The sequence below is a fragment of the Meriones unguiculatus genome, chromosome 3 (assembly GCF_030254825.1).
Source record: "Meriones unguiculatus strain TT.TT164.6M chromosome 3, Bangor_MerUng_6.1, whole genome shotgun sequence".
Lineage (NCBI taxonomy): Eukaryota > Metazoa > Chordata > Mammalia > Rodentia > Muridae > Meriones > Meriones unguiculatus.
In genome coordinates this window covers 21,838,291-21,907,102 of record NC_083351.1, presented here as the reverse complement: position 1 = coordinate 21,907,102, position 68,812 = coordinate 21,838,291, and the positions used below count along the sequence as shown (strand labels likewise).

General features: G+C 49.2%; 5 protein-coding genes across 9 annotated transcripts in view; 3 read left to right on the top strand and 2 right to left on the bottom strand.

Moving 5' to 3' along the window:
* Bsdc1 (BSD domain containing 1) overlaps positions 1–14,698 on the top strand; it is a 27,620-nt gene extending 12,922 nt beyond the window's left edge. Inside the window, exons 6-11 of one of the 4 annotated variants that reach the window (XM_021636961.2) lie at positions 647–762; positions 1,134–1,202; positions 1,384–1,462; positions 2,302–2,769; positions 11,053–11,156; positions 14,260–14,698. In XM_021636961.2, coding sequence (XP_021492636.1) covers positions 647–762; positions 1,134–1,202; positions 1,384–1,462; positions 2,302–2,769; positions 11,053–11,156; positions 14,260–14,295 — 872 coding nt within the window. In that variant the 3' untranslated portion in view covers positions 14,296–14,698. Of the gene's footprint in view, positions 1–646; positions 763–1,118; positions 1,203–1,383; positions 1,463–2,301; positions 2,770–11,052; positions 11,157–13,290 lie in introns of all 4 variants that reach the window. The other 3 variants (XM_021636970.2, XM_021636943.2, XM_021636952.2) reach the window with 3 other exon arrangements.
* Positions 14,699–15,209: 511 nt separating this feature from the next.
* Tssk3 (testis specific serine kinase 3) lies at positions 15,210–16,801 on the bottom strand. Its single transcript, XM_021637440.2, has 2 exons — positions 16,657–16,801; positions 15,210–15,933 (listed from the first exon to the last, which is right to left on the bottom strand). The coding sequence occupies exons 1-2, from the start codon at positions 16,799–16,801 to the stop codon at positions 15,272–15,274; spliced, it is 807 nt and encodes a 268-aa protein (XP_021493115.1). The 3' UTR covers positions 15,210–15,271.
* Fam229a (family with sequence similarity 229 member A) lies at positions 15,922–18,125 on the top strand. Its single transcript, XM_021637428.2, has 3 exons — positions 15,922–17,522; positions 17,602–17,748; positions 17,861–18,125. Exons 1-3 carry the CDS (start codon positions 17,386–17,388, stop codon positions 17,961–17,963), a joined length of 387 nt encoding a protein of 128 aa, XP_021493103.1. The 5' UTR covers positions 15,922–17,385; the 3' UTR covers positions 17,964–18,125.
* Positions 18,126–39,038: 20,913 nt separating this feature from the next.
* Positions 39,039–41,433, top strand: Marcksl1 (MARCKS like 1). Its single transcript, XM_021636930.2, has 2 exons — positions 39,039–39,374; positions 40,182–41,433. Exons 1-2 carry the CDS (start codon positions 39,288–39,290, stop codon positions 40,695–40,697), a joined length of 603 nt encoding a protein of 200 aa, XP_021492605.1. The 5' UTR covers positions 39,039–39,287; the 3' UTR covers positions 40,698–41,433.
* A 167-nt stretch (positions 41,434–41,600) lies between these two features.
* Hdac1 (histone deacetylase 1) lies at positions 41,601–68,552 on the bottom strand. Of its 2 annotated transcripts, none has more exons than XM_060379490.1 (14): positions 68,406–68,552; positions 62,943–63,055; positions 57,632–57,749; positions 51,896–51,970; positions 48,769–48,907; positions 48,172–48,313; positions 47,156–47,248; positions 44,641–44,749; positions 44,408–44,548; positions 43,587–43,695; positions 43,363–43,493; positions 42,900–43,056; positions 42,411–42,456; positions 41,601–42,157 (listed from the first exon to the last, which is right to left on the bottom strand). In XM_060379490.1, exons 1-14 carry the CDS (start codon positions 68,452–68,454, stop codon positions 42,035–42,037), a joined length of 1,545 nt encoding a protein of 514 aa, XP_060235473.1. In that variant the 5' UTR covers positions 68,455–68,552; the 3' UTR covers positions 41,601–42,034. The 2 variants fall into 2 exon arrangements, with proteins under 2 accessions (XP_060235473.1, XP_021492593.1); XM_021636918.2 differs by having other exon boundaries at positions 42,411–42,459; positions 42,904–43,056.
* Positions 68,553–68,812: the final 260 nt, after the last annotated feature.

Sequence of the window (68,812 nt, the reverse complement as noted above, 5' to 3'; positions counted from 1 at the left end):
TGGTTGAAGAGGAACCGTCTGTGACAGAGGAGTCTGAAGAAGTGGAATCAGAGGGTAGGTAAGGAAGGCTCTGGGATGTCTTATGGGTTTCCAATGGCAATAGAGTGGAAACAAGAATGGTAGCTAGATCTGGAGCCCAGGGTGGGTTCCGGGTGGCGAAGAAATAGGAACTGTCAGAAGAGGCTAAAATGGTTTAGGGGTGACTCATGAGAAAAAACAAAGTGGGGAGAGGAAAAGGAGGAGCCCAGGTAGACCCAGAAAGTTCAGAGAAGGAGGAAAGGAACAGAAGATGGAGAGGGCAGAGGCTCCTGGTCACATGACGTAAGGGAGGACAGAGACACCGCCACGCGCTCTGACACCGTGGGTCCACATTTAGCAAAGCTGTTTCAGTGGCTGAGTGCGTAGGACTGAAGTGGCAATAGAAATAGGCGACATTGGAGACCATAGTCCTTTCTAGAGATCCTGATCCTGGAAGAACCCACCCAGCCCTTCCCCTAGCCTGACTCTTTTCCCTTTAGACGAAATGGTCTTGAAAAGAACCCTTAAGCTTTCTTTACCGTCCAAGTCCAGGCTTAAGTGTTTTCTCTAGTCCCGGTGTTCTTTCCTAGACACAGGGAACTGACCGTCAGCGTCTGTCCCTCTGCAGGGCCCCCGGAGTTGTTTGACGCCTGGCTTTCTCAGTTCTGCTTGGAGGAGAAGAAGGGGGAGATCTCAGAGCTCCTTGTAGGCAGCCCCTCCATCCGGGCCCTCTACACCAAGATGGTGAGGGCACAGCCCGGCAGGACCTCTGCTGGTTCCGAGCCTGAGGTGTTGGGAAGTGGGAGGGGTGTGTAGTGGGGGATCCTGTAGAGCCAGGTGGGCCATGTGCTGAGCGAGAAGATGCCAGGAAGAGGCTGATTTGCCAGGCTTCCGGCAGTCAGGATAGTGAGAAAGACCAGCAAAGTCGTTATAGGAGTTTTGCTCTCCTTCGTTGGCCAAATTGGGCCCGGAAGGTGGGTCTGGTTGAAGTTAACATGTGGTAAAAGGGCTTTGACAATTATTGTCAAGTCACTTCTTGTGTCTAGACTCTTCGAGTGGCTGGGAACAGACTCCGTACATCATTTCTAAATCTTTACCAGCACTTTCCCCTCCAGGTTCCAGCAGCCGTCTCCCATTCAGAATTCTGGCATCGGTACTTCTATAAAGTCTACCAACTTGAACAGGTAATGCTGGGCCACCTTGGGAAGGCCCGCCCCCGGCTTTTGGGCAGGAGCTGGGTTTTTGTCAAGGCCAGAAAGTTAGAAGACTGTAGTCCTTCCTGGAGGTGCCAAGGGTCCTAGGGTCAGGACCAGGGCCTGAGAGGAGGGTACCCTAACGTCCTGGTCCTTACTCTCCCACCCTCAGGAGCAGGCCCGGAGGGATGCCCTGAAGCAGCGGGCAGACCAGAGCATCTCTGAAGAACCCGGCTGGGAGGAGGAAGAAGGTAAGAGGCGTTGAAATGAGATGGTGACAAATTTGTCTATGGTACTCTAGAAGGCCTGGAGAGACATGGTGTCCCTGGGGAAGCAGGGATGAGTACAGAGTGGTGCTGAGCACTCAGCTGACAGGGAACCTGTCATACAGGCTCATGGGACCCAGAGTTTGGGTACAGAAATCACACCAATCTGCTGTTGGAGCAGATTTCCATGTTACATATGAACCTGCTTAATGACGGAGGCGCACACTGAAATCTAAATTCCCCCACCCGCCCACCCCGCCCCATGCCCTTCTACATAAGACTACAGGTTTGTGGCTCAAGAGTCTGGTACTCAAGAGGCAGAGGCAGGCAGACCTCTATGAATTCCAGGACAGCCTGGTCTACATAGTAAGTTCTAGGTCAGCCAAGGCTACATAACGAGACTCTATCTCAAAGTTAAAAAGAGAAAAGGGAAGACTCTAGCTCAGGATGTGTTAAATACTTACTCTGTATGTCCAGCCTCCGTTAAGAGCTTAATGTAACGTGTGGGTAACTCTTAGCAAGAAGCCCTTCTTGCTCATGAGGTAGCAAGTTGAAAGTAAATACTGGCTTGCACAGACGGACCAGAGTCTGGCCTTGGCTTTCTTGTGTCTCACCTTTTCTCAGGCTGTCGTTAGCAGTCCAGCTTGGCCTCTCCAGGTGAGACTAACAAGCAGGGAGTGTCTGCAAAAGGATCTGTCCTGAGGAACACGGAGGGACACAGGCTAGGCTTCACTGCGGTAAAGATGGTAGGATGTGCACCGTCCCAGGTTGCCTTGGGGCTAACGAGGGCTACACTCCCTCTTTGCCTACCTTTCTCTCTGCAGAGGAGCTTGAAGCCATTGCGCCGTCTCCAAAAGAGGCAAAGATTCCAAAAGAGACCAAAACTTCCACATCCCCTGAAGATGGGCCTGGCCCCCAGAGCCCTTGTGAAGAGACTCCAGTGGAGCCCCCTGCAGAGGTAACACCATCAGAGAGCAGTGAGAGCATCTCCCTCGTGACGCAGATTGCCAACCCTACTGCACCCGAGGCGCCAGTGCTGCCCGTAGACCTGTCCCAAAAGCTGCTTGAAGCGTCTCTGGAAGAACGGAGTCTGGCTGAAGATGAGGGTGAAACTGGACCCCCGCCCCCAGTTCCCTCCAAGCCTCTAACCCCTGCAGGCCGAGCGAGCGGCCCAGAGCCCAGGCCTCCAGCCAGAGTAGAGACCCTAAGAGAGGAGGTGCCCACAGACTTACGAGTGTTTGAGCTGAACTCAGATAGTGGGAAGTCTACACCCTCCAACAATGGCAAGAAAGGTAGGTCTGGAGGCCTGAGTGCAGGGGGCTGTATGAGGGGGAAGCAAGAGCTGCCAGCGTGTGTGTAGATGTATCTGTCCTTCAAGCAGATCCTGGGGACAGACAGCCTTCACTTGTGGTCGTGGGAGGAGGGCTGCATATAAATCACCATTCTTTATTAACTAACATTTACACAGTCTTTGAATGAAAGGTGAAGCGCCGGGAAATTGTTGGGGTCTTTTGTTTGCCTTGGTTTTGGCTTTCTGTTACTGTTTTGTTTTCATTTATATGTCCTATCTGTGTGAACCATGTGCAAGCAGTGCCCACAGAGTCCAGAAGAGGGTGTTATGTTTCTCCTGGGAATGAAGTTACAGGCAATTGTGAACCACCATGTAGGTGCCGAGAATCAAATCCAAGCCCTCTGTCAAGAGCGGCCAGTGCGTTTAACCTCTGAGCCCTGTTCTAGCCCCTGGTGTTGGCTTTTTGAGACAGGACCACACTCTGTAGCTCAGGCTGACCTGAAGCCATGTAGCCTAGGCTGGCCTTTAAATCCAGAGTGGTGGAACTATAGGAGTGAATCGCCCTGCCCAGCAAGGTAGGGTCCTTACATCCCCAGAATGATGCTCATGCTAGCTAAAGGTCACATGGTTTTAATGTTCCCCTTATTTCACATGCCCAGGTCCATATTAGCATCTTCATTTTACAGATAAGAAAAATATCTAAGCTGGGCAAGGTAATACACACCTGTAATGCCAGCACTCTGGGAGGCAGAAGTTTGAGGCCATCCTGGACTACAAAGCAAGTTCAGGACAACCAAGGCTACAGGGAAACTCTGTCTCAAAAAACCAAAAATAAAAATAAAATTAAAAAAAAGTCTAGAAATGTTAGGTAACTTTTTCAAATTAATGTGACTGGAAAAGTAGAACGCCTAGCTTCAGAACCAGGTCTGTGCCTGCCTTGAGTCCATTAGGCTTGGCCCGTTTGTAGCCTTTTAAACCTTGCCCTTGTTGGGAATCCCCGTGGTGTTGGTGTTAGAGGTCTCCTCCCTGTGGAGCCCGGGAAAGTCAGCTTCTCTAAGCCTTGTTACGAGAGACCGAGCGGGGACCTAGGTCAGGGATGAGCTGGATGCCCGAGAGTGAGTCGAGTGAGCCAGCTTCAGCAGCAGGGCTTTAGCTCTGCCTGTACAGTGGAGGCTTAGGCTGGAGACTGTGTACATGAAAGAACTTTCTCAACCCCAGGAATTACAGGCAAGGGTAGATCTGTCAGCCTTCCGCGTTTCCCGCGACCCTGCTGCAGATAACCACCCCTTGACGGACATGCTGCCATAGAGCTTGCCCTGAAGGTGAGGTCTGGGCTGCAGTGTGATGACAGTTTGCTGCAGGAGATGGTAAATGCGCTGGCCACAGCCTCTGTCAGGGAATGCACGTCAGCTCCTGGCGGAAACTTCCACGTTCCCAGTCTCTAACACGGCGCTTCTGTTCTCCTTTGTTCAGTGAGGTCATCCATTGAGCTCCTGCCTGTTCTTTATGAGACACTAAGAGGGTGGGGCAGAAGGGACAGTCTTTGTGATGAAACATGAGCAGTATAGGACAGGTCTGATACTGGAGCATTCAGAGACAGGAGGACTCTGAGCATCAGCAGTGATTCACCAAGGACACAGAGGTGGAGAGTTGGGGCAGGTGCTGGGGAGTCATAGTTCAGCTTGAGGGGCGTGTTTACAGGCTTGTGGCTAAAGCCCCCTTCCCATATTTCTTTTGGGTAAGAGAGACACAGAATAGTGGGAAAGTTGGTTCTCTTTTTTGTTCATTTTTTTGAGACTGGGCCTCATTGTGTATTACTGATGGCCTAGAACTTGCTGTGTAGACCAGGCTGGTCTGGAATTTACAGAGATCTATCTGCCTATTCCTCCTACTTGCTAGGATTAAAAGTGTACACCAAGCCACCAGCCTGAGCTGGTTCTTAAAAAGCAATGGAGAACTTCACATCTTGAACTGGACTTGAGGTTTAGACTGAGGGCTGAAAGCAGCAGAGCACAAAGGCCCAGGTCATAGGCCATGTGACTTTAGAAAGGTCACTGCTCTTCTCTTCCGTAAATGGAAATTGTTTCATAATAGCCCTCAGTCAGGGCAGCAACTTTGGTCAAGCCCTACTTTGGGGAAGTGGTAGTAGCTGTCATAGAATGCTTTTCTCCTGCTCTGATGAACATCATGACTGGAAGCAACTTGGTGGGGAAGGCTTTATGTTTTCTTACGCCTCCACATAAGTCCGTCACTGAGGGAAGTGATGCTTACTTCAGGGAAGTTGCTTGAGGCAGGAGCCTGGAGGCAGGAGCTGGTGCAGAGGCCATGGAGGAGTACTGCTTCCTGGCTTGCTCTCTATGGCTTGTTCAGTCTGCTTTCTTATATGACCTAGGAACCTGCCCAGAGGTAGCACCAGCCACAGTGGTTTGGGCCCTCCCACATCAATCATCAGCCAAGAAAATATCCCACAGAATGGCTAGTCTGAGAGAGGCAATCTCTCCAGTGTGGTTCCCTCTTCCCAGTTGACCCTGACCCTAGCTCTGTCTGGTTGACCAAACAAAACCCAGCCAACATAGTACTAATGATAGGTAATATTCTCTAAGTGTTTCTGTGCCTGGACCTGTGCTAAGCACTGGATCTGCCTATCACTAGAGCCTCACAAAGCTAAGATCTATGCAGTTCCCTATTTTCATACTGGTAGAAAACCACAAAAGAACTGGGCGCTGTGGTGCACACCTGTAATCCCATCACTTGGGGAAGCAGAAGCAGACAGATCTCTGAGTTCGAGACCAGCCTGGTCTATAAAGCAAGTTCCACGATAGCCAGGGCTACACAGAGAAACTGTCTTGGAAAGAGAGAGAGAGAGAGATAGAAGGGTGGCTCAGCAGATAAGAACACTTGCTGTTCTTTCAAGAGGGCCCAAGTCTAGTTCTGAGCACCCACTCAGACCTCTCAAAACCACCTGTAACTCCAGTTCCAAGGGATCTGAACTCTCTTCTGCCTTCCGTGGACATCTGCGCTCACTTGTACAGATACACATACACAGACATAAAAATAATAAAATGAAAAGAAAAACCAGTCAGCCCCCTGAAATCAACAGGAAGATCACTGAAGACTATGAAAGGGTCTGTAGGAAGGTGGAATAGTACACAGTGGACCTTAGAGGTATGGGATGGTCCAGCCCTCTGAGGTTATAGTTATGGATTGCAAGTGAGATACATCATCTCTGTTGTGCCTTTCTACCCCTCATTGTGGGTTGTTTGTTTGTTTTGAAACATGGGTGCTGGGAAAGGAGTTAAGGTCCTTGGAAAGAGCAGTATAGATTCTAACTTGCTGAGCCATCTCTACAGCCTGAGCCTTGCTGGAACCCATCCTCCTGCCTGCCTCCCTCTCAAGTAAAAGCATGATGTTGTATGCCAGGCTGTGCTACATGGTGGGCCTACACTGGATGTGGAGGTTGTGTGTGATCCCCAGCACCACCGGAATGGAGGGTGGGAAAGAAGCAAGCTTGTGCTGGCTCCCTTTCCTTCTCACCCCATCCCACATCCCAGGCTGCCAGGCTGGATCTGTGTGCAGCCCCAGATTGCACTTGCCTCTCTCGAGATCCTCAGCAGAGCTGCGAAGGGGAAGTCGGGATGAGTGTGTGGCCTATGGCTCTGACTTACAGCCCCACTTCACTATTACTCGTGGAACCTGTTTTTTTAATCTCTGTTTAGGGAAATGGGAAAATAAGTGCACAAAAAATTAACTCTGGTTGATAGAACCTTCAGGTTAGTAAATCACCTAGGTGGAAAAACAACAACAACAAAAAGACTCCATCACAAAATGTTAGCATTCTTAACAGATCTTGTAACATGCCCCTTGTGTGACAGGACAAGATCTGTGCCATTAAAGCCTTCATTCTGTCGTGTGTAAATTGGGACTGTTGATACCCAGCATAGAAGGTAGATGTGAAATGTTCCCAAACATTAGCTGATGCCTTTCTGCTTCTAGAAAGGTCTGCCCTAGCATTTAAGCCTGAAGAGCCAGATCAGGGGACACTATCATAGCCGCAGCCACACAAGGAATTGGCTAAGAGTCTGGCTTTTGACCCACAGGAAGCCACGCTGACAGATAAGCAGATGAGTGTCCCGAAGGCACAGCGCAAGAGAGTCTCCATACAGTAGCAGAACTTGAATCTTGGTTGAAGGTCCGCGCTAACTTGTAGACCTTCCAAATCCACCACATGTAAAATTACCGTGAGACAAGACCTGTGGAAGAAATACGGCCCTACTTTTCCGTTTGTCAAATACCGTTACATTCAACACGTAATTGGCACATGACATTCATACCGCTAATGCTAATGCTGTTATTTCTCAAACAGCAGGTTCATTTCTTCATCCAGTTAACCAGGCTATCTAATACAGAATCCTAGGCTACACCTGGCCTCTGAGTCAGAATGCCGGGGCAGGGAGAATTCTGTCTTCTAGTAAGCTTCTGCAGTGGTCTTTGTACAGAGGATGGTATTTGTATTTTGAGACAGCTGGATCTCAGGTATCCTATGCTGATGCTAAACTCACTTTGTAGTAGAGGATGACCTTGAACTTACGATTCTGCTGAGATTGCAGAGTGGGCCACCACACCTGTTTTGTGCTTCGTTGGGTTTTTGGTGTTTGTTTGTTTGTTTGTTTGTTTGTTTTTCAAGTGTTGGAGAAGCAAACCTAGGGCTTTGTACATGCTAAGTAAGTGCTACCTCCCCAACCTCTTTTTTAGCATAACTTGAATGATTGGCAACTCAGAATTATTTGACCAATATTTTCACAGTGGGTGTAACAGTCAGCCCAGGCCTGCCAAGCTGCAGAGGCTGTGGCAGGGAAGAGAGGACCAGGCAAGGCCCTTTGTGCAGAATGTGGAGCAGAACAGCGGTTTTTGCAGTTCATTTCTTGCTATAATTTTGACATAACTGGTTTCCGTATCTAGAACAAGTCATGCCCAGGCGTGGTGTTTAAAGCAGTCCTCACACTGTATCAAATTGCGTGAAGCAAGAAGTAGAAAACTGAGCAGGCCAGGTCATACCTAATTGTGAGCTCTTTGGACCATAGTGTGTGTGCTGTCACAACAGGAGAGTGTCCGCAAACAGCATGTGTACAGGGGGCACGGATGTTTAAAGAACAATTTAGGCTTTAATTTTCTTTCCTTTTTTTTTTTTTTTTTTTTTTTAGGACAGGGTTTCTCTGTGTAGTCCTGGCTGTCCTGGAACTCACTCTGTAGATCAGGCTGGCATCAAAATCAGATATCTACCTGCCTCTGCCTCCTCAGTGCTGGGATTAAAGGCATGTGCTGAGCTGGAGAGATGGTTCAGAGGTTAAGAGCACTGGCTGTTCTCCCAAAGGTCCTGAGTTCAATTCCCAGCAACCACATGGTGGCTCACAACAATCTATAGTGAGATCTGGTACACAGACATGCATGCAGGCAGAATGCTGTATAAATTAAAAAAATAATAATAATAAACCTTTTTTTAAAAAAAAGGCATGTGGGGCTGGAGAGGTGGCTCAGAGGTTAAGAACACTGGCTGTTTTTCCAAAGGTTCTGAGTTCAATTCCCAGCAACCACATGGTGGCTCACAGCCATCTATGATGAGAGCTGGTGCCCTCTTCTGGTTCTCAAGCACACATGCAGGCAGAATGCTGTAGAAATAATGAATAAATAAAATTTAAAGTAATGTGTATTTAAAAAAAAAAAAAAAGGCATGTGCCACCACTGCCTGTTGACTTTAAATTTTTTAAATTTATTTTTGACTTAGGGTCTCACTGTCTCAAAACACCAAAATAAATAAGTAAAAGGTTTTAGATGTGTGGGTGTTTGGACTTTGTGAACCACATGCATATCTAGTGCCCCAAGGTCAGAAGAGGGCGTTGGATCTCCTGGAATTGGAGTTAAGGAAGGTTTTGAGCTACCATTTGGGTGCTGAGAATAGAAGCAGGGTCCTCCGCAAGAATAGCAAGTGCTTTTACGCGCGTGTGTGTGTGTGTGTGTGTGTGTGTGTGTGTGTGTGTGTCCCAACTCCAGAAGATCCAACCTACTCAGCCTATAAAGGTGCTCTCATGCAGACCTGCACACACACAATCTTTCTCCTCTCTCACAGAGTTGTGTGTGTACATGACAGCAGCCTTTATAGGCTAGAAGAGTGGGTTGGATCTCCTGGAGCTGGAGTCACTGGCAGTTGTGAGAGGCTTGATTTGATTTGAAAACTGAACTCAGGTTCTCTCCAGGAGCAAGATGCATTGTTAACCACTGAGCCACCTCTCCAGCCCTGCCCTTCTTCGTGTGAGTGTGTGTCTGGTTTTTGTGCACACCTGTGCATGCATGAGCTTACAGTAAGAACAGTTTGTGAGTTGCTTCTTCCCTCCCATCATGTGTGTTTTGAGGATTAGACTCAGGTTATTAGATTTAACAAGCATCTTTACGCAGTGAGCCATCCTGCAGACCCTGTGTTCCATAAAAGCAGATCTGGCTCTATGAATATTAGGTATCAACTTGATACCCTAGGCAAAAGGGACTATATATATATATATATATATATATATATATGAAAAAAAAATCCTGTTCTTGGGGCTCATGTTATACATCCTGAATTATTTGACAGTCAGAAGAGCTAACCTGATTATATGTTATAAAATAAATGCAGTGGGGGGGAAGCAGTGTGAAAGGAAAAGGTTGCGATTTAAAATAAGGTGGAAGAGTTTGCCTAGCTTGCAGGAAGAGTTTGAGCCACAGCACTGTATAAAACAAGCAAGGCGGCCCACACTAGAACCCCATCGCTTAGAAAGGTTAAAGAACGAGGATCTTCAAACACATGGTGAGTCTGAGGCCAGCGGGAACACTTGAAACCCTGTCTCAAAGAGTTGTAAATAGGGTGAAATAGACTTGTCGCTGGGTGGTGCTTCGAGGTGTGTAATACCTGCACTGAGAGGCTAAGGCAGACAGGAGTTTGAGGCCAGCCTGGCTTACATAGTATGACCTGTTCTAGAGAAATAAGCTGGACATGGTGGCTTGTGCTTCTAATCCCAGCACTTGGAAGAGGAACGAGACTCTGCTGCTATTCTGACGTGTTCATGCGTGTATGCATTATACTTTATTCGTGTTCACCTCCTGTTACCCCTCCCCCCCCCCTTTTTTTTTCTTAATGTGGATCCATGAGTTTAATTAGGACTACCTCCCAGAGCCCAGGTGAGGAGCTATTTACAGGAACAAGGGCAATTTTCCTGTACTACTCTAGAGAAATTGTCTCTCTTTCCCCAGCAACTGTAACCTGTCTGTAGACCTCAGGGAGGGAAGGTGGCTCATGAGCCTGTCCTGCCTAGCAGTTACTAAATTTCTCTAAATCCTGAAGGTGCTTGACCATGGTGACTTCTGCTTTTAATCCCAGCACTCAAGGGTGAGAGGGAAATGGATTTCTCTGAATTTGAGGCCAGGCCAGATAGGACGAAAGTGTTTCAGGGAGAGGCAAATCAGTTTTTTACTTAGGCAATATACACTTGTGCCAAGACCCCTTGCAATTGGGAAGCAGAGGTAGGTGGATCTCTAAGTTCAAGGACAGCCTGGTCTACATAGCAAGTTTCAGGACAACCAGGGCTGTATAGTGAGACCCTGCTCGAAAGAAAGGAAAGAAAGAGAAAGGAAGGAAGGAAGGAAGGAAGGAAGGAAGGAAGGAAGGAAGGAAGGAAGGAGGGAAGGAGGGAAGGAAGGGAAAGAAGAAAGAAAGAAAAAGAAAGAAAGAAGAAAAGAAAAGAAAGAAAAAGACAGGTTCTCATGTACCCCAGTTGGCCTAGAAAAATCTATGTTGTCAAGGCTAGTCTTGGACTCCTGATCCTGCCTCTGCCAAGTGCTGGAGAGCACAGCATATTTCCCCATACCTGGTTTCCTGCAGTCTTGGGGACAGAACCCATGGCCTTGTTCATGTAGGCAAACACTGAGCTATATCCCCAACCCTAAGTATGTAAGAGCATGCTGTGTTGCTTAGGGCTCTAACTAGACCTTGGGTATGTCACATGTTTTACTACCGAGCTATATCCCTTTCAAAGCTAAAGATTCTTCTGCCTCCAGGATTTTTCCTTTTTCCTTACTACTACAAGTAAGATCATTGAGCCCAATTCAGAGTGATTATAATGATGTATGTTGTCATCCCGTTTAAAAATCACATGTACACATGCACACACACTCACGGGAGCAAGTGCCTAAATAACCATATGTAGACACTCCACCTCCTCTCACGCTGCTTATTCCATGTGGCTCATGATTGCAGGCTCCAGCACGGACATCAGTGAGGACTGGGAGAAAGACTTTGACCTGGACATGACGGAAGAGGAAGTGCAGATGGCACTTTCCAAAGTGGAGGCCTCCGGTGAGGTGAGTGGGTCCAGTCAGGACAAGCTAGTCCCGTGATGTGAGGGTAGAAGTCCTTTGCCAGCAAACCCTGCTGCCCCTTCAGGGTAAATCCCTACATCTAGCTGAGCTGATGCCTGCAGGAAGAGAGATGAGGCTTCGCCATCAAGCCCATGACACTTGTCATTGGGCTCTGCTGATGATCAGTTCTAGGGTGGGTGCATGAATGAGTTCTTGACCTTAGCTCTGTCTCACAGTCACCCAAGGAACTAAAAACAAAGCAGACAAACAAAAAAACGATGCTTACATGGCATGGTGGAAGTTATTCCCAGTGTAATCCCAGTACTCAGGAAGAGGCACAGGGAGCTTACTGCCTAGACTAGTTCAGAGCAAATTCAGGCTAGCCTGGGCCTGGATTAGATATAGAGAGAGATATAGATGTTAAACTCTGTCCCTAGCCTGCAATTTATGAGACTTTAGCAGGTTCCTGGTCTTGAAGACAGGAGGCCTTTGATTGAGACCAAGACATTTCACCTCTATTTCCTCTCCTAAAATACAGGACTGATAGTGGCTGGCTAGAAGCTGTAGTGAGGTGCACTGTTTAAACACTAAGTGACTGACAGCACTCAGTAGACGCCAGCGTCACACACCGCCAACCCTTCCCTGCTGTTAAGTTTAAGTGGCCTTTATTGTTTTCGTTCTTTCCTACCTTCCCAAATCAAGAGCTGGCCCAGCTTTGGCCGGGAGTGATAGCGCACACCTTTAGTCCTGCTGCTCAAGAGATAGAGGCGGACAGATCTCTGTGAGTTTTAGTTCAAGGCCAGCCTCATCTACATATCAAATTCTAAGACAACTAGGACTACACAAGAGACTCGGTTTCAAAACAAAACCAAAAGAAGTAGGCAGTTTAGAGAATTGGAGACACAAGGTCTGCGTCTCAATCTCTCTGTGTCTCCCTCTAGCCTCTTCTTTTTCTCTCTTATTCTCTTCCTTTCTCTCTCCCCTTCTTCCTCCCCCAGTTCTCTCTCCCTTTTCCCCCCTGAGGGTGGGTATCAGTGACTCACTGTATAGACCAGATTGGCCATGAATTTGCATCAGTCTTCTCGCCTCTGCCTCCTGAGTTCATGGATTACAGGCATGGACCACCAGGCTCCATGACAAGGATCTGGTGTCTGACATTGCAGAGCTGGGAATTGATGACCTAGTCAAGAGTATTTTGCACCTGTGACCTCACTGTTACAGAAGACCACCTGTTACACCTTAAGGATTCGCAAGCTTATGTCTTTTAGCTCTCTTTAAAACCTAATCTGCTTGGCTGGGAAGAGCTTTGTGGTAGAGCACTTGCCAAAGCATCCAGGAGGTCCTGAGTTCGATCCCCGACTCTGAAAACATACTCATACAACAAAATCTGACAGGCAGTCCACATCAATCCTACTGCAGCAGGAGTCAGCTGAGAACAGGCCAGGAGTGGCAAAGCAAGAAAAAGACCTAAGCTGGAAGTTAGGGTACAGAAACCCTGGAAAAGACCTTGTACAAAAAGAACAGAAGGGGAGGAAAGAGTCCATTTGACCTGTGACAGATGGAGTCAAGTCCAGACTCCCTAAAGCTTGTTTAAAGTTGACAAAAGAAGTAAAAGTTTAGCCAGGCGGTGATGGCACACACCTTTAATTCCAGCAATTGGGACCAGAGGTAGGCTGTGAGTTCTAGACCAGCTTGGTCTACATAGTGAGTTACAGGACAGCCAGGGCAAGACAGAGAAACCCTGTCTCCAAAAACCGACACACAAAAAAGTTTTAGCTGTATCAGCACTTGCAGCACTGTGCTACCCTGTTCTTAGTCACAGTGCCACTCTCAGTTCTTGGCTTTTGAGGTACATGGCCTTTGCTAGCAGGAAACACGATCTCCTTTCGGGAGTGGCTTCTTGGGCAGGCCATCCCATGCCCAGTTGTGTTGGAAGTATTCCCTTTGGATCTAAAGCAGTCAAAGCAGCAAGCCTCTCTCCCTCAGGCATCGGGCATCTGTGTTGCCTAAAGCTAGGGCATACCTGTGGGGTGGGCCCTGCCCAGTGGTGGCCTTGCTCAGCACGGGGAGGTGGGCTCCGGGCTTGACTCGGAGGAGTAAGCGTGTCTGTGCTCTCACTGTCTCCTCACCTTTGCAGCTGGAAGATGTAGAGTGGGAGGACTGGGAATGAGGGAGCCAGCGCAAGCAGCTCCCCGACCCACGGCACATCCCACCTCCCTCGCTCGCTAGTCTCAGCTGGCCTTGGAAGACACTGAGAATGTCCCCCAAATGGCCTCTGCCATCCAGACCTTGGTACATACTCTGGTGGCTCCTTGCTGGCCCTCTGCTCACACCTTGGAAGAGCCTTTCTAAATACAAATCCAGAAGTCTGACTTGTGCCAACCTTAGGATGACCTAAGGGGATGACCCTTACCCTGTCACCGGAGAGCCTGCATTTCTCTGCTGTTCTAGGGATCCCTGCTGGGAACCTCCTGGGGTAGCCATCTTCTGCACAGAGACAGGAGCTGATGCACTGGTCTCTCTTTGAAGAGGCCAAGACAACACACTCTATCCTATAAGCTAGTAAACCAGCAAGGAAAGCCATGCCACCTGTCCTTGGCAACACAGGGACAGCGAACAGCGTCTTGGTTCCTGTCACAATGAGTAAGAGGCAATCATCTCTGGGAAATTGTCTCTCTCTGGAATCTCCATCCCAAGCATTTTCCATTCCTGGAAAGGTCCTGTGGGGTTCAGGATCTAAAACCAAACTTGACTCTCCTCCAGCCCACACTGGGATATCCCCACACATTCCCAGGGCTTTTATGTCAGATGCACCCAAGTCCTTAGCCCAGCTGTGCCACTGCAAGAGTCTGCTCTTGTTTCTTTCCCTCCCCAAGAAGGGAGGGAGCCACTTCCAAGCCTTTCTGTGTATTGACTGATAGGGCACCTGCTCCAAGCAGCTATCTAGCTTGACTCCCTTAGCTTAAGACAGAAGCCAGCTGTGAGCTCTATGAAGCGTGAGCAGAGGCAAGTACTCATGGTCCATCATCAGGCCAGCTTCTCCTCAGCCCTCTGCTCCTGAAGGGATGTGCGGGGACAAGCATCCTGAGACTCCTGTCTCCTACAGAGGCCCTCCTTCCTGAAGACAGCCTGGGCCACATGAAGACCTGGTGCTGCATGGATTGCTGCTCTGGTGGTTCTGCATGCTAATGCATCCACCGGTGACAAAAGGAAGCTGGTTCAGGGTCACCGTGAATGGTGGGCACTACTTCAAACCTTCAGTGAAGGGGGAGGATGGAGAGAATGCTAAATATTTTTTTTCTGATGGGATGGGTTTTTCTCTTTGTAATTATTTTAGTTTAATTAACCTTTTGGTTGTTTGTGCAATATTATATATTTTAAATTATAATGCATCTCCCCAGAGTATTTTGTAGTTGGGAAAAGGAAAAGAAAAAGAAAAAAAAATTCTAACAGCTGTTAGTTTTGTAATTAAAAAGGAACAAAAAAAAGTTTGTCCTGAACCTTTTACAGATTTGCCGTAACAGCATTAAAGTGATTGAACAGAAGTGTCTGGGGATGTTTCTGTCCCCCTTTACAGAGGCTCGCACAACTGCAAGCTTGACTTCCTTCCTCCCTGGAGCTAGAGCATAGGCAGTGTACAGCCTGCGTTCTGGAGACACTCCTCTTTCAGACTCAACTCGGCGTCTGGTTTGAGAAAGGGACGGGCCCAGCCAGCATCTCAACAAGCCAAGGAGTTAAGAGGCCATTTCTGCATTCCAAACGCTTTTGCTTTTCTTTGGAAAGCAAGTTGTAGCACTCAGATCAAGGTTCTCTCCTGTTCTCCCTGCCCATTGAAGATTTTAGGGTCTAACTTAATGAGCTCTAACTAAACACCTATGACATATGAAAATCCTTTGGGAGTCATTAATAAAGGAAAAGACTAAATAAAGCCCTTAGTTCCAGGAAGATCTCTAGAAGATCTCTTTGGTAAGAGGCCCGTGGGGCCACATTGGGGAGGTAGAAGGGGGCTATGGGATAAATGAACTTAAAGTGTAGACTATATATCACCACTTTAGAAGCGGGTTTTTGGGTTTGCTTTCTCCCCCTACTTTATTGGGGAGGACTTGCCATTGCTTTTATCAAGTGTTTGCTAGCCATGGGTGCCAACTAACTTCTTCGATTGAAGGCCGGAGTATCATATCTGGTTCCAGGAGCCGCTTGAGCAGGTCCTGGCATTCGGTTGAGATGCCCAGATGAGTGGGGAAGGATACCCCCTTCTGTTGCTGCCACAGCATCTTGGGGATATCTGTGTCATCAAAAGGTAGGCTTGCGCAGAGCATTACATACAGGACCACACCCATGCTCCAGACATCACCTTTCTTGCTGTCATGGGGTATGCCCTGCAGCACCTCGGGAGCGGCATAGGCTGTGCTGCCACAGAAGGTCTGACTTAGCTCCCTGCGTGTCTTGGGTAGCACCTTGGCAAAGCCAAAGTCGGTCAGCTTCAGGTTGAAGCCCTGCAACAAGGCGTTCTCACACTTAAGGTCCCGGTGGGCCACGCCACAGCCATGGCAGTAGCGAATAGCCTCAACCATCTGGCGGAAGAGGGCTTTGGCCCGGGTCTCGGGAAGTGGCCCTCCGTTCAGCACACAGTCAAAGACATCCCCTCCCTCAGCCAGTTCCATCACCAGGTAGATTTTTCCATCTGCTGACTCCAGCATCTCATACACCCGGATGATGTTTTTGTGGTCCAGAGTACGGACAATCTGGAGCTCCCGAGGCAGGAATCTCTGGATAAATTCTGAGGGGAAAAAAAATGGGGAGACAGAATGGGCTATCAAGATCAGAAAGGCCTGTTCCTCACTCCTGACTCCTGCTTTCCGGCTTCTGGACGCACACCATGCCCAGGTGTTCCTCCTTGACTCCCTGAGTAGTCTCAGGTGTCTCCAACAGCCAGGTACTCCCTTTTATTCATGATTAGCTCATCCTTGGAGCCTCCTCCCTGAAGTCTGTGAGACTACAGATGAAGGGGTGCTTGGGAACTTCAATGCTATTGAATCCCAGGATTCTTTCCTGGAGCCCTGCCTTCCTGCCGCTTTGCCACCTGTCTTGGCACAAGTTCTGCGGTCTTCCCGTCAACACCTCTTGGGAAAATGGAGGATCCTCTGCCTTGTGCTGTACTTGTGGATCTGGAAAGATGCAAGAATCCTGGATTTCCCACATTCTTTGTGTGTGTGTGTGTGTGTGTGTGTGTGTGTGTGTGTGTGTGTGTGCGTGTGGGGGAAGTTTTTTTTTTTCTTTCTTTCTTTCATTGCTCTGTATAGCCTTGGCTGTCCTGGACTATGTCTCTGCCTCCCTGAGTGCTGGGGTTAAAGGCATGCACCACCAAGCCCGGCTACCACATCCCTCTGTTTAGGGCAGCAATCTGGCTTGCTTTCTGTCTGACTAAAAGGGAATAACTGCTCTGAAGGAAGCGCCTACCCATGTTGGCTAGCCCACCCTTCCTCCAAAGGGCCCAGCTCACCTTCTGGCCCTCCCATCTTGTCTATAATTTTAATTGCCACTTTTCTTTGATGTTTTTTGGAAAATGCTTCTTTGACTTTTGAGTAGGTCCCTTCCCCAATGGTCTTGCCCAGCTGGTACCCATTGGAGAGTAGAAAGTCCTCCATGCTGTGTAGCGCCTCCTTCTTGTCACCCTCTCAGCTCATGCTGCCTCCGTGAGGCAGCTCTACTCCACCATCGCCCTTGGCCTGCTTCTTTTCCTCCCAAGGACTTCATCCACAGCTGCCTCCAGGGCTAGAACATTCTCCGTCTGGACACAGCCACAGGTGGTGGGGAGGGAGAGGACCAGACATTTTTAAACTCCTGTCCAATTGTGATGTAAATGCTGTGTGACCCTCAGACAACATGGGCAGTGTCCCTGCTTTCCCTCACCACCACCAGCAGCTAACCCAGCATGGGTTAAGTCATTCTTGAGGAAGGCAGCAGTGCTGAGGAACCGGCCTGGGCGGCCGCGTGGGCCAGGGATGCGGGGCTTCTCCATGTGGACTCCGCTTCCAGGCAGGCCGCCCTCGCCCCCGAGGTCCCCATCGAACTGTTGGGGGACAGTGCAAGCCAGTCACCAAGGTGCAGTCGCCAGAACCCTCTGGCTTCAGGCCCAGGCCCACACGGAGTGCCCGAACGCTCTGGAACACCCTAGAATTCTAGCGAGGAACAGGCTGTGTGAGGTCAGCACGCAGAGACCGGGGTCACAATGCAGTCCTCCCCTTCGACGCTGGGGCCGGGACTTGCATCAGACACCTGCCAGGCTCCGCCTGGACCGGAGCGTCCTCCCGCGGCCAGGGCTCGGGCAGTTGCTTCCAGCCTGGGACCGGCCTCGGCCTCCGGCAGGTAAGCCACGACACAGGAGGCGGGCACAGGCAGGGAGCACCCAGGGTCCTCGAGCTGCCTGACCGCCACTCCCGCACAGAGTGCCCCGGGGCCTGGACATGAGTGCCCAGGAGACCCCACAGGGTCGAAGATTCCCCATTGAGGCCGGAGACTCCCCTGGCCTTGCCTCCGCCCCCGAGTCCCAGGACAGCCCGGAGCCTGCTGCCACGGATCAAAACCCGGTCAGGTGAGGCCGACGCCCCGCCCCTCGGCCCCGCCCCATCCCCAGTGTCCTACCCTAAAGAACCCAGGGCGCGCCCCAACACTATACGCCCCCTGTCGCCTGCCGCTTTCGCCAGGCCGCTCCGACGCTGCCCGGGCTGCCACTGTCTGACGCTGCTGCACGTGCCCATCGACGTCTACCTGGCCATGGGCGGGAGCCCCCGGGCCCGTGCTACCTGAGTGCGCCTGCGCACGGCAGCTCTGCAGGAGCCGGGAGGGACGAGGCCAGCCGCGGGCCACCACGCTGAGGTCGCACGCGCCGAGCACGAGACAATGATGCACATTTTAAAATAAAAGAATGATGCACATTTTAATAAAGCACAGCATAAACTGTTCTTTCCACTAAGGGCTGGCCGTGTATGTGTATCCGTCGGATCGGGCCCATCGGTTGCTCTGCCCCAGTCAGTTGCGCTACTCTACCGTCCCTTGGGCCACCTCCTCCCTCCACCTGTCTCAACTTACCGGCCCACGTCCCTCTAGGGGGTTGTCACCCTCTTCCAGGCATTTCTGGTTGGCTACCACCCTTCCCCCTAAGCCTGCAGAGCTCTCCTCTTCGCTGGCCTGGGTTCGCCAATGAAATCCTCATTTCTCTGCGGGACCCTGAAGCAAGGGAGGGAAAGACGAGCGGACACCACAGAAAAATAAAGACTGGCCGCAGCAAGTCCATGTAATTCTCCCGAGCTAGAATTAGATTTGGCTCCCTGCTGTTCTTTGGCCTGCTTTCCGGGTCAGGGGATGGCCCCAGCTGTTTGGACCTTTGCTTTCTCCTAAGACTAGCGGGTTACCCACTGAAGAGAAAGTTATCTGAAAAATACTTCAATACTTCTTTAGATTTCTATTTTTCTTTATCTGTGTGTACACCAATGTATGCCTGTTGAATTCCCCGAGGTTAAGGGTGGTTTTGAACCACTGTGTGGTAGCTTTGTAAGAACAACTGCCCTTAACAACCAACAACCAAGCCATCTCTCCAATCATCCCCTCCCCCTGCCAGTTTTTATTTTTGTTTTTTTAATCTGACCTGGCCTAAAACTCACTGGCCCTGAACTCAAGAGATCCACCTTCCTCAGCTTCCTGGGTGTCCAGATTAAAGGTTTGCAGCACCATGCCTGGCCCTCCATTCTTTTGTTGTTGGTTTTGGTTTGTTTGTTGTTTTTTCTTTTTTTTTTTAATTTATTTATTATTTATTCAGTATTCTGCCTGCATGTGTGCCTCAGGACAGCAGAGGGCATCAGATTTTACTACAGATGGTTGTGAGCCACCACGTGGTTGCTGGGAATTGAACTCAGGATCTTTGGAAGAGCAGACAGTTCCCTTAACGGCTGAGCCATCTCTCCAGCCCCTAGTTTTTGGTTTTTGAACCAGGGTCTCGTGTAGCAGAAAGCCAGCCACCTGGAGCAGTCTTGTTTAAAACTCTTTTTGGGGTGTTCAGTCCTCTACCTCCCCTCCACCAACCCCCAACCTTAAGTAGGAGAGAGAAAAGGTTGGGGGTGGGCAGACACCTTTACTTCTCCCAGCTAGTTAGGGTCAAGGGGTTCTTTTAGGGCTCTAAACCAATCTCTGTCAACCACAGACAGACGCAGCCAGAGGCTCCTCCACGCCGCTATGCCCTGAAGCGTTTCTGTCTCTCCAAACCACCACACGCCAACACTGAACGCCACAGTCTTCTTTCTCAGCCTCACATTTCTACTCTCAGAATCCTAGACCCTCTCCCTTCCGCATGGCAGGCATATGGAAAGCCATTACCAGCTGGCTAGATCAGGCCCCACATGTGACAATTAACAGGTGTTGACAAATTATAGCCCAACTAAAATCCCACACTTGGGATTAAGAACAAAAGCATATTTTCATAACATACAAAGAAACCAAAACTTCCACAACAGTTTCTCTGTGGAGCCTTGGCTGTCCCGGACTCTCTTTGGTAGATCAGGCTGGCCTTGAACTCACAGAGATCCGCCTGCCTCTGCCTCTGTCTCTGTGCCCCTGAGTGCTGGGATTACAGGCTTGTACCATTGCACCCAGTGGACCCAAGTTTCTTAATTACCTATTTTCTAGATGAGTAATTAAAGAATTTGCCCAAGTTTCCTCAATAATGGGTAATGCTGGAACACCCAACTATTCTGTCTCCTCAAACTAAATGCCTTGACCTCTCCAACCCCAAACAGAAGTAATGACAGGAAGGTTCCCAAGAAGGGAGCCCGTTTAAGTGGAACACATTCTAATATTGCTATTGTTATTCTACAGCAGCAACGATGGTGATTATTTTTCAGGTTCTGGGGTTTTTGTTTGGTTGTTTTTGTAACAGAATCTTACTTTGTAGTCTAGGCTAGCTTCTATGATTTTTTTCCTGACTCAACCTCCCCAGTAAAATCACAGATGTATGCCGCTACATCAGACCCTATAATTTGCTGGTTTTTAAAATTCTCTTTAAATGTGAAGATATGTAACCCAGTGGTCTAGTTGGAACTCTAGTCCCTTGATGTGTAAAATAAATGATTAAAATATCTTTCCTCTGACCCACATGTGGAGTCCAAGCCCCTTTATAGAATACTTCAAATCCCATGGTCATCTGGGAAATCTCATAATCATCTAAAAAGGAAATTTTTAGTTGGTCAGCTGGCTTATTAAAAAATTAATAAAACAAATGAGAAACCATACAGGGTCTGATAGAGCTCAATCTGACTTCAGACCCACTAAGTAGCTAAGGCTGGCCACAGGCCTGTGCCATAGGCCTGTGCCACCATGCCTGGTTTTATTCAGTCCTAGGAATCCATCCCATGTCTTTGCACCTGCCAAATAATCCCCCTGCCAACCCAGCCTTTTTAAAATGTTTTTTTAAGACTTATTTTTATTTTACATGTTCGGATGTTTTGCCAGCATGCGTGTGTGCTCACTGTGTGCATGCCCTGTCCACAGAGGCCGGAGGAGGTCGTTGGACCCTCTGGAACTGGAGGTACAGGCCGTAGTGAGGCACTGTGTGGGTGCCAAGGATCAAACCCAGGACCTCTGGAAGAGCAGCCAGTGTTCACAACTGCTGAGCCATCTTTCCAACCCTTTTTTATTTGTATTTTTTTAATTTATTTACTTTTATTTTATATACATTGGTGTTTTGTCTGCATGTCTGAGGGGGTTGGATCCCCGGAACTGGAGTTGCACACGGTTGTGAGCTGCGCTGTTGTGCTAGGAATTGAACCAGAGTCCTCTGAAGGAGCAGCCAGTGCTCTTAACCGCTGAACCATCTCTCCAGCCCCTTAAGCCCCTTATTTGCATTTTTATATTTATTTATTTATGTATATTAGAGCTTTATCTGCATGTACACGTGCATGATAAAACATCTCATTATAGAAGGTTGTGAGCCACCGTGTGGTTGCTGAGAATTGAACTCAGGACCTCTGGAAGGGCAGCCAGGGCTCTTAACTGCTGAACCACCTCTCCAGCCCCTTATTTGTATGTTTTTAAGGCGGGTTTTCTAAGCAGTACAGGCTATCCAGGCACTTGACACTCTCCCACCTCCTCGGGGATGGGATTACAGTGCGGCACCACACCCAGCTAAAGAACCGTTGTTGGTTTTCACACAAAATGCTCTCCCGGGTGGTCCATAAATGCTGGGCTCTGTGGACTCATCCAGCCCTAAATCCTTCCCATCCCCCCTTTTCCTTCTCATCTCCTGCACTTCCTTTCCTGCCCCACCCTCTTCTCAGCCTTCCTTTTCTTTAAAAAGACCATAAAAATACAAAACAAAACAAAACTTAACAACCTAAAAAATGGACAGTTCCTGCCACCTCCTATAGGCTTGGTTTTTGAGGGAGGCTGACTTCAGGCACAGATCTTGCTAGTCAGACCGTGGAGCCAGCTAAAGCATCAGTGAGCTGGAGAAAGGGGCATTCCACATGGAGCGTTTTGGGCAAAGGCTTTTTAGGGCAGGAAGGTGGAAGGCAAGATGAGGAATTAAGTTTTCATTCAAGCCAGGAGTGTGTCACGTGCTCAGAGCCCACATCGAATCCAGGAACTCCAGGGATAGGTTAACAGACGAAAAGGTACATCCAGGAAGCCTCGAGGCCCAAGCTGAAGAGGGTGACATTTGTTCTGCAGACAACAGACTAAGCCAGGCTCCATGCTCCTGTTTCTATCTTCCATTCTATTCTGGTCCTTCCTGCTTCCACCTAGAAAAGCCTCTGGCTCCAACCCCAATCCTGAGTTCTAGTCCTGCCCCTGCCATTCTCCCTCTGTATGACCTTGGGTTGATATCTAAGACTCTCCGAGCATCCTAGTCCATATCTGGAAAAGGGAGGGTGGGGCAGTATGTCACCTCTGCAAGCATTGGTAAAGGTTATTTTTTGATTTTTGTTTTTTTGAGACAGGGTTTCTCTGTGTAGACCAGGCTGACCTCAAACTCGCATCGATCCGCCTGCCTTCGCCTTCCGAGAGCTGGGATTAAAGGCTCTGGCTCTGGTAAGGTCATTTCTATATAGTCTACATAGTCTATATAAAATCTCCTCCAGGAAGGAGGCCTGACTCAGCTAGCCATTGAAAAAGTGAGGCTGAAATTGCTGTTACTCTGACCTTTTGACTTCAAGGAGCAGCAGAAAGCCAGGCAGCCAGGGCCACTGTCGCCACACGGAAGAGGGACGGATCTGGAATCCAGGAAATTAGGGAAGGGTCAGCTTCTAAAAGAATGCTTAGTTAGAAAGGAGGTGCTTCATCCCTCACTCAAGGGTAGAGCTGGCTAGAGACTCCAGGACAGGACCTCCTGGTCCCAGGCCTCATTCTCTGGGCCTGAGCAATGAGAAGGGACCCAGAAAAAGATGTTTGAATCACTGCCTTCTCTGACTTCTCTCTCAGATACCTATTAGCTGGCCCCTCCCGAAGGGACCCCCCTTTTAGAAGGAGGGGGCGAATTGAAGTACAGATGGACCCCCCAGGTTTCCATGGAGACGGCAGGGAAAGGGTTGCTGTATCACCATGGCAACAATTGACGTCAGCACTATTTCCCATCTCTTGATATGAGAGGGGGGCAGCCACCCCAACCACGAGCAAATCCCCCACAAAGCCTCCTCCCCTTGCTGAGCCAATCAACTGAAGGGTGGACAAGCTTAATATAGCCTAGGAGGTAAAAAAGCCCAGGCTCTGATGTCAGTCAAACCTCAGTTCAAATCCTCACTCTGCCTCCTCCTAGCTATGTAACTCTGAGCAGATTCCTTAACCCCTTCAAGCTTCGTAGGTACAACGGGGGTAAGCCAGCCAGCCTCCAAGAGCTACAGGAAGGGCAGGCCACACACTGGGACCAGGCCATGGGAGGGGCACAGTGTCAGCTTCTCATAGCGGGGTCTGTTAGGGAGTTTTGTGGCCTTGCAGATATGGACTCAGCCAACCCCTAGAGGGGCAAGGGGCGGGGGCAGGGTGATCATGGAGGAGACCCCAGGATGTTGCTCTTGATGCAGTCAGGGCCAGTGGAATTTCCAGGCTCTCAGGAAACCACAGATGTCACTTTCTCTCAAGTCCATCACATCCGGGCTTTGACCCAGCTTCCTCTTTCTCCTCCTCCCCTCTGCCCGGCACTAAGCCTTGTGTCAGCAACCTTCAACTTCCTGAGCTCCTACAGGAAAAAAAAAAAAAAAAAAAAGATGAATGGGAGACCACAGGAAGACAGGGGCCAACCTTGCAGCAGGTAGAACAGATTGGACAACAGCGAGAAATGGTGTTCCACATCCACAGGCCCTTCCCCACTTGCCGTGGAGGACTATGCCTCAAAGGTGCTCCGTGCCTGCCCATTTCCTCAACCCCTAGTCCAGGCAAGCATGTCCTGCCCAAGTTCCCCTGCCAGCATTCTGAGAGAGAGCCCACCAGCCATTCAGCCTCCTTGAACCGTTTCCAGCCCCGTCCTGGCTTGCTTGATTCGGTCTACAGCCCCAGGGGAGACACTTCTCCTTAAATCTCCTCAGTGACTTCACATCACTTGTCCAGCCACATTAGATTCGAAGCAAGCAACAACTCACAAAGCAATCTTCCTTTTATTTTTTTTTTCTTTTGAGAGAGCGAGAGAGAAGCTTTCTCTGCGTAGACCAGGCTGGCCTTGAACTCAGCGATCCACCTCCCTCTGCCTCCTTCCTGAGCCCTGAGCACTGGGATCAAAGGCGGGTGCCACTGTGTCCAGCTTTTGTGGATTGCTTTGTTTTTTTCTTCCCACCTTTCAGCACGCGTACCCTATGCCTGGCATGGCTTCTCTCTGCTCCCCACTAACCCCTCAGGTTTTCACAGGTTTTCGCTTCTCAGGAAAGACTACCCCGACCACCACCACTTTCTGGTTGTGCCTGTCGGAGCGCTCACAGGGACACGGAGCTCTGCTGTGTTCTTCCTAGCACTGCTGAGGCCTGGAGTGGGAGGGCCCTTAAATCTGCAGATTAGACTAGCTAATGAATGGCTGATAAGTCCAGTGAAGCGAGCAAGGCTTACGGTGAGCAGGTAGACCAACACAATCGAATGGCCTGGCTGGGAGTCAGGAATGACTCACGTAAGGAAATGGCGTTTGAACAAGCAGGTCATGGAGGCGGAGACTGTCTACGCACTAAAACTGTGTGTGAATTTAGTGCTGAGGAGACTGTGGGGGGTGCACTCACATCTCTGGAAGAACAATCCTGGCTAACCTACTGGGACAGATCAAGGAGGGGATAAGGGTGGAGGCAAAGACAAGATTGTGAGGCCCCCAACCACCAGGCGACGGGCCCTTGGGCCAGGTCTAGATAGCGGAAGAGGAGGCTAGAGACACAAGTCCTTCTGGTTGTTTGAATATGAAAAGAGAGACAGGCCAGGTGGTGGCGGTGCACACATTTAATCCCAGCATTTGGGAGGCAGAGGCAGGCGGATCGATCTCTGAGTTCTAGGACAGCCAGTGCTACACAGAGAAACTCTGTCTCAAAAAAACAAACAACAACAACAACAAAAAAGTCAAGTGTGATGGTATACACTTTTAATCCCTAGATACTGTAGATAGATAGATAGATATGGATACCAGTCACTTGTGTTTTATACATTTCTTTTAAGATGCTAGACTAGAGAGAGAGCTCAACAGTTCAGAGCACTGGGTCCAGATTTCATTCCCAGTTACAAGGCAGCCAATAGCATCTTCTGGCCTCCATGGGCACCAGACAAACAGTGGACCACATACATACATGCATGCGAAATACCATACAAATTATACAAATGAATAATAACAAAAAGAACCAAGCCTAGATTTATTGTTCAAATATTTCTCCCCCAACCCCGAGACAGGGTTTCTCTGTGTAGCCTTGGCTGTCCTGGACTTGCTCTGTAGACCAGGCTGGCCTTGAACTCACAGAGATGTGCCTGCCTCTGCCTCCCACGTACTGGGATTCAAGGTGTGCGCCACCACCGCCTGCCTGGCCAAGCAAGTGCTTCTAAAGAAGGCCGTGACTAATACGATGTGGGAGCACGGCTGCTGTGGTCACCACTCTGGAAGCCTTCAGGAGGCAGGTGGGGTGGGGCAGAGGCCAGCCTGAAAGACAGCAGGATCTCAGACACACACTGAAGGCCTGGGAACCGAGGCTCGGGCTCCCCGTGCCCAGGAATGCCACAGAGAGGGAGGGAGCAACAAGGAATGCACGATGTCCCCCGAACAAGGGGAAGGTCCCAAAGTGTCTCCAGTGGGAGGGAGTTTCTGACTGTCCAGTCAGCCACGGCCGTGGAGTCAAGTCAGATAAGGACTCCACGCATCCCTCAGATTTAGCAACAAGGAGGTCAGCGATGACCTTCCGGGACGGTTCCCATGGAATGGTACGGGAGGGAACCAGATTGCGTCAGGGGCCGGCGGGGAAGAGGCAACATAGCGAGTCCACTTCTTCAAGAATGTTGGCCTGGAAGGGAGCTGGCAAAGGGAGAGGGGCAGGGAGGCCTCTCTGTTCCTTCTTTCAGAGATAGGCAAGCCCAGAGCCTGTGTGCTGATGGGAAGGAGCCATCCTGGGGGAGAGGCTGAGAAGGGGAATGAAAAGGGACTGGTAGAGGGAGACTGTCCAAGGAGAGAAAAGAAATCCTTACATATGGCTGCACAATTGGGGGTGGGGGGGACAAGTCAGGGCCTGTGCTGGACTCTGGGGACTCAAAACAGCTGCCCACTCTCCTCTGAGGCCTGTGTGAGTCACTAGGGGTTAAATAGCCCAAACTGGCAGTGTGGGAAAAGGAGCTAGGCTTAGGACATTCTTGAGGAGCACCGTGTCAGGGAGCTTTCTGGGCTCAGAGCCCCAAGCACCATGCTTCAAACAGGGCAAGGGCACACAGACTGGCCTCACCCTTTTGCTATCCCTCTCCAAACCTGTTTCTTCTCCAGCCGAAAGAGTGAATTAGAACAGGTATTTGTTTTTTTAGATTTTTTGAGACAGGGTTTCTCTGTGTAGCCCTGGCTGTCCTGGAACTCACTCTCTAGACCAGGCTGGCCTCGAACTCAGAAAGATGCGCCTGCCCCTGCCTCCCAAGTGCTGAGATGAAAAGCGTGTGACACCACCTCGCAGCAGATGGAGAATGTTTCATGACTGAGAGCGGTGGTGAAGGGAGGTATCATGGTGTCTTCCTACTCTTCAGCCTCCTTTGTGCTCGGGACTATGTAAACAGAGAAAGACTTTGAGATGTGGGTCCTCGAAAGCACACGGGAAGACTTGTGGGACTAGAGGCCGGAGGCGTCTGGGTAGAGAGGGTGTGTGTGTGGCGGGGGGGGGGGGGGGGGGGGGGGGAGGGGGACAGGAGTAGCTGGCTTTCCAGCAGCACTTGGCCCCACCCTTCCTCCAGGCCCTGGGCCTCAGGGGCTGGTGATCGTATCTTGGGGGAACTTGAAGATGGTGACTAGTCCCACCCAAGACCAATCCCTAATCCCCTCTGCCAGCGGAAGCCTCCCGCTTTGGAAGCCTGCTGCTAAAAGCGGCAGGCCCAGGGGGACTATGGGCTTTCAGACCTCCCCCTCTCACCTAGACAGGTATTAGCCAAACACTGAGTCTAGAGGACTGGGCATGCTCTTCACCGAGACTGCCCACTTGTGAATTTTCCTCTGCCCCGGTGGTGAGGGCTGAGTCTGGCGGTTGGAGAGGTAGGTGCTCGGGTCCTTGGGAAGAGGGAGGTGGGGATTGGGGGAGCCTGAGCTCCCAGTCCCCATCTCTCTAGGTCGACTACAGTGACCTTGACCTATGGGGGCTCCTTCTCCCCTGGATCGGACTCTCCTGAAATGACCTATCCCGCACCGCCTGGACCAGAAGCTGTATTTATTTCTGGTGCTACTGCGGTCCACCGACCGCCAAAGCCTGGGAGACTACTGTCTGTGTCCGCAGCGCCACGGCCTGCAGGGTGCTGCCTGGAGCTGGCCCAAGCACAGGAAGCTGCTCTGTCGGGGCCACCCGCCCGGCGACCGACCGTCGATGCCCCGGCTCACAGCCTACAGCGCTCAAGCCGCGGAGCGCCCGGGCAGCGCGCAGGGGCCTTCTCGGGGGGAGAAGGCGTGGCCTGAGAGGAGCGGGGCGGGGTTCCCGGCGAAGGAGGCGGGACCGGTCGGGGCGGAGCCCTCGGGGAAGAAGGGCGGCCCGGGTCGGGAGCGGGACCCGGGGCGTGGGCAAGGAAGGGGCCCTCGGGAGGAGGCGGGGTCCTCGGGGATGCGAGCCCCCCGGGAAGGGCGCGGGCCGAGCTGGGTACACGTCCTCGGGGAAGGGGCGGGGCCTGGTCTAGGGGCGGGGCCAAGAGGAGGTAGGAGGGCAGCCTGGTCCCCACCCTGTCTCCCCGGCGTGGGGCCCTCCAGATGGAAGCTGTAGGGGCCGAACATTAACTTGGCTGGAGGAAGAAACAGGGTTTCCCTACGCCCGCCGGAGCGTGGGTGAGGGGCGGGACTCGAGCGGGGCCAGGGTGGGGGGTGGGGAAGGGCGAGGCAGAAAAGAAGATCCAGTTTCTGGAGCTTTGACCTCCCCGGAGTTTTAAAAAGTAGTTTCACTTTTTCTTTTTTTAGGAGAGGTAGGTGTGAGGCACAGCCTGTGTTTGGAAGTCAAAGAACATCCTGCGGGAATCACTTCTCTTCTTCCGCCATTTGGATTTGGGGGATTTAAGTTGGCGGGCTTGTTAGCAAAAGCCCTTACCCTCTGAGCCATCTTGCCTGCCCTCGAACGTATTGTTTTTTGTTTTTTTTTTACGGCCACACTGAAGTACCTATTCACAAAAAAAAAAAAAAAGGAGCTCAAAACGCGGGCTGGAGACATGGCTCGGCAGTTAACAGCGTTTGCTGCTCTTCCAGAGAACCTGAATTTGGTTCCCAGTACCCGTGTTTGTGGCTCACAACCTCCTGTTACTCCAGCTCTAAGAAAACATTCTCTTCTGGCCTGTGGGGGCACCCCAGTGATATACACATGCACAGATACACATACATTAAAAAAAAAAAAAAAAAAGCAAGCCTGACATGGCGGCACATGCCTTAAATCCCAGCACTCCAGAGGCAGAGGCAGGCAAATCTCTTTGAGTTCGATGCCAGCCTGGTCTACACAGTGAGTTCCAGAATGGCCAGGGCTACATAGAGAGACTATCTCCAAAATTAAGTCCCCAAAAGAAGGCCAGCTTTGTGCCAACACAAGAAATGTAGGGATCAAGACATCCTCAACTATTATCTAGGTAGGTTTCACCTCAGCCCCGGGGCTAGTGGGATAGTAAATGGCCAAAGAAAGAACAGCTCAGAGTTGGCTTGAAGGACATGAGGAGGCAATCGTCCTGAGTGTGTGTCCGTGTGTTTCATATTCCCGTGCGCACTGAAGTCTTTGTGTCTGTCCTGCCTCTGATCTCTGCGTCCATTTCTTTATCAGTCCTGATTGGGCGACCTACCAGATTTTTTTTTCTCCACCGAGTTCTTGGGCATCACTGGCGAGACAGCTGAGGTCCCCGTTTCCCTGGAGGTTATTCTCCTGTGGGAAATAGACCGTAAAAAGGCATCAGAGATAAGCAACGTCTCTGTGTTGGAGAACAGGGAAGGGCCAGGTGCTGCTCCACACGGGATGGGCAGGGCCATCTTGCTCACAGGTCTAGACAGTGCCTGACACATAGTGGACTCAGCAACGGTGAATCCGAGGTTCTGTCAGCTGGCAGCTTGAAAGCTGACAGGATCAGCCATTTCTAGCATTTAGGAAGTGTTCTAGATGGAGGCGAGAGCTTGTGTCTGACCTGTGTCCCCTGGCTCCGTGCTTGAAGAATCATGCTGCCTCGGCTCTGCTCCTGTTTGCTGTCTCTGCGATCTCAGGGGACCTGGACTGGGTTTAAACAGGACCCCAGGGGGTCCCCAGGATAACTGCCCAGATGATTTACTCCAGCAGAAGGACCGGTCTAGCCAGACAGACAAGGCTTTTCCCTGGAAGCGCATTGGTCCCAGGGCTCTGGCTGTTTTCTGGAGGGGTAGCACCCGGCAGCCCTGAGGAAGTCCTTCACCACAGCCCCTGCTGAGGCAACCCCCAGCCTTTCCTGTCCTGTTGCCTTGTGGGCAAAGGGGAGGAGATGGGCTGGCCTCAGCTGCAGAGTCCGTCTAGATGGAAAGATCAGATGAAAAGATCGAGGAAGACCTGACAATGACAGGCGTGACAACTGCCTGCAACTCCTGGGAGGTAAATCTCAAAGGACAGAGACAATTGATCATATAAGCATCCATTGTGTCCAAAGACCTCACTGTACGAACTCAAACTCAGGCAGGCAGGTGCAGAGGGAAACAACGACAGGACTGAGACATGTTGGCAACAGAGACGGCTGAGATTTTGTTTCGTTTTGCACCTGTTTTCTCCTTAAGCATCATCTCTGCTTGTAGAGGGGAACCACCAACACCTAAATCAATCCTCCACAGATGAGGAGCCTGAGGCCAACAGACACTAAATGACTCAGCCAGAGACATCAGGGCAAAGACATTTGTGGCAGGGCTGTTTGAGCTCAGGTCACGGGGAATGCTCAGCTAGACTCCCTGAGCCTTGCCCTTCCAGGAGAGTGTCACAGGCTTCTGTTTTCTAGGAATGTGGGGATACAGGCTTCAGGCTGTTTGCTCAATGATCCCAAACCAAACCAAAGACGAGCAAGGGCGGCCTGGGAACACTGCGCATTCTGATGTCCCCTCTCTCTGATGAAGATCATCTGTCCCAGGGGCTCTGAGTTTCTGCCCTTCATGTCCCAGTTAGCTAGCTTGTGTTGCCTTGAGCTGTCTCCACTTTGTGTGTGTGTGTGGGGGGGGGGGTGTGTCTCAGTTCTTCCCATTGATATACAATGTACTGACGGCTATACTCCCACTTCACCTCTCTCATCTGTGAACCCAGCAGGGCAGGCAGAACTTTTTTTGGTTTGTTTTCTAGACAGGGTTTCTCTGTGTAGCTTTGGCTGTCCTGGGCAGCCTTGTAGACCAGACTGGCCTCGAACTCACAGAGATCTGCGTCCCCGAATGCTGGGATTACAGGCATGCAGGCTGGCAGAATTTATGCCAGGAAAAAGGTAGAAACACCGGCCAGCTGAGGGAAGGGTCTCAGGAAGGTGACATAGCTTGTTTGGGGGCATAGTGATCCTCTGAAGGGTCAGGAAGCTCCAGGGATCCCTTGAGCTGTGGTTCTTGATAGCTGAGAAGCCCCTGGGGGTAGGGTGGGGTATGGCGAACACAGCAGCATTCTGAGACTGAGGACAAAGTGAGGGAGGGGAGACTGGGCAGTTGGGAGCTGAAAGGTTCACCTCCGTGAGGGGCCATGGGACATGGCAACTAGGTCTGCCTTCCAGCTGAGGTCAGCTGGGGGTCAGAGCTGCAGAGAACATGGACATAACAGGGGAGGAAACTGAGAGCCATGAACAGGTTTAACATGTCCATGCAAGCTGGTTCCGTCCATGGCTTCAGGCAGCTGTCTGTGCTTCCTCATACACATTCTCGAAGGTTCTACGTGGCACTAAGGCCAACAGCGGCCCTACTCACACCTTCCCCATCAAGGTGTGACTCAAAGTGCCCATGGCCAGAAGAAAGGCGTCTCAGAGCTGACGGAGACACTCAGTGTCTCTAGGCTTGCCCTGTGTGGCACTGCAACCCCTACCCACTGGCCCAAGCCACCATCAGCCTTCCTCCTCCTCTGTCAGCCTTCCTCCTCCTCTGTCAGCCTTCCCTCCTCCTCTGTCAGCCTTCCCTCCTCTGTCAGCCTTCCTCCTCCTCTGTCCTCTCCCAAGGCCTGTCATTGGCAAGTGAGCAGATCATTCATTCTTTCCAGAAGTTGCTTCTTCTCTCAGCCTTGAGGACACCCTTGCTCCAGGGTCACTCCCTCCTTGCCGGCCCACCACTGACCACTGACTCTCCCTCCAGGTACCTTGTCCAGAGTCATGCTTGGAGTCCCTGATTCTGCCTTCTGGAGGCATACTTTGTCTCTAATGGGTCCCACTGTATCCAGTAGCTTCAAATGTAGCATTGTTAGAAAAGAGGGTTATCTCTTTTTCTTATCTTTTAAGGTGTGTGTGTGTGTGTACTTTAGTCTGCAAATACATTTGCACATCAGAAGACAGCCATCAGACAGTTGTGAGCTGCCCTGTGGGTGCTGGGAATTGAACTCAGGATCTTTGGAAGACCAGTAAATGCTCTCTCTTAACCACTGAGCCATCTCCTCAGCCCTTTTTATCTCCTTTATAATTCAGGCTCCTCCATCCACCCACTGCCTGCCTGCTCTCTCCATGGTCTTCTCTGGGCATCTTTAAGTTCAGCTCCTTTAGTTCCAGCCCTGAGAGCAGTGAAAACATGGAGTGCCGGTTTGGGCTACCTCTCCTGAGTGGCTCTCCCTCCTCTGGGTCGGATGACTACAATAAGCCGCGCTCCTTTCAAGACAGCATGGAAAAACAATCAGGTTCAAAGGCGGGAGAAAGAGGAGAACGTGGCTGGACTGAACGCTAGAGCTTGTGCTAAGAACCAGATAGCGGAGGCCTTAATTGCTCGGTGCAGGGTTCTAAGAGCAGCAGAGAACCACTGAGAGCCAGAAAACCGAGTGAAGGTGTTTTGTTGTTGGTTGGTTGGCTTTTATTTCTGTTTTGAGAAAGGGTTTCTCTATGCAGGCCTGGCTGTCCTGGATCTCACTATGTTGGTCAGGCTGGCCTCAGACCTTTAGAGATCCTCTTGCTTCTGCCTCCCAAGTGCTGAGATTAATGACACGCATCACCAGACACGGCCTCAAATAGAGCAAGTTTTTGTTTGTTTCTTTTTGAGTTTCATTGTTGTTTGTTTTGTTTTGTCTACCCCAAGACAGGATTTCTCTGTGTAGCCTTGGCTGTCCTGGACTCGCTTTGTAGACCAGGCTGGCCTCGAACGCACAGAGATCCGCCTGCCTCTGCCTCCTAAGCGCTGGTACTACAGGTATGCGCCATGGCATTCAGCTTAAATGGAGCATGTTTGATTTTACATTTCTTTAAGCCTTTCATTCTGTCTCTTAATGACCAAAAAACCCAAAATGATCAGGGTCGTATCTCAGTGGATGGGGTGTTTCTCAGTGCTAGTGCACTGCTTTGTCTGTGTGAGATTGGGCTTAAGCTGGCTCAGATAACTGGGTTCTGTCCCAAACTTTGAAATATTAGTAGCTGAGCAAGCTGCATTAGGAAATGCCCCGGGGCTGATGGAGAGCACCTGGGAGCACATCTAGTGGCAGAGGGAGGAGTGAGATTACACAGCCCTAGAGAAAGCCAATCTTCCTCAGAGCTGTGGCTAAAGAAAGGCACGGCTAAGCTGAGCTAGGCCAAGACCTGGGTCAGCCCTATTTACTATTTGAACAACAGGGATTCAGTGTGAAAAGTGCTGAGCAAAAGCCCTAAGCCCAGACTCATGGAGTGTGTCCTGGGGAGAGTCATTCTTTCTCCTTGGTGAATCTAGAAAGTTCCTGGGGAAGGCTTTGATCTGGGTGTTGAAAGTAAAAGACCAGCCAGGTGGTAGTGGCTCACACCTTTAATCCAAGCACTCAGGAGACAGAGGCAGGCAGATCTGGCCAGCATGGTGTACAGAGTGAGTTCCAGGACAGCCAGGGCTACATAGTGAAACCCTATCTCAAAAAAAAAAAAAAATATATATATATATATACACACACACATATATAAAATATTGTATTATATATATTATATTACATATATATTTTTTTAAAGTAGAGGACCAGGGAGATGGCTTTCCACAAAGCCTGACAACCTGACTTCCATCCTGGGGACTCATACTCTGAACTCCACATGCATACATCACACACAGACACAGGCACACACACATACAGAGAAACACACATGGACACACCCACACAAGCGCACGCACACACAAAGACATACATAAATGCAGAGATACACACACACAAAGACATACATAAATACACACAGAGAGAGGAGCACACACCCACATACACCCACACAGGCACATACGCACACTATAAAAAGGAGAAATGTGCAAAGTCAGAGGTTTTCTCTGTAGAGGGAAGGGGCGTGTTCAAATGCCCTGAGGTGGGAGGGATCTCAACACTCTAAGGGAATGCATCATCGCTGTAGAACTGAAGCTCACTGGGTCTCGGAGAGAAGAAGAGAACATCTGTGACTGTGAAAGCCTCCAGGATCTGCGCGCTCCGTGCTTCCGGCCTTTCCTTGATGCCCCTAGCTCATCCAGCTGACCATCAACGAGCCCTAGGGAGTGGGTACAGTCCCACCCCCATTTTATAGATGTGGATACTTAGGCTTGGGGACTGTAAAGCTACATGAGGAAGGAGCACCACACCTTGTGGCAACATGAGTGCTCCCACGGTCCTCATGTGACAGAGATGGGAGAGCGTGACTTCAGGGCAGGAAACTTGCCTACAGTTACAAAACTGGAAGGTAGCATGGCTTAGATCGCCTGGGGGCAGACAGTACTCTGAGGAGAGAGGAAAGGGCGTCAGGGAGACCGATGTAGAGGAAAGGGTGATTGGAGAGGGACTGGAAGTTTCAGTTTCCCTGTTAGAGGGACTTCCCCTTTGTGGGGGATTTTGGCTGGAAAGTTATAAGCAATCCCAATTTTACTGTCCGGATAGTCTTTCCTCAAAGGTGCCCAGGAGTTGAAAAGAAACTAAAAGTCATGAAGAGGGAGGGAGTCGGGGCAAGGGCGCGCTCCACAGAGTGGAGATAACTGGGTTGGATTTCTGGTGACCTCATCAAGCTTGGGAAATTGAGCCAAGAGCACAAGCCTGTGCTATCAGGGCAACCAAGCCCCACACAACTGAATCGGGCAGAGAATGTGCCCATCCAACCTGCTTCTGTGCCAGCAACCCTGCCCTGGCACCCAGTACCCTCCCCAATCCCCTACATACACACTTCAAAGAAAAGGAAGGGGAAGGGGAAAAACAAGGGTTCAGGACAACCTGACATTCTGAAAGGGAATTTTCAGATATCTCCTGAAGTGGCCCAGAATGCATTGCAAGGCTCAAGGGTTAGAATTGACGGGGAGGTTACAGACGTGATACTGCTGACAACTGAGCTGGAACCCATAGAGCCCAGGCCCGTGAAAAGTAACCCTGGGCCCAGATGTCAGGGTCTGATGGTATTGGCCGCGTCCTTGCTGGGCTTTTCTTTGCCAATGCTCTAATCACTCCTAGCCTCCTCAAGTATTTTTCTGGACGCCTCCTGCTGAGCCCAATGCCTGGTGCTTTTGCTCTCTGAGCATCAGAAAACTTATTTATTGATTTATTTTTTAATTTCTGGTGCTAGGTTTGTTTGTTTTTGTTTTTGTTTTTTTGTCTGAGACAGAGTTTCTCTTTCTCTGTGTAGCCTTGGCTGTCCTATGTGTAGACCAGGCTGGCCTCACGCTTACAGAGATCCGCCTGCCTCTGCCTCCCTGAGTGCTGGGATTACAGAGGTGCGCCACCATCAAAGCTCCTTCCCTGGGCTTCAGCTTCCTCCTCAGACAATGGAAACTATGTTGGCTGTACCTCTGTAATCCTAGGATGAGGTACTCTGTCAACGCCATAAGCCACCAGCATTGCCATCTGCCTGAAGATCTCCCCTGTACTCAAAGATCGCCTTCAGTTCTATTCTGCGGAGTTCTGTTCTCAGCTGGCTTCTTCACAGGCCCTCCCTTGCTGCCTGTCCCGCCCCAGTCAGTGATCCTGAAGCCTGGCACTTCCTGGATGACCTCACACAGCAGAAAGCAGAGGCCCTGATTTCTCTGGGTTAGTCCTGTCTTAAAACCTGCCTGTTGTCCCTCTCAGGTCGCTAGCCACACTGTAGGCCCTGGCCTTTGGCTCAGGAAATATGTGTATCTATGTACAGAAGCATGTCAAGTTCTGGTTGCCTCCTGATGCCCTCTTGGACCTCTCTGGGACCCCTCAAATAAGATTCAACAACTCCCCAAACTCCTCTCTGATGCCCAGCCTTAGTCAGTGGAAGCTGCACTGGCTGTCATTCAAATGAGGGGAAGTGTCACCCTCTCCCCATTCTGTCTACACGCATTCTCTGTATCCTAAGACTCTATTCTATCTGCCTCCTTTCCTAGCCCCTTCCTCCCACCCTTACCTGCATAAAAAACTCACTGCTCTCACAGTCCCCCCCATCTAAGCTTTTCCTCCACAAGGCCAACAGGCTTCACCCAGCCTCCAGTCTGGCTCTACCTTAAATCACTGCATGTCTCTCCTACACATAGAAAACTCCCTGTGACTGGGACCCTGGGTCTCACATATACCCCTCTTTAGTGTGAGGAGGAGGGATTCCAGTATGTCTTCGTGAGTATGGATTAGGAGCTCATTCCTCACTGTACCAGCCAGGAAACCGAGGACAAAGAAGAGAGAAAACCAGCTCTGGAGCCAAGCAAGACGCTGGCCCAGGCCAGATCTGAGGTTTCTGGTCAGAAAGATGTTTCAGGAGATGAAGATCCTGCAGCCAGAATCCAGACTACACCAGGTAGCATTCCCTAGAGCCTCCAGCAGGACCAAGCCCCCCTTGGAGGTCTCCTCCTATCCCAAGGCCTTCAGGTATGCTGTTTTCACAGCTGGAAAGCTCATCCTCCACCTCCCCACCCCCATCTCAGTTGATGGGCCCACCCACAGCTCACCTGACATGTACGCTGAGGCCTGCTGCAGGTGTCTTTTTAATTTTTCTTTTTAATTTAATTTTACTCCTACGAGTATGGGTGTTCTGCCTGTTTGCATGTCTGAGCACCATCTCCATCCCTATGGAGGCCAGAAGAGAACATCTGATTCCCTGGAACTGGTAGTCACAGACAGTTGTGAGCTGCCATGTGGGTGCTGGGAATTGTACCCAGAGCCTGTGGAAGAGCAACCGGTGCTCTTAACTACTGAGGTGTCTCTCTAACCCAGAGGTCCATGTATTTACATATTTGTTTGTTTATAGACAGGTTTGCATTATGCAGCCTTGCTCGTCCCAGAACTCATTGTGTAGACCAGGCTGGCCTCACACTCACAGAGATCCTCCTGCCTCCGTCTCCGGAGTGCTGGGATTAAAGGCAGGCAGCCATGCCCGGCCCTGGTGTCTTTATTAGAGGGAACATTCTCTTCTTTCTCTTCTCCTGGTTGGTCCTGCCCTCTGTGTAGAGGTCCCAGGTTGCTCCCAGGAAATTCATCATCCCCACCCACCACGCCAAAACATGGACCAAAAGCAATTGAGAGGAGGAAAGGGTTTATTTGGGTTATAACCCCAGGTCACAGCCCATCACTGAGGGACGTCAGGACGAGAACTCAAGCAGGGGCTTGCAGCAAAACCACAGAGGTTTTGCTTGCAGGCCTGCCCCCTGGCTCCTGCTCAGCTGCCCTTACACAATCGAGGACCACCTGCTTAGGGGTGACAGCGCTCACAGTGGCCTGGCCCTCCCACATCACTTAGCAATCAAGGAACCCTAGAAGGCCTCAGCGGATGCCCACAGTCATGGCCGCAGGCCAGTCTGAATTAGGCAACTCTTCCTTACCCAAGCGTCTCCTCCAGGTTGTGTTACGTTGGACAGGACAGTCTGCCACAGTGTCTGTGGCCCACCGAGGCACACAAGCCTCCTGGAGAGAGTTTCACAAAATAACCACTCTTCAGTCTGTTTCCTCAGCCTCACACATAACTCAGCTACAGACCACATCCCATTCAGTCACCAACAGTCTCGTGGAAGGCCAAGAATCCACCCAGAAAGTCTCGAAGAGTCACCGGCAGTCACCAACACTCTCTAAACGCTTGAAAATACAGAACCAAACAAAGATGCAGACTCATCATTTGTTTGGACAATGACAAATGTGCCCACCTAGGGTCTCTCTCTCTCTCTCACACACACACACACACAATCACAAAGTCACACACACACAATCACAAAGCCATACGAAGTCACACACAGCAAACAGACACAGTTGCACACAGGCTCTGGGAGTCCCGGAACAATGGGAGCATTGTCCCGGTTGGCAGCAGCTGGGGAGAAAGGAGCCACAGTGTGGACAGGAGGCCATGGGGGCTGCTGCTGTATGCAGCCCCTGCGGCCCCAGCATCTTTCCTTTCCCAGAAATCAGATTCTGCTGGGACCTGGATTCGCTGAAGGCCAGGCGCCCCCTCCCCAGCTTTCTGGAATGTTTGGAGAAGATGCAGAGCCTCCCCTGGGAAGGAAGCTTTTTTTTGGGGGGGAAGCTTTTTTTCTGGGCAGTTGGGGTCTTTTAGGCCTCATGGTCTTCCCTCCTGGGATCTTCTCAGACACTTGTCTCTATCTCCACTAGGCAGTGCCTGGAGAACAGAAGCCTTGAGATCTACTCCTAACCTCTGACCTCAACCCCTCCAGGACTCACACACACACACACACACACACACACACACACACACACACACACTGAATCCTGCTAGCCAGGACAGGCAGCGCCTGGCAGCATTGTGGGTCTCCTATTGTAGCCGTGACAGAGAGCAGGTCAGATAGAGCCACTGTACTTGGAGTGGCCTGAGGTGGGGACACAGCGCCCTTCTCTGTGCCTAAATAATTCTTCTTGCCTCTCACCCTCATCGGACAGCCCCGCTTCTCAACAGGAAATTTCTTCAGGGGGTTTTCACCCTTAGCTGCTGCTGCTGGTAGCCGATGCATGCTTTTGGGAGTGTCCTGCACCGGGGATAAAATGAGAGGCTAGTCCAGAAGTGTAAGAGTCAGGGAGGGAATGACGAACAGGAGAGTAAACCGAATGTAGAACTGACATCATCACTCTACGGTCAGATCTGTGGGGAGTTCCCTGATTTCTCAGGCCCTGGGGATTCCCCATGCCTCACAGATTCTGGCCTCCCCCAGGAGGGAGGGACATACTGAGCTGTCCAGGACACAGCCTTTCTTCACAAACACTTGGCTTCCCCTGGTCCCCATCCCTTTTCTATGGGGGGAGGGGACACAAGAAGAAGCAGCTGTACAATCCCAAACACCTATGTGGGCCCACCCAGAGACTCCGGGGTTCTCTCCGGTCTACCTGGCCCTAAGAAGGAGATGGAAACCCACCAAGGTCTTCAAACAGGGTAGGTTTGGGGGTTTTTATCACTAATGCTGTGCCAAAGTTGTGGAGGAAATCCAAATGTCTTTCTTCACTTTCAGGGACTGGTGTTTGAAGTCTGTTGAGTCTCACCGGGGAAGCCTCAGCCTGTGGGTAGAGACCTAAGAGGAGGGGAAATCAGGCCTAAAGGGGCCCCTCTGAGCCCCAGGCTCTTTTGCTTACAAAGAAGGATGAAGATGCAATGACTTCTGGTCAAGGACACACACACACACACACACACACACACACACACACACACAGCCCATCCTTCCCCCTGCCATGGACTTGGTAATCCACACTGTGAGGATTAGGAACTGGCCATCAACAGGCCGAGAAGACAGACTATTGGATCTCACTGTTATGATCTGAGTGCCCCAGCCTAAGCTCAGCCCCGCAGGGTGGCTGCGGGAGTTTGGGACAAATTTCTAGAGCATAGCTCAGCACCCGAGGTCTGATGAGTCTGCTGTGAGCCCTTCCAAGAGTTCAAGAAGCCAGTGTGGAACCAGGGAAAGCGGGCCTCGCCACTGTGGAACGGGAGTCAAGCTGAAAGTGGGGCGCTGAGGGCAGGGGATGCTTCTTCATCGACGGCCTCCTCCTAGTCCATCTCCCGGCGGGACCAGGGACCTCTCCTTCCCACACTGAACCCCACCTGCCCCTGGCAGTACCATGTGATGGGGGAACCAGACGGCTCGCTTGCCCACTGCACGAGAGGGGCCCGGGCCCGACCCCGCCTCCGCCCCGGATTGGGTGCTCATTTAAATGTCCGGCCCCGCCCCGAGCTCCGGGCGCGTACATATAGGCAGCTCGGCGGGCGGCGGGCGGCATTCTGGCGCGGAGCGCGGCGGCGGCGGGCGCAGCTAGCGGGTCTGCCGCGGAGCGGGGGTGCAGAGCGCTTGGCCCCCCGTACCCCTCCCCCTCGACGCAGCCCCACCCCTCTGCCCGCCGGGCCGTCCCAGCCGAACTATCCCCTGCGGCGCCAGCGCGGGGCGGCTCCGGGCGCCCCCAGCAGACCCCCACCATGGGCAGCCAGAGCTCCAAGGCTCCCCGGGGCGACGTGACCGCCGAGGAGGCAGCGGGCGCTTCCCCCGCAAAGGCCAACGGACAGGTGGGTGCGCTCGGCGCGGCGGGCCTCGGCCCCCTGCCCGCGCGCCTCGCCCCCTCTGGGGCCCAGGGCCGGGGCCGCGCGCTTTGTCCGGCCCGGGACACGCGGCGCCCCCTCCCCCGCCCGGTCCCTTTGTTCTCGGCGCCGCAGCCCCCGCGGGCGAACGAGGGGAGGGGCAGGAGGGGGCGCCGGCCGGGCTCGTCGCCTTCTTTGTTCGCGCCCGGACCGCGGGCGCTGCCCCCAGGCCGCCCCGAAGGCCGCGCGGGAACAAAGGCGCTGCTAGGCCGCGCCAAGGGGCCGTCTGGGGCCGAGGGACCTGTGCTCGGCGCCCAGGGACCCCCGTCTCCAGCCCCGACCTCGGCGGCCCGCGGTGGTTTTGGAAGCGGCGGGGAGCAGAGATGGGGGGGGAGACCCTGGGGTGTGTGGGGGGCCGTTCGCACAAAGCGCGAGCCTGGGAAAATAGGCCGTCCAGGTGCAGGGAGGCAGCGCCCCGGGGCTGCTTCCCGCCCAGGAGCGCCGGGCGAGGCTTGCCCGCCAGCCCAGGGCCCGGTGAGGTTCCGCGCGGAAAATAGAGAGCGCGCCCCGGGGGAGGGGGGTGGGGGTCCGTACCCCAGCGCCTCCTGCCGGCTGCGCCCGTCCCCGCGCGCCCGTGAGGGGCGAGGGCTGTGTTGGATGGGAGTGAGGCCAAAGCCAGATTTGTTTGATTGCAGACCCCAGCAGTGGAGTTCCATAGCCTGCGAGGGGCCAGAAGCAGGCTGGGGGAGGGGGAGAAGGGCCCCGGCCCTGACTGCTGTGTCCTCTGCCCCGCAGGAGAATGGCCACGTGAAAAGCAATGGAGACTTAACCCCCAAGGGTGAAGGGGAGTCACCACCCGTGAACGGAACAGAGGAGGCAGCTGGGGCTACTGGTGATGCCATCGAGCCAGCGCCCCCTAGCCAGGAAGCTGAGGCCAAGGGGGAGGTCGCCCCCAAGGAGACCCCCAAGAAGAAGAAGAAATTCTCTTTCAAGAAGCCTTTCAAATTGAGCGGCCTGTCCTTCAAGAGAAATCGGAAGGAGGGTGGGGGTGATTCCTCGGCCTCCTCACCCACAGAGGAAGAGCAGGAGCAGGGGGAAATCAGCGCCTGCAGCGACGAGGGCACTGCCCAAGAAGGGAAGGCTGCTGCCACCCCTGAAAGCCAAGAGCCCCAGGCCAAGGGGGCAGAGGCTAGTGCTGCCTCTAAGGGAGGAGACACGGAAGAGGAGGCAGGGCCCCAGGCTGCAGAGCCGTCCACTCCCTCGGGGCCAGAGAGTGGCCCTGCATCTGCCAGTGCTGAGCAGGATGAGTAGCTGGGTGGGGGCAGGTGGGTGATCTCTAAGCTGCAAAAACTGTGCTGCCCTTCTGAGGTCACTGCCTGGACCTGGTGCCCTGGCTGCCTTCCTATGCCCAGAAAGGAAGGGGCTTGTTGCCCCCTCCCAGCCACGTTCCCTTCCTCCCTCCTGTGGATTCTCCCATCAGCCATTTGGTCTTACTCTTAAGGCCAGTTGAAGATGGTCCCTTAGGTTAGTGATGTGAAATGCTCCTGTCCCTACCTCCTTCCTGGGCCCCACCCCTGCAGAAGGCAATTGTTGGCTTTCCAATTCTTTTCCAAGTACATTTTGTTTATCCTACTTCCCAACCCCCTGAGCCAAGAGTGGGGGCTTATACTCCCAAACCCTGAGTGTCCAGCCTTTCCCTTGTTTTCAGTCTCTTGTGCTGTGCCTAGTGGCACCTGGGCTGGGGAGGACATTGCCCCCGTCTGGGTTTTTATAAATGTCTTACTCAAGTTCAAACCTCCAGCTTGTGATTCAACCATGTCTCTCTGACTTGATAAACAAGTATTAGGCTTTGGGCGGGAAGGAGGTCTGTAATGTGAAACAACTTCTTGTTGTCTTTTTTTTCTCCCCCTCCCATCGTTGTAAATAACTTTTAATGGCCAAACCCTCGATTTGTACTTTTTTTTTTTTTTTCTAACTGCTATAAAACCATTCTCTGCCACCTGGATTTACTGTAACATTTGGAAAAGGAATAAATGTTGTCCCTTTAGTGGTGCTTTACTGAGTGGTCTTCTGGGGTGTGGGGTGGGAAGCCCTGCAAGAACTAGGAATAGTAAGAAGGCACGTGAGCCCAGTGGGTTTTCTGGAGGTGATGACCCAGAAGAGACAGGAATTAAAACCAACCAGGGACACTGCTAGGAAACAAATGCAGGAGGATATAGAAATGTGCTGTTTTATTACAAAGAGTCACAAAATGGAAATATCTCAAAAAGGAAGCTAGGCTAACAACCTCCACCTGCAGAGTTGGGAGAGACAGGGCGATGGTCCGTTTTCCTGCTAGCCTGAGACCAGTGGGAAGGTAGAAACAGAACCAATCTGAAAATGGCTGATAGCACCTACGCCTGGATAAAGGGTCCCAGAAGACCCGGTCACCCCCTCTAGAAAGCCTAATAAGGGCATCTTAACAGCTCCTAAGCAGGCACTTGGCAGTTCAGGATTATGTCTTCTGGTTGTTTTCTATCCCCCACCCCTCAGACCCTACATGGTGCACAACTAAAACCTGGGGCAGATGGACAAGGTAAGAGTTCTCTCAGCACCACTGCCCTGGGCTCTGGTCCCTGGTTCCTATCTAGTCCCTGGGGACATTATATTTAATATATTTTATATAAATACACAGAAGAATAGAAAATATAAAATCTGGGGGAAAGTGAGGAATCTGGGGAGAAGTCAGAGCTGTAGATCTTGCTCAGGCCAACTTGACCTCTTCTTTGACCCTGTGGAGAGAACAGAATCACATGAGAAAACAGACCCTAGAGGGCCTGAAACACAAGTATGGGCTACAATGATTTCCACAGGACCCAGGCTGCCCAGGTGACTGCCAGGGGCAGAGACATACAGACTGGACCCTGAAAGAGGTCTTTGTAAGCTGGACCAGCTGTCTCTGCTCCTTCCCGTCCCTCACAGTGGTAGGATGCAAAGGGGGTGATGCTCCAATGCTAGGAAGATGGCCAACAGCTTCTTCCTCACCCTTTGACTTCTGGCTTCTCCTCCTTGATTTTCTCCTCTTCTGTGACTTCTAGAACATAAGAGCACAGGTATGTTTGAAGGCCTCACCTGAAAAGACAGGGGGACTCTTCTATCCTGAAACCCGTTCTTCAATACTACAGTTCACTGGTTATAGGAAAATGAGAAAAAGCGTATCCCAGGTCCTTTGGTGAGCCTGGCTGAAAACAAACGGGTTAGACCGGTTTCCCAGCTTGTTTCAACCAGAACACAGGCAGAGGCAGCCCCCTGGGAAACAGGGCAAAGTGCTGGGAAAAGGGCTTGGGTGGTATGTGAGAGCCAGACTCAAATCAGCCAGCAGAGACCGAGTGTCATTGTTTTGTGGGTCTTGCTATTTCTAGGAGCCACTGAAAGGCTCAAAAACAGTTAAAGATCTAAGGGAGTTGGCTGGGCCTGGGCCAGCTACTTCCTGTGCCCTATACAGACAGACCCAAGTCCTGGTCCAATCTAAACCTACCTTTTTTTTCTTCTGGATCTTTCTCTTTTTCATCTTCTGTTTTCACTCTTTTGGCTTTTTTGAAGTTAGATGAGTTCTTGCGACCACCTTCTCCCTCCTCATCTGAATCAGAGAATTCTTCCTCACAGGCAATTCGTTTGTCAGAGGAGCAGACTGGGAGGCAGGAGATAAAGAAACATTGGTGTGAGCACAAGGGGCCATTTCAGGGTCTATGCCCAATACCTCTCTGAGTATCCTTCAAGACATGCCAAGGGACTGATGGTAGAGTGCCTGCCTACATATGAGAAGGCCCTGGGTTCCATCCCCAGCACCTCCCATCCAACACACCAGGGAAAGATACCAAGACAGGTGGGGGCAAGGAGACTCAACGCTAAGATTCCTTAACAGCTGGGCAGCTTGGAGATGGGAAGTCTAGAGCTGTCTACTGAAAGGGCTCAGGCCCCTGGACCTAGGTCTTACTGGAGATGCGTTTGTCAGGGTCTTCTTCATCCTCATCACCACTCTCCTCTGGGATGGCATCTTCAGGTATGGCCTGCATCTGGACCCCAGGTGCATGGGGCAGCATTCTCAAGTTCTCAAAAAGTCGCTGCCTATGGTTAACAGGAGAGGATGGATGGGCTGTGGTTAGAGAAAAACTAGAGCCTGGCCTGTTCAATCCAGAGGTAACCTGACCACACACTCACTTGATCTTTTCCAGGTACTCATTAGTGTTCTGGTTAGTCATATTGGAAGGGCTGATGTGAAGCTTGAAATCCGGTCCAAAGTATTCAAAGTAGTCATTGTATGGTAGCTCTGAGGGGGTATGGGAGAGGACAGTCAAGATATAGCCAATGTAGGGCCCAGAGAAAAGCATAGAGCTTTCTCTGGATCTGTTTACCCATCTTTTAGAGAAGAATGCCTCCAAGATACAGCAAGACCTGGACACCTTCTAAGTGTTTATCTTTTCTGCTTTTTGAGACAGGGTCTCTGTGGCCAGGCAGGCCTGAGCTTCCTTCTTAAGGGTTTAACTTACACTTAGGATCCACTGTGCCTGATCAGAATTTTAATTGTTTGTTTCCAGACAGAGTTTCTTTGTGTAGCCTTGGTTGTCCTTGACTTGCTTTGTAGACCAGGCTGGCCTCAAACTCACAGAGATCCGCCTGCCTTGGCCTCCCTGAGTGCTGGGATCACAGGCATGTGCCACTGTACCCTGCCAGGATTTTAATCTTTGTAACACCATTCTCTAGAATCAACATCAGTGTCATCAAGCCTGTGGTGTACAACTAAGCACTCATGTACTCACTAGCCTAGGCAGTGGAAACCCCAAACATTTCAGTAACTGATAATGTCCACAGGTAGAGAAGAAGACAAGACTCGGGGGAAAATGATGGTTACAGTCTGCCTGTCAGAAAATAGGCAGGAGCCTCAGTGATGAAAGACCTTATGACCAAGTGGAAAAGAAGTTGTAAATGAAGGCACGTGAAGTCCAGCTCCCAGAAGGCCCAACCTGGCCCGGAGCTAATACCATTAGGGATCTCTGTGTCCAGGGCCACAGCTGTTTCGTAAGTCCAGCACCGAGCCACATTACGGATGGTATAGCCACCTCCTCCCAGCATCAGCATAGGCAAGTTGAAACTCTTGACGAACTCCACACACTTGGCGTGACCTTCGGAAGGAAAAGGGATGTTGGTTTACAGGGAGACCGGCAGATCTGCCCACCCGTGTGTGTGTGTGTGTGTGTGTGTTCCCTGGGCTCACCTTTGATGGTGAGATTGAAGCAGCCTAACCTATCCCCAGACAGGGAGTCTGAGCCACACTGTAAGACCACTGCACTAGGCTGGAACATCTCCATCACTTTGGACATGACCTAGAAAGACACACCTCGGTTAACATATAATAAAAAATAAAGCATGTGAGGGTCAGAGGTAGAAAGGACTGGTACATTTTCTTCCTCTTCATTTCCCTGATACTGTGCGGTAAGCAAGAGTTTTCCAATTTGAATGCAAAGATAATTAACAGGTCGAACAACTGCACTTTGAATGGCCTCCTTCTCAACTCCCTCCTCTTTTCCTTTTTGAACTGCCAGGCTCCCAAGCTGCTTCCTTCCGGAAGCTTCTCAACCTCTAGCTGCATCTGCTCTACTCATGTGTCCCTATAGATTTAAACCTTACATGGAGTCACTTTATTTTCATATATTTTATTCCTAAACCTAAGCATATACTGTTACTCAGGAGCCTGTAACTCAAGTTTCTGTCATCTTTACTACTAAGCACACAGTAGGCACTTGTCTGAGTGACCACAAAACTTACATCAATTACTTCAAAAAATTAAATTCTTCAGCATGGCATCTGAGGTCCCTTTGAAATACAGACCGTAATATGTATGCATCAATGATTTTAAAGCACATGAACTCTAACATCCGCTTCCTAGCAGCTTTTTCCTATTCTCTTCCCACACATTAAGACAGCATATATCACTCCAGACTCCTCACCTAACTGCTTCTATGCTACAGATATTCCTTTTGTCCAATGCCATCCCTTCAGACTTTTGTTGCTGTTGTTTGGGTAGGGGATTTTGAGACAGGTTTTCTCTGTGCAGCCTTGGCTGTTCTGGACCAGCTTTATAGACCAGGTTCAGCACAAACTCACAGCAGTCCACCTGCCTCTGCCTCCCTGACTGCTGGGATTAAAGGCGCAGCCATCCCTTCAGTCTTAACCTCCTTCCTTCACATAGGTACCTCCACATTTAAAAAAAGAACAATCTAGCTCAAGGACTGGCATGGTGGCACAGTGTAACCTCAGCACTCAGGAGGCAGAGGCAGGTGAATGGATGGATGTCTGAGGCCAGCACTGCCCTGGTGAGAGCCTTTGCAATCTCTTACTGCCATCTCCCTAACTCGGGCAGCAGGTGTCTCTCAGTCCTCTGTTCATCCCTGTAAAAGTACAGGTTCCAATCAGCCTGCTGAGGACTCCAAAAGCCAGCCAGCCTGTAGAACATATCACATGGTCTTTCCAGAGTCTCTAGACAGGCTGAATAGCTGGGGGCTTTTCCAGGCAAAGCCAGTCTGCAAAGACCAGAATAAACCCCAATTCGTTAAATGTGTAAACATTAGTAAAAGGCAGCAAGAAACAAAAAACTCAGAAGACAGAACATAATGAACAAATAATATACTAGTGGCTGACTCCAAAGATATAGAGAGAAAACACTGAGGATGGCTACCCAATTAGATCAGCCTGCTCTCATTTTTCTTTGGAGCATTCCCTGCTTTGCCAAGTAAACTCCTGCTTAAATGAACAAAAATAACAACAAATCCACATTAGTATTATGTAACAGTTTCTGATTCCATCCTGCAGGGAAGCTCCTTAAACAGGAAAGTACTCAAAATAGCTTCAGGAAGTCCCTGAAATTTAACAGACTCACTAGGTCTGCTCTCTGCCAGAGTAAGTAGTAAAAGCTATAATAAAAATATTCTCAGGGCTAGAACAATGGCTCAGAGGTTAAGAGTACGGCACTGGCTGTACTTCCAAAGGTCCTGAGTTCAATTCCCAGCAACCACATGGTGACACACAACCATTTATAATGAGATCTGGTGCCCTCTTCTGGTGCACAGGCACACATGCAGACAGAATGCTGTATAAATATTAAATAATTCTTAAAAAAAAAAGGCTGCATTTGAAGAAACAGTGAACAACTGAGCTGCCTGGAAAAGGTTTAGACTGACTCACACACTAGATAGGACACTCCAACCTGTTGCAAGGCTCAAGGCTTGCAGTATGCTTCAGGTTTCCGGCTTTTGTGAGCTGTTGCATTCTGTGAGCTGTCCCAGCAAAGGGTGGGCTTTGGTGATGCAGCTATCTTTGAGACATTCTATTCCCGTAAGTAACTTCTATAAAACTCACTGGTTCCCCAAGCTGGACTCTGGTGCTGTCTGTACTTGGCTCTGTTGTGGGTTGGTTCCCTATCTGGGGTGGATACACACGTGTGTTACAGCTCTCTAGGAAAAGTTTTGTCACAACTGTCCACAGACTGTTGGGTAAATAGTCACAAAGACTGTGCCTTACATATTCTTGTACTGAGCAAACGGCCAGACTCACAGAAGGCAACAAGAAATTACATAGATGCTTTGTTTCCCACTGCCATACAACAAAGTTGGAAATATTCCTCCTTTCCAGCAAGCCACTGTGAGGAACAGCCACTGGGCTATGGCAGGTGTTTTGCCAAATTCCCCAAGCCAGTCCCAACAGCAGCCCAAGGGGTGGACCAAGGCACTCACTGGCTTGAAGATAGCTTCATAGGACTCATCATCGATCCCGTCTCGCAGCGGGTAGTTAACAGCATAGTACTTTCCTTTGCCAGCCCCAATATCCTAATCAAAAAGGACATTAAAATTGAAAGACAAAAATAGGAGGGGATTCAAAGATGGGATTGGAAGACTAAGGAGAGAGACAGTGGTTCTACGAGGGACAAGCTGAGCCCATGAGATTAGCAAGGCCAGAACAGGCACAATTCACACCTCCCAATATTCCTGAACAAGACTGGGCAGAGACTTCACAGCCAACCCCACAGAACAAGGTTCCTGCCTCTAGTCAAGAGCCAGCAAGCAGGTGGTCACAGAAGTAACACACAACTGCCAAGAAGACTGTATTCCACCACAGTTCACCACGTCCTACTCCTCTATGCTTATTCTGTCCTTTCTAGGAAGCTGTAGAGGGCAACAGTCAGAGAAGAAAGTTTTTCCAATTAACTTCAAAATAATAAAAGCTGCTTATCTGAACATTCATTATATCAAACAACTTAATTAGTACCATTTTTTCACCTAAGGGTGAATGGCAGGGCAAACAGATCTCACTGTATTCATGCTAACAGATGGAGCAGCCTTAGGAGGGGCACAGATCCATTAATTGTTCTATGTAAGATTCAGGCTTTCATGTAGTGTTGTGGGGAGAGTTCATTGCTTTCAGTCATACTGCTAACGGGGAAGGTGACCTAAAAATAAAGAACCTTTGAAATGACTCCCAAGAGTCATCCTTCACTCCAAATTCCAGCTTAAGGGACGAAGTGGGCCAGCGGTGATCAGAAGGCAGGGACAATGAACTAGAAAACCCCGAATTCTTCTGACCGCTTGTGTCCCAATATCCCTCTTCCAGAATAAAGAATGGAAGAGGCTATATAGGTGACCCGACAATAGTGTGGTACTCTGAATGGCAGAAGAGGCGTAGTTCTTGGTGGCGTAAGATGGGAGAGTTAGAGCTGAAGGTGAGTTGGTTAGTCCCTAAAGGGAGTTCTCACCCGTAGGTCCCCAGTTCCTGGGAAGTACTCTCCGTATTTATGAAAGGACACAGTCATGACCCGGTCTGTGGTGTAGAAGGCCTCTTCCACGCCGTCGCCATGGTGAATATCGATGTCAATGTACAGCACCCGCTGGTGATACCTAGGATTAGAAGGTGGTCAGGAGCCTGGGGGCTCTTTGGGGATGGGACGCGCCAAGGGCGCCAGGTCCCAGCTTACCGGGCTAGCTGCCTCCCTCAGGTATCTCTAAGCACCAGAGACGTGGAAACTGGCTGAAGGAAGGTGGAAGAGCGGCCGGTGTCTCCAGAGGCCTGACCAAGCCGACCATGTCCGATCTTCCTACTCTACAGCCAGGGTCAACTCCAGTCACACAAGGACACTCTGGAGCAGGACCTGAGCAGCGCCTGCCCCAGATCTTGCCGTGGGCTCAGATCAAATCAAGACCCCATCAAGGAGAGGATGGCCAGAGACACTCATGGAACACATCCTAGCCAGCACACCATAAGAAAAGGAAACTAGGGAAGCAAGCCCAGGGGACAGGGGAGTGGGAACCTGGCCTAAGGTGCTCCTCCAAGACACAAGGCCAGGCAGGCATACTTTAGCAGTTCCAGGATGGCCAAGACGATATCATTGACGTAACAGAAGCCAGATGCTTCAGACTTCTTCGCATGGTGCAGGCCTCCAGCCCAGTTCACAGCGATGTCCGTCTGCTGCTTATTAAGTTTCACAGCACTTGCTGGGCACGGAAAGAGGACACAAGCCTGTCAATAAACCTTTCCCCTTCCATCCACAAACACAGTGAAAGACACTTTATTATACAGTGTAGATTATAAAATTCACTACTCACCCACTTCTCATTTCAATCAGGGATATACCTCAGCCTGACCACTAACATTTCCAAATCAAGGATGATAACCCTTTATATCCTGAAACTGATTTAGTGGGTCACATAGAGTAAAATAAATAAGTAACAGTACAGGTAACTGTTCCTTTATAAACAACTTTGGTGTCACAGTGAATGCGTAAACGTGCATACTTGTGTGGGTTGCATACATACCTGGGCTATCCTTGAATGCATTTGTGAAAGTATTAATTATTGTGGTTCACAGTAAAAAAAAAAAAAAAAAAAAAATCAAAAAGATACGAAGGACAGACTGATTCAAAGTACAGAGTTCCAAGAAGATGAAAGAATGCACCCTATGCATAGTGGCCGCACTGCTGACTTCAGCAGCGCCCAAAGCAAAAAAGACGCATGCTCTAACAACAGGGACCACGTTCATACAGTGTGCATAACATACAATCACAGACATACTGTCTGATACTACACACAAGCAGTTTAAAGCTCCGTGTGGTGACACATGACTACAGCAGGAGGCCAGCCTGAGCTACAGAATGAGATTTAAAAAGAAGGCTGGTGGAATAACTCAGTTAAAACACTTACAGGCTGGTAAGATGGCCGAAACAGGCCTTGCCACCAAGCCTGACACCCGAGTTCAATTCCCTGGATCCTACATGATGGAAGGACAGAAGTACCTTCTGTAAGTTGTCCTCTGACTGCTAGATGCAGATCACTGCACACCTATACAGACACAAAATGCCAACGAGGAGTTTTACAGAGTGCTTACGGATGACACTGAAGGGGCTTTATTCTCAGGCCTGAAGCACATTAAGCCATAGGCACATGAGCATATACAAACAGACATATAAACGAACACACAAATATTAAACAAACAAAAAACTTACTAAAAATGGCATAAAACAACATAACATACTTTAAAGGCAGGCAGATCTCTGTGAGTTCCAGGATAGTCAGGGCTACACAGAGAAACCCTGTCTTGGGATTTAAAAAAAAAAAAAAAAAATTGTGTGTGTTCAGACAAAAATAAAGAGATGAATACACAAACACTGAAATGAAAAAAGCAGCCATCTACTGAGTGAATCTAGATGGGCTTGGGTTTTCTTGTGTTTTCAAAGTTACATGGGGGAGGAAAGGAAGAACTACAATAACCATAGAAAAATGAATACGGTTGAGCACTGTACAAGGTTTTAAAAACGAAAAAATACATCTAATAGTGTTTCTGTAAACTTCTCATTCTTTGCTAAGGCAGTTTCATAGGATACCCAGTCCAGCCTGAAACTAGTGGCAATCCCGCCGTCGCCTCCAGGGTGGCAGGGGTGTGCCGCCATCATGCCCAGCTGCTGCAGCAGCGTAACTCAAGCCATAGCTCACATCCCTGTGGAAATGGTGAGTAAATGAATCTGCTGTGCTGCCAGGCACATATGGTACGCAAGTAATTACCTGGCAATGTTAACAAATACCTATGGCAGATACTTCAGATCTGAGGAACATGCTGGCTTGAACCTTCCTACCTCAGACTAGTAATGGAATCAGGCATGTGTCACCACACTTGGCTTACACATTATTATTTTACAGAGTACACTTGTTTAAAAAAAAAAAAATCACTAAGCCAGGCACTGAAGTGAACACCTTTAATTGTAGCAATCAAAGTAGAGGCAGGAGGATCTCTGCGAGTTCAAAAACAGCCTGGTCTACACAGCAAGTTTTAGAACAATCAGCATTACATAAAGGTTCTCTCTCAAAAAATAAATAAAAATTTAAAATAACTTGCTGCTGGGCATGGTGGCACATGGCATTAATCCCAGCACTTGGGAAGCGCAGATCTCTGAGTTATAGGTCAATCTGGTCTAAAGAGAAATTGCCAAAACAGACAGGGATTCACAGACAAATTTTGTCTAGGAAAAAAAAAAAAAATCAACCAAAAAAATTCACTGTATGCCACATGTGGTAGCACACAGACTTAATCCCAATACTAGGGAAGCAGAGGCGGGCAGATCTCTTGAAGCCAGCCTGGTCTACTTAAGTGAGTTCCAGGGCTACATAGTGACCGTGTCTTAAAACAAACAAACCCCAAAAAGCACTAAAACAGAAATGTTGTGGTACACTGGCATATTGTGTTTACTGTTTTATGAGTATTCTGCCTGCATGGACGTTAAATGCACCAAGTCAGAAGAGGGCACCGGATACCTTGGAACAGAAGTTTTAGTTGTTAGATGGGGGCTAACAACCAAAACCCTGAGCAACTACAGTAAGTAAGGCTGGGCCATCGCTCCTGCCCCTGTATTTTTTTTTCTGGTATTTGATTTAATCACATTCTATTCATCAAGGTCCTGGGAAACAATACACTATACTATATGTAAAATATATGGACTAGATATGCAGGAGGCTCTACCATCTACATCTGTCTACACTATAATACACAACAAAACTGTTTAACAACACATTTCTCAAAATGTGTCCCCATCCTTAAGCCATGCATGGCTACATTTGCTAGTGTTTAGGGTAATGTTAAGGTAATTCAGAAATTATAGTGGAAATGACCTGTGAAGAATACTTGTGACATTAGAAGTTAATGGCCTTCCTTTTTCGTAAGACAGAGATGTTTATAGAACTTTGCAATTTGAAAACTGCTTTTACATAGAGTGTCTTAACAACCCCTTAAAGCCTGCCAGGATCCTGGAGATAAGCTCTCTGGGCAGGAGAAGAGTTAAGAACACCTTTCAGCACTCTGTCAAAGATCTGAGGTAACAACCCACAGGATCATTCTTAGCGGTCATAGGTCAGCAATACCAGGGCCCCACCCAAAAGGCAGATCTCACTACAACAGTCCAGCACAGCCCCAAGGAGTAGATTTTGTTTCCTTACCTACGGAGCCACCAGTAGACAACTGACAGAACTCAAACAGGCCATCAAATACTGGACAGTCCTCACCAACGTTGACTTGAGAGAGAGAAGCAAAAGGTTAGTTTCCACAATTTCCTTCAGTTTTGTATTTTGTTTTTTTAATTTAGATATTTATAAGCTGATGAAAAGAAAAATATAACAATTTAGATTCAGAAGGTTTGGGTTCTACTCAGGGTTAACTTCTTGGAGATTTACGCTATTAACTATAATAAGCAATAATGGAATTTACTTCAACCAGTCAGTGAGAAAATTAAGAGACCCTCCCCCACCATTTTCGAGATAATCACTGTGTTCCTCAAGCTGGTCTTCAACTCCTGGCTTAAGCTATCCTGTTGCCTCAGCTAGGACTATTGCACACACAGCACTAGAAATCTTATAGAGAAAGCATCTAGGAACCTGGAAAATGCTGGTAAAGAAAACCTATGTTACTCTCATTTGGTGAGTGTCCACAGGATGCCATCACTTCTAAGCCTTTTAGATACCCGATGCATTTATCCTCACATTCTTCTGAGGTGGAATTCATTCCAATCTTATAAATGAAGAAATAGACTCAGGAAGATGAAGTAAACAGAGACCTACATAATTATTTGCTGAGTGCCAAAAGCATTCATCCCATATGCTGCTGAGAATTTTAACTACCTGATGCATCTGTCCTCACACACATCTTCTGAGGTAGACTTTGGTCCAATCCTATAAATAGGGAAATGGGCTCAGAGAGGTAAGCTGCTAAATAAATACCAGAGGCTACATTCAAGCCTCACAATTTGCTTCCTGTCCTAAAGGCCTGAGAAAATGTGTCCTGGTCTCTTCCAAAGTGCTTTCACATATACACTCATTTGATTCTCACAACTCCAAGAACTGGACAAGACAGGACCACTGTACAGCAGAATGAAGACATGCAAAGAAGACAGTGTCTTGCTGAAGGCTACGTAACCAGGTAGAACCGGAATCGGACTAGGTCCTCCGTGTGATGTCCACCACAGTCCAGTGCCTTCTACTCTACCCCAGGGACAACCTGAGTTATTTAAAGCCCATGAGGTAAAAGTACAAAGTAGGCCATGATGCAGAAACACATGCAAACACTAATGCAAATGAAACAAAACAGACAGGAAACACACCTGGAGGGTGGTGTGGCAGAGGAACCCCTGGCTATCTCCTCTCACACACACACAAAAAGGAAACTGCTGAGGCCATAGGCAGGAGTGAGGGCTACAGCCTTATTCTCTTGCCCAGTCTTTTATCAATAGGGGTTCCCAAAGCAGAGCATGGAGGAAGAGGCTGGGAAGGAACATCCTGGATTTTGGTGACATCTCAAAACACAGCTATATTTGCAATAACCTCCAAAATTATCAACTGTGGGCCAATGAGCTGGCTCAGCAGGCAAAGGTACTTGCTGTGTAAACCTGGTGGCTGGAGTTGAATCTCTAACTCACAGGAAGGTGGAAGGAGTCAACTCCTCCACACATATACTGTAACATGCTTACATTCCCACTTTTAAGTTGGAAACTCTAGTGCTACAGTAACTTGAAAAGTTTGCCAATTGATTACTTAGGGAGTGGGCGGTGAGTGGCTTTTCCTCACTTTCTTGGCAAACACAGGAAGAGACTATGTCAATAAGAACTTTGGTCCCTGGGGTCAGGCTATTTATCCAGGAGCAAATAATTCCCTGACCTGGCTGTTTCCCTCAGGCCTTGGCATCTCATTTCCAAAAGTTGGTTTACACTCCCTTGCAGAACATGACATCCCAAAAGAAGGGAAACGGGTGTTTTAGACACGAGAAAAAGATGAACCTTCAGGACCCAATTCAACATATAGCTCACACCGCCCACTGATTTTCAAAGGAGTTGTGGTGCCCAGCACAATAGCTCACACTGTAAGCTCAGCATCTGGGGGGTGGAAGGAGAATAATGAAGATTTCAATTTAACTACAGAGTAAGTTCAAGACCATCCTTCACTTCATGAGATTGTCTTTTGAAAAAAGCAGCACCTTTGGAGACAAAGCAAGGAGGGAAGTCATGGCTGTAATAGCATCTCTTAGGAGGGTCTCTGTGAGTTTGAGGCTAGCCTACTTAAAAAGCAAGAACCAAGCAGATCTAAACAGTATTAAACCCTGTCTCACCCAACAACAACATATGGCAGCACTGTAGAAACCTGTATAGGATTAAACAGTAACTTTAGGATACAAGTTATACCTCGGCAACAGGGTCACAGAATAGGGGAGGGGAGAGCAAGAGAACGGCAGAGTAAAGAAACAAGCTGTGCCGGTCTTCAACTGTACTCTCAGGTCTTCTGTCTCGGGCTGTGAGGAAACACGGGTGTTCATTATTTATAGCTGCTTGAGACAAGCCTCACCCTGTAGACCACTCACTCACGGTGTTGCCAGGGGCGTCTTCAACAGAAGGCAGTCCTCTCCCCTGGGCCCGGCTGTGGGATTACAGGTGTGGGTCACTAAACCCACTGCCTATGGTTTTGATTTGGTAAGACAGAATCTCACTGTGTAGTCCCGGAATTCTTGTATATTTGAAATCATCTCTTGAATGGTTATTATATCTAATACAATGCGCAGGTTACGCGATACTGCTTAAGGAATGATAGGAAAGACTCTGCTAATGGTCACTTAGTACAAACGCATTCTTTGTTTTGAGTCAAGGTCTTACTCTATCTCCAAAAATGACCTTGAAGACTCAGCTTTCTTCCTCAGTCTCCCAAGTGCTGGGATGACAATGCCTGGCTAGGGATACTTTTTGTTTTTCAAGACAGGGTTTCTCTGTATAGACTTGGCTGTCCTGGACTCACTTTGTAGACCAAGCTGGTCTTGAACTCTGAGATCCCCTTGCCTCTGCCTTCCTGAGTACTAGGATTACAGGCACCACACCCAACTAATTTCTTTTTTTTTTTTTTTTTTAATTTATGTTGGTATGAGAGTATCAGGCCATCTGGAACTGGAGTTACAGACAGTTGTGAGCTGCCATGGGGGTGCTGGGAGTTGAACCTGGGTCCTTTGGAAGAGCAGACAGAGCTTTTAACCTGAGCTATCTCTCTAGCCCCTTATGAATGCCTTTTAAAGAGTGTCCAACAGAACCACAGATATAGAATGTGTGGACACTGACAATTACACTCCAAATCAGGAGTCCAGAGTTTTCTTCTCCATCTCACCATATGACTATCTCTTGGATTGGCCTACAGTCAGACAAGAATGCTACCTGACTGCTCTACCACCTCAATTCCCCTCATCATGTTTTCACCAAGAGCTTCATGTTCTGATTATCTGCTCCAGAAATCACATTTATTTAGGTTCCCATTTTGATTTAATAAATATTAAATAAATAAATATTAACATTTAATCAAAGCCGTCAAAGTCTCAAAGTTTTATGTGTACCAAGAACACACAAACTCAGTTGGTGTAACTCAGACATAACTCCCCAGGTTAGATACTTACTATTAAACATTAATAAAGAACTCATAGGTTTTGCTTACTGCTGTGATAGACATTTCGGAAAGTACTTCATTAAGTGACATCTTTGCTACTTTGATTCCTGTAACTATGAATCAAGTATGTAAGGATTCATTAAGGGGAGACCCTCATCCTGTCCACCTTTTCTTTTTTCAAGATTTATTTTGATTTTATGTTTGTGGATGTTTTGTCTCCACGTATGAACGTACACCACACACGTACAATGCCCAGAGAGTCCAGAAGAGGGCATCATCTGAACAGATGGCTACGAGCTATCATGAAGGTACTGGGAATCAAACCTTGGTCCTTTGGAAAAGCAGCCAGTACTCTGACCACTGAGCCATCTCTCCAGCCCCAGGTCCACCTTTATTTTCAATGAGAAAATTACAAACCTAATTATTATTATTATTATTATTATTATTATTATGTGCATTAGTGTGAGGGTGTCAGATCCCTTGGAATTGGTGTTACAACTGTGAGCTGCCATTTGGCTGCTGGGAATTGAACCCAGGTCCTTTGGAAGAGCAGATAGTGCTCTTAACCACAGCCATCTCTCCAGCCCCCCAAACCTAATGTTTAAACACAACTTTATAATGCTAATTTCTGAGAAACTAGAATACTGGCATAGAACCTGAACATTCTTGAAGGCCTAGTATTTTGTCTGCCTTGACAGATCTGTAAATAACAAATATCACGTAAGCTCAAAAGCAACTGTTCATTGAGTGCACTAGCCTCAAATATAGGATAGCCACTACTGTCTTTCTTGGAGAGAGGGAAGGTCACTCTCAAAGGGTCTCAAAAACTTGGTCAAGACAAAGTTGAAGAGGAAAGAAGGGTAAAAGCACCTGCAATAAAAACCTACGACTTGAGTTCAGTTCCTGGAACCCACAACAGGAGAGAACCGCTCCCCAAAGTTGTCCTCTGAGCTTCATGCACAGGCCATTACCACATGTACCCCCCGCTCCCCCAAAAAAAAGGAACACAAGAGGAGAGGTGAGCAGCTCAGTGGTCCAGCACTTACCCAGGAAGCTTGAAACTCCAGTTCAGCAAAGCCACACACCACACACAACTAAGCAGGCGCGCATTCAAACCCAGACTTAAAATCTCCAGACCATCCAGAAAATTCAGCATGGCTGGGCACTCTGGCACACACCTATAATCCCAAAACTGGGGAGGCAGAGGCAGAGGCAGGCAGATCTCTGAGTTTGAGGGCAGCCTGGTCTACAAAGTGAGTCCAGGACAACCAAATATACACAGACAACCCCTGTCTTGAAAACAAAACAGACAAAAAAAACAAAACAAAACAAAACAAAACAAACAAACAAACAAAAAAAAACCACCTCAACAAAAAGGTGTTTGCCAGCAGCAAGCCTAATGGCCTGGTTTTGATCCCCAGATACCACAACCCGGTAGAAGGAGAGACTCAACTTCACCTTGTCCCTCTGGCTTCCATATGTGCATACACAGAGACAAACACACATAAAAAAATAGAAAAGAAAGCTCATTTTCTTGCTGTAACACTAATGAGGCTTCTCTAATGAGAGCCCTTGGTTGACAACTGAACTCGTTCCTGATCTTCACTGTCAATGTTTCATGAAAACCCCTAACACAACTGCAAGAAAGAAATGAACTGATCTCCAGGAAGTTAGCAAGACCTTCTCAATTCAGAAAGCAGACACTTCCATCACAAGAGAGAGAATTCAGGTATGACAATGTAGTCCCAAATTTGACCAATGCTTGGCCACAGCTAAAGCATCACAATTCCTACAGAGAGTGGCTTCTCAGATGGGAGGCAGCCTGATGCCGGGTCCAGCAGTCAGGCATCATCCCATCTCAAAGATTACGTCATCTAGTCTGTCCTTTGTGGTCTCTAAATTCTAAATGCAAAGTTAGAGCAATTAAGGAATCAGAAGCCACACAGCTCATCCCAATTTACAGAACAGAGATCTTAGGGAAAGTGCCTTGTGCAGTCAGTTAAGAGCAGGACCAGTGTCTACGGCCTGCTTCTTAGCCCAGGGCCTTTCCCTTCACCGTTACAGTAAGCCATGGACAGCGCTGTAACCCTATTATTTATTTAGGATCAGAAGACAAGAAAAAACAGATTAGATGAGAAAATATGTTGGCACCTTTGGAGCACAAGACAAATCATTTGTGTCCTAAATGTGGCTAAAGTGTGGGTTTCCCCACAGAGAAAGAAATCCAACAGCAAGCTTTAAAGTGGGGTGAAAAGAGAACATACTTACATCTCTGCATTTGCTTGCTGTACTCAGACATGTTATCTGGGCGAATGGAACGCAAGAATTTAATGTAGTCATCACTGTGGTATTTTGTCATCTCCTCAGCATTGGCTTTATGAGGACGCTAGAGGGCAAAAGGAGAAGGGCAATTTAGCCTTGACCAGTGACAGTCTTCACTCTTCTAGTTGAATCACTTGTATTTTCTCTCTGCACCTTCTGTCTACCTCTTAGCATAGTTCCTTTCACATTAGTTACAATTAAGTGCTAAACAAAAACTAACTTGGAAAACTACACAGGGCCTTATAAATTATTATTAATAATACATAGTCATGGGCCAAAAAGCTCCAAGAGTTGAAGGGAAGGTTGACTAAAATACACAGGCCTTTGTTATTTTTATTCTTTTGAGACAAGGTCTCATTATATAGTCCTGGGTGGCTTAGCACTCACTATGTAGACCAGGTTGGCCTAAGATCTCCCTGCCTCTGCTCCTGGTGCTGAGATAGAAGATGTAAACCAAACACCAGGCTGGGATATATATTTTTAGGGGTGGCAGTGGTTTGAGAAGGCTTCTTTGTGTAGAAGCCCTGGCAATCAAGGAACTTGACCTGTAGACCAATCTGGCCTTGAGTTCAGGGATCTGCCTGTGTCAGTGTTTGTCTTCCTGAGTGATGGGATTAAGGGTGTGTGCCACCCCCACCCGGGAATCTTTTATAAACCTTTGCACCAAGAATCCTGATCAAGCCCTTCCTACTAAAACTTTCTAGGAGTTCTAGAACTTTTTTTACAAGTTTCCTAATGATCTCAACATATTTCCTCACAATATTATTATTTTATTTTATGTGCACGAATGTTTTGCTTGCATGCATGTGAAACAGTGCCCATGGAGGCCACAAGGGGCATTAGATTCCCTGGAACTGGACTCACAGACAGCTGTGAGCTGCCGGTGGGTGCTGGAAATCAAACATGGGTCCTCTGGAAGAACAGCCAGGGCTCTTAACTGCTGAGCCATCTCTCTAGACCCAACCCCACTGTGTCACTATGTAATTCAAGTTGACCCCAGTTTCACATGCTGACCTCAGCCTGAGTGCTGGGCTTAGTGTTCACCATCACCACCAATTCTCCTTTCTTCTTCTCAACTGAGCATGGTGGTAGTGACCTCCCCTACAGCACTCGGGAGGTAGAGCAAGACTGTGGATCGGGTCACACCACAGTTCAAGGCCAGCCTATGGTGCAAGACTAACAAAAGCCCTCAGGAGCGAGGGGCAGGCAGATCAGAGCTGAGCTCCAAGGAGGAGTGCCAGGCCAGCCAGGGCTACAGCCCTGTGTGTGTGGAGGGGAACAGACTCCCTTCTCCTTACCCTTAGAGGTGGCAACCTTGAAAGATGCCCCTCTTCACTATATTTACACAACTATCACTGAGTGTTTATATTCTGTGTCCTGTGTTAAAGTTGACAGTACTGTTGCTTTCATTCACAGAATTTTGCAAATTACAGCAGAAAAGGTTATGCTTGTGGTACACTTGACTAGAAACCCAAATATCTGACTCTAAGCACTATTTTGGACCTCAGTTAATCTTTAATGTAAAGAGAAATAAAATGAAATTAAGTTTCACCAAAACACCCTAAGGCCAGGTAGAGTAACTATTCTAGAATCACAGGACTCAAGAGGCTGGGGCAATCCAGGAAGTTCAAAGCCAATCAGGGTCATAGAGCAAGGTCCAGGTCAACTGGAAGCTACTGAGTAAAATAATTTCTCAAAAGCAAAGATAGCCATGCCTTTAATTCTAGCACTTAGGAGGCAGAGGCAGGCAGATTTCTGAATTTGAGGCCAACCTGGTCTACGGAGGTCCAGGCCAGCCAGGGCTATACAGAGAATCCCTGTCTCAAAATTAAAAGACACCAAGGGTTTTGTTTTACATATTTGAGTTTTCTGCATGTGTGCGTAGATGTGGGAGCGCCACAGTACACAAGCAGAGTTCAGAGAACAACCTGCAGAACCACATGTGCCGAACTGAGGCCCTAGGCTCAGCACCAAGTGCCCTGCCCCAAAGACCCATCTCATCAAAGATCCAAAAGCCATTTTTAATAAACTACACCCTTTACCTCTTGGCAATATCAGCAGAGCTGTCTTGCACTGGCTTCTAGATACTGCATAAACCCTAACCCCATTTTTGGTCTGTGTTCTGAGTTAAGACTCAGGTTTGTTTGTCTGTTTACTTTGTTTTTTTTTGAGATAGGGTCTCACTTTGTAGCACTGGCTGTCCTGGCACTCAATCTGTAGACCAGGCTGGCCTTGAACTCACAGCGCTCTGCCTGCCTCTGCTTCCCCAAGTGCTGGGATTACAGGCGTGTGGCTCCAAACCCAGCTGAGGACTCCTGGGTAGAGCTGGCTTCCTAGAAGCTCTTTAAATCAGTTGGAGTAAATGGTTTCTTGCTGCATGTCTAGCAGCACTGAAGTTCAACCTCACTTTCAGAATTTCTCTTCTACCATTTGTTAATGAAACCATATCCACTCAGTGGTTCAAACTCTGGATGCATGAATATACACAAGCCCTTAGGAGCACGGTATATAATTCTAGCTCTTCAAAGGCCAAGGCTGGAGGATCATGCTGAAGGTCAGTCTCTCCATTACACAGTGAATTCAGGATAACCTGGATCTTGTTTCAAGAAAACAGGGGGAACAGGCCCAATGAAGAAACTGCTCAGAGGTTAAGAGCACTGTCTGCTCTTCCAGAGGAGCAGGATTCGGTTCTCAGCACCTACAAGGCAGCTCACAACCATCTATGACTCCAGTTCTACACTCTCTTCTGACCTATATGGCATTGCACATGGGTTAACACAAATGGTACATGCAGGCAATGGTACACACAGTAAATGCAGGCAAAACAAAAACACCCACACAACTAAAATACAATGTACAGAGCCAGGCACAGTGGCACTCGCCTTGGAAACTACCAATTTGGGTGTTGATATATCCAGCCCAAGGTATCAAATCACAAAATACATTAAGGGTAGAGGATAGCTGAAAGACAGCAAATGACCAAAAGTCAAAAAAAAAGAATTCTGCTAAAAAGCTTCTGGAAAGAGTTTTTGTTGTTCTGGTTTTTTTTTCCCCCTCTTTAATAAAGGAGGAAAGAATGCATGTCATCCCAGCGCTTGGGAGGAGAGAGGAAGAATCAACACTTCAAAGCCAGCTTCCCTCTGTCACTTGTCCCTCCTCCTTCCCAGGTCTCCACTGGCTCTGAAAACATGACAAAGGCATCTGGGTAAGATCTCTAAATCACCGAGGATATTGCTGTTGCTAGGTTACTCAAGCTGTGAAGGCAGCCATTAATAGCAAACTTTATGCCATAAGTAACATAGTCCTGAGCCTGTCTTTCCCATTCTGCTGGGATAACCCCAAAGATAACTGGCCTTGCCATTGTGTGTGTGGTTTTTCGAGACAGGGTTTCTTTTTGTAGCCATGCTGTCCTGGCAATCAATCTATAGAGCAGTCTGTCCTCAAACTCACAGTGATCCCCCTCTCTCTACCTTCCAAATGCTGGGATTAAAGACATGAGTCACCACACCCAGCTATATTTTATTTCTTAGGGTTTGTCTACGAGGTCTTGGCTGGCCTTGAACTCACGAAATCCACCTGCCTGTGCCTCCAGAGCACTAGGATTAAAGATGTGTGTCATCTCGCCCAACTGACAGGTATTTGCCACTGCGGAGTGGGCAGAGTACTTTTTGCGCATGAAGTCCTGGGCTCAGTGCCCAGCACTGTATGAACTGGACATACTAGTACATGCCTCCCATGCTAGCTTGGGAAGGTGGAGGCAGGTCAGAAGCTCAGAGTCACCCTCTACTGCATGCTGAGTTGGAAGCCAGCCTTCGACATATGACAACAAATTTGGGAGGCAACAAGACTGCCTACGTTTGGGGCCAGTTGGGGCTACATACACAACAAAACCCTATCTCAAATAAGCCAAAAGAAAAAAAGCTCTGCATTCATTCCTCACTGACTCTGGAAGAGTTCATTCAAACTAAGAATCGAGCCAAATCGGGCCTACAGGTACACTGGTGTGTTTTGCTTGCATACATGCTAAAAGACAAAAACAGCCTTGTGTAACACTCACCAACAAAATAAAAAAAAAGACAATAACCTTGAGCCAACATCTTAAACTTAGGAGGCATTATACAATCCAAAGTTCCAGTTTTTCTTTTAAAATTGAAGCTCAGACAAAATTAGAGCTGTATCTGGAAATGAGACTCAAGTTTACACCGAGGCTGGAGATGTAGCTTAGTTTGGAAGTTTAGCATGTGAAGACAAAAAACTGTGTTCAAGCTGCTACATAAAAATAGACACGGTGCACATGCCGGTAAAATTGTAATTCCAACACTTGGGAAGGGCAGCCAAGAGGACCAAAAGTTCAAAGGTCATCTTCAGTTATGGAGAGAGATGGAGGTGTGGTATCGAAGAACAGTCCACACTCTTCTCTTTTTTTCTTTTCCTCCTTTGGTTATTTTTTTTTTCCTTTGGTTTTTTGAGACAGTTTCTCTGTGTAGTCCTGGCCACCCAGGAACTCAATGTGTAAACCAGGCTGGCCTCAGCTCAAGATCAGCCTGCCTCTGCCTCCAGAGCGCCAGGACTAAAGCACTGCATGCATGGTTGTTTGTTTTGGGTTTTTTTTCAGGTTATTTATGAGACAGAGTTCTGTCTGGTACTCATTCAAGACTATAGCCCAGGCCAGCCTTGTATTCTCAGCAATCCACTGCCTCAGCTTCCCAAGTGACAGGATTACAAGTTAGTGGTTCCATGCTTAGCTTACTGAGCACTTACTCACTCAACTTTCACTCTCTCAAAACACCATGTCACCCTCACTGCTGCTTTCCGCCTCTGTTCAACCTTTGACCTGGGATTCCAGTCTCTCTGTGAACGCTACACTAATTTCTAGTCATTTTCTTTTTCTTGTTGGGACCTATGGTCTCATTGTACCCAGGCTGGCTCTGAATTGATGCGACCACCGAGGCTAGCCCTGAAATCCCAATCCTACCTCTACCTTCAAAGACAGATGACGCCTTCTGAGAAACAGTTCAAGGCTCCCTCTTTCTTCATTCCTCACCTCTCTACCATTAACACTCTTTAATTACTACATATACATACCAGAGTAAAACTTGCTTGTTTACAAATGGTATTGACACCAAAATCCTTAAAGCTAGTATCTTTATCTACCTGCCAGCTAGTCACTAAATGAACAGAGAGTGGAGAATGTAAGGAATGTCCACAGGGAACCAAAGCTGATGAGGTCAGGCAGGGCAGCACTCCTGGAACTCACATAAATTTCCATTTTTCGGTAGAGACCATAGTTCAGCAGCAAATTGTGAGTCATGCGGATTCGGTGAGGCTTCATTGGGTGGCCTTGTCCATAATAGTAGTTTCCAACATCCCCTGAAGAAGAGAGTAAGTTATTTATTTTATTATTTTGGTTTTTTGAGACAGGGTTTCTCTGTGTACTCCTGGCTATCCTGTAGACAAAACTGACTTCAAAGTCAGAGATTCACCTGACTGTCTTCCAAGCGCTGGGATTAAAGGCGCAGGGGACCACCACTGGCTTTTTTAGATTTTTTATTTTCAGGCTGGAGAGATGGCTCAGAGGTTAAGAACACTGGCTCCTCTTCCTAAATGTCCTGAGTTCAATTCCCAGCAACCACATGGTGGCTGGTAACTACCAACAATGAGGTCTGGCGCCCTCTTCTGGCGTGCAGGTGCACATGCAGACAGGACACTAACTGCCTGATGTGGGTGCTGAGAACTGAACCCCAGTCCTCAGGACAGACAGTGCTCCTAACTGCTAAGCCATCTCTCCCACCGTGAAGCTTTAGTGACAGTTAGGCACCTTCCCAGGGGAGCCCAGCAAACCACCAGAACACTAATGTTCATTTCCAGGTTCTTTCCACCTGAGTGAATCTAGCCCGTTTTCTCCTTAAAACAGTGGGTAAATTCGCCAGGAAAGAGCAGGCAGTGAGGCGACTCATCTCACTGCTCCTGTAAGGAATTCCGGAATTCCTTATAACCCACAGCCTACAGATAAACCTAACTTCTTGCTGCGTGTTTCATCTACAGAAATTGCTTCTAACTTGTTGTTGGCCTTTGACTCAAACTGTCTTCCATGTTATCGCCACTTATTTCTCCTAATGCACAGCTTGTAACGTCCCCCACTTGCTAAAACATAATAATAATAATTTAACAGCTCCTCCTGCCAATGGGCCGTGACTTTAATAGACTGTGAGTCAAGATTTGTTTAATCTGCCTTGGGCTGGCTAGATTTATGTCAACTTGACACAAACTATACTTTGGGTGGAGGAAACTTAACCTGAGATAATGTCTCCATAAACCTGGGCTTCTGTGGGCCAGCCTGTAGAGTATTTTCTTAATCAGTTATTGATGGGGGAGGGTCCAGCCCATTGTGGGTGGGGTCACCCCTGAGAAAGCAGGCTGAGGGGGGCTAAGGAACAAGCTAGAAAGCAGCACCCCTCCATAACCTCTGCCTCATCTTCTGCCTCCGGGCCCTTGCCATTTGAGGTCCTGTCCTGGCTTCCTTCAGTGATGGACTGCACGTGAAGGAATAAGCCAAACAAACCTTTTATTCCACAGCTTGCTCTCTGGTGTTTGGTCACAGCAACAGACACCACAAATAAGACACTGCCTTCCAGCTTCCGCTGTGGCTGCTCACCAACCAGCACCCTGGTTGTCTAGTTTCATAAGTAAACTTCTGTTGGAAGCAGCCTTGGCCATTAATTCATAAAGCACCTGTAGCTGTTTTCACACCACAACCACAGAGCTAAGTAGTTAAGTAACCGATGCAGAGACCAACCTATTATATGGCAAAATAATGCCTAAACTAAACCAGGCATGGTACTCTACAGCTTTGCACCCAGGAGGCTGAGGTAGGAGGCTAGAGAGCTAGCCTAGGGTACATGGTGAGATACTGTCTCAAAAACAGCAGCAGCACTTAGGAGGCAGAGCAGACAGATCTCTGTGAGTTTAAGGCCAGCTTGGTCTACATAGAAAGTTTCAAGCAAGCCAGGACTATACTCCATATCAAAAAACAAACACTAAATCAAAATATTTCCTACATGGGCTTCCCAGAAACCATCTACAGTCTGTACTGTAGACACACGGGAATGTGCTTCCCTGACTGGCGCAAGAGTATGCTTACTTCCCGGTGAGGATTTCCTGCACTTTCTCCCAATCTTCTACCCCTCAAACTTACCTACACTTGACAATTTCCTTGTCCCCTGACATCATAACCTCACTGAGGACTAGTACACCTGTGTGGACTTAGGCTTCTGGCTCAGCTGTCTCCTCTGTCACTAGCAGCCAGCCCCTTCTCTATGTCTTCAACCTCTTGATTATTTTATGTAAAGATTCTTCCCTACCCCACCCCCAGACAGGTTTCTCCGTTTAGCCCTGGCTGTCCTAGAACTCAAGCTACAGATCAAGCTGGCCTCAAACTCAGAGATCCCCACCACCACCTCCAAGTGCTCTGATTAAAGGGGTTGTGCCACCACCACCCAACTTATCTCGTAAAGACTCTTTCAAGGCTACATAAAATGACTCTATCTTAGAGGGTGTAGGGGGCACACCTTTAAAGCCAACACTCTGGAGGCAGAGGCAAGTGGACCTGTTAGTTGCAGGTCAGACAAAGTATAGAGATCGTGTCTCAAAACTAAATTAAAAATTTCAAGCTAAAGTGTCCTCTTCATCTCTCCACTAATTCTGAATCTATTCCAATCTAGTTTCTGCCCCAATCCCTCAACCAGGCAGTGGTGGCACAGGCCTTTAATCCCAGCAGGGAGGCAGATCTCTTTGAGTTCCAAGGTTGGCCTGGTCTACAGAGCCAATTCTAGGACAGCTGGGGCTACACAGAGAAACCCCATCTTGGAAAAAAAGAAAAAGAAAAAAAAACCTTCCCATTACTTATTTTGTGTGTATTAATGTCTTGCCTGTATGTATATCTAGCACCACAGTCCTATCTAGCACATGAAGCCTAAAGAAGTCACTGGATTGTCTCAAACTGGAGTCACAAATGGTTGTGAGTTGACATATGGGTCCTAGAAATTGCTCCTCAGTGGGAAGTGCTCTAAACTGCTGAGCTATGTATCCAGCCACTCTACTTCATATTTTAATTATGTGTGTGGTGTGTATCTATGCGGGGCTATGAATGTACGCTGTGCAGGTGCCTGTGGAAACCAGAAGAGGGTGCTGGATCCCCGCAGCTCGAGTTATAGGCATTCTGAGCCAACCAGTACGGGTGCTAGAAACTGAAGATCAGTACACACTATCAACTGCTGAGACATCTCTCCAGGCCCTCCTTTCTTCATTTAACCAACAAACATCTATCTAACTTTTTTTTATCTCTCTCTGTGTAGTCTTGACTGTCCCGGACTCCCTCTGCAGACCTCTGCAGACCAGGCTGGTCCACCTGCCTCTCCCAGAGCCAGGATTATAGGTGAGTGTCACACCCAGCAACAACAAATATTTATTGAAAGTCTACCTTTGAGTTGAAAGGAAAAGGGGAAAACTCTGCTAGGAAGAGGTGACACACACCTTTAATCCCAGCACTCAGGAGGCAGAGGCAGGATGATCTCTGTAAATTCAAGACCAGCCTGGTATACAGAGCTAGCTCCAGAACAGCCAGGGCTGCACAGAAAAACCCTATCTCGAGAAAAAGAAGAGAAGGAGGAGGAAGAAAAAAGAAAAGGAGGGGAAATTATGTAATTCTATTATAAACTCGAAAATATTTCAAAGGCAGGCAGATCTGAGTTTGAGGCCAACCTGGTCTACAGAGTGAGCTCCAGGACAGCCAGGGCAACACAAGAGAAACCCTGTCTATTAGAAGCTACCAAACATTTTAAGAACTGGGGATACAGAGACTGTTCTCCAAGAAACTTACCATGTATAAGAAACAAGAAAAAAATAATTAAATAAAAAAATGAGGCTGCTGAGCATGGTCATCCACACCTTTAATCCTAGCACGTGGGAGGTAGAAGCAGGTAGATCTCTGTGATTTTGAGACCAGCCTGGTGTTCAAAAGTGAGTTCCAGGACAGCCAGGGCTGTTAAAGAGAAATCCTGTCTCAAAAAACAACAAAAACGAAAAACAAAGTAAAAAAAAAAACAGAAACAAGAACAATCCAGACTTGGTGGCTAAGGCCTGTCACCGCCAGCACTGGGCAAGACTGGAACAGCAATGTAGCTAACAGTTGAAAAAGAAAGACAGCATGGCAGGTGAGCAATCATGGCTACTGGACCTTCTCAGTGCACTTTAGAATGAAAACAGGCCAGGGGTAGAGGCACAGCCTTTTAATCCCAGCACTCAGGAGGCAGGGTAAGAGGAATCTCCTTGAGTAGGAGGAAAGCCTGGTCTTCAGAGTGAGTTCCAGGACAGCCAGGGCTACATAGAGACCGTTTTCAAAACTTTCCAAAACAAAACAAAACAAAAAGTAGATCTTCACTCTCTACAACTTGAGTTACCATACCCTTTCCTAAAGTAATTGAAATTCCTATTATTAGTAGTAGTAGTTTTTCCTTTTTCTTTTTTTTGGAGACAGGGTTTCTCTACAGCCCTAGCTGTCTAGAACTCACTCTATAGACCAGGCTGGCCTCAAATTCAGAGATCAGCCTGCCTCTGCCTCCCCGAGTGCAGGAATTAAAGGCGTGCACCACCATAACCGGCATTATCTCAATTATTTTATACTGACAATTACCAAAAGTATGTCTTCTAACTTTCAGACATAAAAAGCCAACCACCTATTGGCTGGCTGGCTAGATGTCCCCTAAACAACCCAACAGTTATTCCTAAAACATGAAAACAAAGGATGGAAAAAACTGTGCGGGCCTAGGGTCAGCACGCAGGAAGAAGAGGAAGAAGACTGATTCAAGGCCAATCTGAGCTACACAGTGAGACCCTGTCTCAAATTATGGTGCTATCCTTGCTCGGCTATCCTGGGCCTGGTGAGTAACTCCAGTTCTTGGGTCCTAAGCACTAACACCCATCAGCTCACTCAGAATGGGCTGAAGCCCCTTCTCTGCGTTCTCCATAGCTGAACAGACCCTTATCCCAGCACTACACCGAAATTGTGACATTGTGTAGCTTAGCTCCCCCTTCAGACGGGAACTCAAGGCAGGGAAGTCTAGAGGAGCCCTCCAGCCCCAACAGAAACACTGCCCCGGCCAGGATAAGCTGGCCCATGCTGGTTCAATGAAGAGTCTGTTGAACAAGTTGCATCTCTCTCCTGGCATCCCCGGGATGCCCCACTTCCCAACCAGCAACTGCAGGCCCTCCTCACAGACTTGGGGAGTGGGGTGGGGGAGGGGGCGCGGGTGGCCAGCCCTGCCAAACTCCCCCAAAAACGGACAAGCGGGCAGTGAAGACCTTTGTATCCTCAACAGAAAATGCTATCCTGGCAAACAAACCGTCCCCATCACATTATGACCCTCCCCCCCCCCCGCCCCGGGCTTAGCTTTCCCTCCCGGAGTCCCACTCCAACTTCACGTCGGATTCCCTGAGACTCTCCGCCGCCGAGATTACCCCAAGCTATCCCCTCCACGACCCCCGCCTCGGCCTCAGCCTCGACTTCCTCTCCTCAGCCTCCTCCTCTAGCCTCGACTTTTCCTCAGCCTCCCATTTCAGCCTCGACCTCCTCCCAGGCTCCTCCCTCAGCCTCGACCTCCTCCCAGCCTCCTCCCCCAGCCTTTCCCCATCGCCGGGGCCCCGCCACCAGGCCGCCGCTCACCATCATAGTAGTAACAGACTTTCCTCTTGGTGCCCTGAGTCTGCGCCATCTTGCTAGCCGCCAGGCCCTCCCGTCAATCTGTCGGCCCGCCGGCCCGCGGCTCCTTAAGGCGTCCGACCCGGGGGCGGGGCCAGCCTTGTCGCCCCGCCCTCCCCTCCCTAGCTCGCCTATAGCCGCACGGCCCGGGCCCCGCTCTAACCAATCAGATTACGCGGGGCCGGGCCCGGAACTCGGCGGGGGACGAGGGCAACCCAGAGAAGCCGCCGCGGGCCCCCTGGGCCTGTACCAAAGTCCGGGGCGGAGGGGTGGGGGAGTGCGGGGGCCATACCATCGGGTCCCGGGGGAGGGAGTCGGCCCCGTAAACTCCGTAGCCCGGTTCGCAGTGGCGAGCTTGGGTAGGGATCAGA

Bases quoted from the DNA above. Each gene is read 5' to 3' on its own strand.
- Tssk3 (XM_021637440.2), bottom strand. From the start codon at position 16,801: ATGGAGGACTTTCTACTCTCCAATGGGTACCAGCTGGGCAAGACCATT. The intron at 15,934-16,656 runs GTGAGCTGGGCC...TTTTCCCCTCAG, and splicing joins CAAGATGGGAGGGCCAGAAG to AATTTATCCAGAGATTCCTG.
- Fam229a (XM_021637428.2), top strand. From the start codon at position 17,386: ATGCAGTCCTCCCCTTCGACGCTGGGGCCGGGACTTGCATCAGACACC. The intron at 17,523-17,601 runs GTAAGCCACGAC...ACTCCCGCACAG, and splicing joins CCGGCCTCGGCCTCCGGCAG to AGTGCCCCGGGGCCTGGACA. The intron at 17,749-17,860 runs GTGAGGCCGACG...CGCTTTCGCCAG, and splicing joins ACGGATCAAAACCCGGTCAG to GCCGCTCCGACGCTGCCCGG.
- Marcksl1 (XM_021636930.2), top strand. From the start codon at position 39,288: ATGGGCAGCCAGAGCTCCAAGGCTCCCCGGGGCGACGTGACCGCCGAG. The intron at 39,375-40,181 runs GTGGGTGCGCTC...TCTGCCCCGCAG, and splicing joins CCGCAAAGGCCAACGGACAG to GAGAATGGCCACGTGAAAAG.
- Hdac1 (XM_060379490.1), bottom strand. From the start codon at position 68,454: ATGGCGCAGACTCAGGGCACCAAGAGGAAAGTCTGTTACTACTATGAT. The intron at 51,971-57,631 runs GTAAGTATGTTC...CTCTCTCTCAAG, and splicing joins CAGCAAGCAAATGCAGAGAT to TCAACGTTGGTGAGGACTGT. The intron at 44,750-47,155 runs GTGAGTGCCTTG...GTGTCTTTCTAG, and splicing joins ATGAAGCTATCTTCAAGCCA to GTCATGTCCAAAGTGATGGA.